This window comes from Bidens hawaiensis, unplaced genomic scaffold (assembly GCF_021521415.1).
Source record: "Bidens hawaiensis isolate Kalapana, Puna unplaced genomic scaffold, B.hawaiensis_p1.1 tig00057101_1, whole genome shotgun sequence".
Lineage (NCBI taxonomy): Eukaryota > Viridiplantae > Streptophyta > Magnoliopsida > Asterales > Asteraceae > Bidens > Bidens hawaiensis.
Genome location: NW_027506385.1, coordinates 11,202 through 81,124, shown reverse-complemented (window position 1 = coordinate 81,124; position 69,923 = coordinate 11,202). Strand labels below are relative to the sequence as shown.

Below are 69,923 nucleotides of genomic sequence, written 5' to 3'. Positions count from 1 at the left end.
ACATAAAGAACAGGTTGTAAGCAGGTAAACAACTTAGTATGGTTTTCATCGCTTCTGTGATACGGATTAGGTTCAATTAAGCTCAAAATATAAACGTACAACACATCAGAGATTGTGATGCCTCCCATCTATTCTCAAGGCTTATTTGACTTTCCCCGAGTCACCCCGAGTTGACCTCGACCCGTAGTGTCTGATTAAACCGTAAATACATCTTGATCTTTTAGAGTCTTCTACCTTTTCTCTTTCTTGCCTCTTGATTGATAAGTATAACATTGTAAGCTTCAGAAGTCTTAACAAAGAAATTTTTTTTTTTTAAGATAATTAAGATTTACATAGCTTCAAACAGTAGACTACTGCAAGTCCCAAATCTGGATCACTGCAGGTACTTGACACACTATCTTCTTGGGAATCAGAACACTCACGGGCTCGTGTATGACTGGGTAATCGCTTTTCTGCCTATCATTCGGAAAGATATATATGGAGACATACACAACTCTTAATGAGTTGTCCCATTAAATCGAGAAGATTTAGTTAGTATCACTTCTACTTTTACGCACCATAAAAAGCTACCATAACATACAATGACTGTTCTAGAGTCTTTTAGGCCTAATAACTTCACTAGTTAAGCACACAAAAATAGTTTGAGTATCACTTTCCAAGGTTGGATCAATTTTCTTAGAAACATTGTATAGAAACTTCTTACGAAGTTGTAGACTTGAAAAATTATATCATCTCCCTAAAAAAATTTAAATTCTATCGCCCGGATCAAGTCAAAGTCATCAGGTAAACGGCTATACTGAAGATCCAATGGATCAGCTGGACCGACTACATGCGAATATGCGTCCTTTTAACTAAGTATGAACGACTATTTTTCAGCGACAGAATAAAAACACATCATAAACCGCCACAATCGCTTTCTGTCATCTGGTTAATGGCTATCCTCATAATCTACTGGTAGAAGTGAGGACCAAACACATCCGAAGATATGTCCTTCAAACTGAAGCAACCGACATAATTCTAAGCGATAGTGACGTTTTTTTTTTTTTTAAATAAAAACGAAAAATACGGTTACTCGGGATTGATCATCCCATTAAGCTCAACAAGGTTTTGAAAACGAGTTCTGTCAAACGCTTTAGTAAAAAGATCAGCGAAATTATCTAACGAATCAACCTTTTCGAGCACTATTAATTTCTTCTCAGCACAATCCCGTATAAAATGATGACGAATGTCAATGTGTTTAGTTTTTCTATGTTTTACGGGATTGTTAGTTACTGAGATTGCAGCAGTGTTATCAATACAAATAGGAGTTTGAGTAAAATTCAGACCGTAATCGCGCAATTTCTGTTGTATCCAAAGAACCTGGGAGCAGCAGTTTGATGCTGCCATGTACTCTGCTTCACAGGTAGAAATAGCTACAGAGGTCTGCTTCTTGCACTACCACGAAACCAATCTTCCTCCCAGAAACTGACATCCACCGGTCGTCGACTTCTTGTTCTGATTGCAACCTCCGTAGTCAGAATCTGTATAAGCGACCAAATCCAAGTCTCCCCCTTTCGTGTACCACAATCCCAGCTTAGGCTTGCCTTTGAGATACCGCAGTATTCTCTTCACTCCCTTCATGTGAGATTCCTTTGGGCTTGCCTAAAATCGAGCACAGAGACAAACTGCAAACATAATGTCTCTAGATGCAGTTAAATACATTAAAGAACCTATGATTGCTCGATATTAGGTGGGGTCCACATCTGCATCACTGTCTGAATCAGCACCCAGCTTGTGGTTGACGCAAACCGGAGTATCAAATTGTGTGTTGTCCTCCATCTTGAAGCGTTTGAGAACATCTTGGACATATTTAGTTTGATGGATGAACATCCCCTCCTTCTTCTGATCAACCTGCAATCCTAAAAAGAAAGTTAATTCACCCATTGCACTCATTTCAAACCTTCTTTTCATGACTTCCTCAAATTCCTGACACATGGCGACTTTTGAAGCAGCAAAGATGATGTCGTCCACGTAGACTTGAACTAGGAGAAAGTCTCCCCCCTTTTTCTTGACAAACAGCATGCTGTCGATCTTTCCACTTTCGAACCCATTCTCAAGTAAGTAATCAGACAAGGTTGCTTACCAGGCACGAGGGGCCTGATGTAGTCCATATAGCGGTTTACTTAACTTGTACACGTGATCAGGAAAGTCTGGGTCAGGAAAACCTGGAGGCTGCTCAACGTACACAACCTCATCGACTTTACCATTAAGAAACGCATTTTTCACATCTAACTGGAACACCTTCAACTCATTGTGTGTAGCAAATGCCAAAAACAAACGAATCGCTTCCAATCTTGCCACAGGAGCAAACACTTCATTGTAGTCGATCCCTTCTTGCTGATTAAACCCTTTTACGACCAGCCTCGCCTTGTTCCTGATGATTATTCCTTTCTCATCTCTCTTACATTTGAAAACCCATTTGGTGCCAATCGCATGCACATTCTTCGGTTTTGCAACCAATTTCCATACCTCCATCTTCTCGAACTGGGCTAACTCTTCTTGCATGGCTTCGACCAACGAGCTATCTTTTAGAGCCATTTGATAGTTCTTTGGTTCAATCTGGCTGATGAAGCAGGTGTACAAGCACTCGTTAATGATACATGTTTCTTTAATGCTTGCGTAAACACAGGTGTGCTCATTCAAGCTTCGTCTTGTTTGTACACCGTCAGATAGATTACCTATCACGTTCTCTAAAGGGTGATTTTTGTGAACTCCAGTAGTCGGAACCGAACTGACTTGCAGATTGTCTTCCAGGTTCGAAGAGAGTTCATCAATGGGTGATTGTTGTTGAGAGTGAAATGGGTTGTAAAATTCTTCTTCAGTAGAGGCGGCAGGAGCATTAACGGCACCTGACGTGGAAGGTTGACTTTCGTCGTATCGTGGACGTTGCACATTATTTTCCTCCTCATCATACAAAATCTGTGAAGCAATTTTCTCTTCAACTTCTGCAAAATCCAAGTAAGGCATATTAAAGGATTTGAACAGTTTATCATAGTCAAAAACTTCAGCGGGTCATGTGCTGGGCATTGGTGGTTTTTAACTCGTGATGTCGGTGTTACATACCACTTCAACCTTGCTGTTCGATAAATTAAAGACTCTTTTGTTGGGTGTCCCAACAACATATCCGACTAAAATACCTTCGTCGGCTTTCTCACCAAATTTAGAGTTTGTCTTTAATATTGTACATGGGGACCCGAATGGTTCGAGACCATTCAAGTTTGGCTTTCGACCATGCATAAATTTATAACAAGTTTTATTTAGCCTTTTAACAGTTAAAACACGATTAAGGATATAACAGGCTGTGGTAACTGCTTCAGCCCAGAACACCACGGGAAGTTTAGCATCAGCCAGCATGGTTCTGGCTCCTTCAATTAGCGTCATGTTCTTCCTCTCAGCCACCCCATTTTGTTGCGGAGTATACGGGGCGCTGTACTGGTGGTCTATCCCTTTCTGTAAGCAAAACATCTCCATCTGGTAGTTTTTGAACTCTGTCCCATTATCACTCCTGATGTATTTAACCTTTCTCCCCATGATATTCTCAACCTTGGTAATCAAGTTAATTACCAACTGTACCGTCTCATCTTTTGTCTTCAGAAAGTATACCCAAGAGTATCGAGAGTAATCATCAGTTATTACCAAGCAGTATGATGTTCCACCTAGACTCTTTACATTCACGGTACCGAAGAGATCCATGTGAAGTAAGTCTAGGGTACTGACTATTGAATTAACCTTCTTGGTGTGATGAGGTTTCATGTGTTGCTTTCCCTTCTTGCACGATAAGCATTGGTCTTCAAAGTTGAAATTCTTCAAGGGAACACCGAGCACCATCCCATTCTTGACAATGTAGTTCATTTTTCGAAGATGTATATGCCCCATTCTTCGATGCCATAACTCAGACTCAGATACAGTTGCCTTTGACAAAAGACATGATTCTTCTGTTGTCATCTCAGTTGACCTCATATCCATGACGTATGTGTTCTTTTCTCTTGGAGCTTTCATCACCACCCATGCCTCTGGTATCTTGAAACCAGGATACAGAACAATTGCTTCATTTTTGGTAAAGTGCACTGTGTACTCTTTGTCACAAATCTGAGATACGCTCAACAAATTATGCTTCAACTCCTCAACAAAATTCACCTTCTCTAATTTCATTTTTCAATTTGTTACGGTTCCAATACCGGTGATTCTACCACCACTCTCTCCAGCAAAACTTACCCTACCTCCTTGAACAGGTTTCCATTCGTGTAACAAATTCTTGTTACCCGTCATGTGCCGGGAACAGCCACGTCCACAACCCACGGATTGTTTGCAGTCCTGTTCAACTGTTCCTGCAAGATTAAAGCAAAGGATTAAAATCTGGGGACCCAAGACCTACTGGTCTTGGGTCGATTAAATCTGTTAACCGGCATCCCATACCTTGGTTGTCCAAAGTCAGTTTGAGAATAATTTCTGTAAGTTCTATAAGGATACCTTCTTGAGAATTGACTATGAGGCCATCCAAACCTTAGTGGATTAACTGAATTATAATTGTTGGTTCGGTTGTTTACTGGGAAAAACTGAGATCGATTTCTTTGAAATCTTGGATTAGTCCAATGTCTGAATTTTGGAGAGTTAGCATTCTTACCATTATAGTAATTACTGTTAGTTTTATTCTCAGTTTTCGGAGGCCTCATACCTCTTAATCTCTGATTTAGAGGACAATTTGCAATTAGGTGTCCGATTTGATTGCATCTGAAACAACTCCTGTGTTCAACTTTCATCTCAATAGTTGTTTCAGATGTTGAGGTCGCATTACTATTCGTTTGTCTAACATATGGTGGGACAAATGGGTTTAGGGGAGAAATCATTTCAGTTGGCTTATATTCCTCCCCACGTTTTAGTAATATTACCTCTTCTTTTATCTCACTAGATTCGGATGTCTTGTCCGAATTTGATGAGACGGAACTAGGAACAGAAATCTTAACATTCGAAACAGGCTTACTTGTTTCGCTTTGACTAACTTCAGGTTCTTTAATCGAAACTTTGACAGGAACTGTCTGACTAATCTCATCATCAACAGATTTCTGATTACTAGGATTATACGTATAGTTATGATTATATGGTGGTGGAACTTCAGAATATCCAATTCCCCCTTTTTTAACTGGGGAACGTTGAACACTTACGATGTGATCAAGCATTGCTGAGGAGTTTCTAAATTGTTCAATTTTTCTGTTTAATTCCACCACTTTTACCTGGTAATCAGCTATCTGTTTATCCTTGTCAGCAATTAGTTTGGTTTTTTCTTCTAACACTTCATAACTAAGATCAATTACTTGTATTTTTTCAGCTAGACTTGCTTTATAACTTCTGATATCTTTTTCACTAGCTTTTATTTTTACCGAGTAACTGTTTTCTCTAGTTTTAGTGTAATGATGATCTTCTTTTAACGTTTTAAATTGAGCATCCAAACTAACAAACTGATCAGTTATTGTTTTCAATTGTTCAGACAGATTTTTGCATTGCATACAAGGGAGTTCAGAACTTACCTCAGAAAGCTGATCGTTCGCTTCTGCCATGTAAGCTTGATTTTCCCCCTTCTCCCTCTCGCTTCCTCCAATTTCGATGTTAGCTAAATTTGCCTGTTCGAAGACTTCCTCAACCTGTAGATTCCAGTTATACCCACTATTGTGTCTAGATACCATAGCCTTATTCTCACTATCTCCCCCATTCTGTTGTGCTGGCCTGGTCTGGCTGCGTTCGACTCTCTCATTTGTACATTCCTTGGCAAAGTGACCATTTTGTTGACAGTTATAGCATCGAACCTTTGAATTGTCAAACCCTGGTCTTTCACCAACGAACTTTCTACCCGTTTTCTTCATGAACCTTTTAACTCTTCTTACTATCATCGCCATCTGCCACTGCAGATCCATCTCTTCCAGATCATCAGCATCAATCTGATCATAGTATTCATCCAAAGTTGTGGGATCGACTATTTTACCTTTGATGTAATTTTCATAAGATGAAATGAAAGATGCATAGAGGGAAAACTGTTGTTCAGCTGATTTAACACTCATGGGCATCTGTGAGTATTTTTTGGTTTGAGCATTTTATGAAAAGTTACCAGTTGTGGCTTGAGGTTTTGAAGAATTATTTACTGCAGCTACGAAACATACATCACCATCCATGTTGAGAGTCACATGACCATCATAAGTTGAGTTTGAGCTTGAGTCTCCCTTTGAGTAGTAAGCAGATGATTCTGACTTTGAACTTGAACTAGAACTAAATTTTGCACCGTACATTCCCGGATCCTGAACCTGATCAGTTGGTGTCTCTTTCCAAACCATGTTTAGTTCAAAAGTTCGTAATTTATTGACTGTTGTTTCCAAATCAATATCAGAAAACTCTTTATCTTCTATCATCAAAACCGTGTACATTTCCCATTTCGGTGGAAGAGCATCAAGAAGTTTCTCTACTATCTCCTCTTCTTTGTATACAATGGAGTAATTGCTGAGTTCGGTCATCAGGTGATAATATCTTGTGATGATATCATCAAGTGATTCATTTTTCAAATATTTGAACACCGAGAATTGGGTTTTTAGTAGCTTAATTTTGGATGCACGTATCCCCACATTACCTTCATATCGATTTTCTAGCGCTTCCCATAGCTCTCTAGCGGTTTTGTATTTCCTGAAGGTGTGAAGAATCTCTTGTGGAAGAGCCATAGTGATCGCCGCATGAGCTTTACTCTCTGCCTCATACATTTTCCTTTCCTCCTCATCCATCTTACTATACTTCTTTATTTGATCACGACCCTCAAACAAGGCTGTTTGTGGAATGTATCCATCTTGTATGCACACCCACATCTTAGCATCTTGATATTTAACGTACTGTTCAAACCGATCTTTCCAAGCAACGAAATCGGTACCCTTAAGCATTTTCGGAGCCTTAGTTGCTGAACCGGCTTCAACTTCCATTTTCACTGGTTCCGTGATGTTTATCGAAGTCATCGTTGAAAGAAACACAACTCAAAACACGAGGAAAGTATAAAATAATTTTTTATTATTTTGAACAGTGCCCAGTAGGCGAAGTTAAGTATAACTTCGCTTAAGCTTAACTTCGCTAAACCTTAACTTCGCTTGCTTCTTAACTTCGCCTGATGTTAACTTCGCTTAATGACAACTTCTCTTAATTCAAGCGAACTTGTGAGACAGGCGAAGTTAATGATAACTTCAGGCGAAGTTAATGATAACTTCGCTTAAACTTATATCTTCGCCCAAACCCTACAAACAGTGGCGGCAACTTCGCCTGATGAACACAAGGTTTTTGCAGGTTTGATTTTAACCTATTGCGAGGTATGCGAAGGTGTAATGGGTTATTCTTGATGGTGGGAGATGGGTAGGACACAAAAACTCGATATTTCAACGTAAACTCGTCCCGCGAATAGTCGAACGGAACGATTTCTACAATCGTGTGATAATCTCGAACCACACAATCACGAGCAAACGCTCTGATACTAATTGTAGGTTCCCAGCCGGATCTACACGGAAATATCTCGTATTACGTAGGTGCGGAATCCCTACGTAAGACGATACGAGTGTTAGACGCGATATACGTTAAACCCAAGTACAAAGACACGTTACAATACTCAATAGACACGTTGTATTGCAACTACTTTAACACGTGATAGCCAAATCACAATTACACGTACTGAAATTCCCTCTTCAAAACAAGCCGTAGCCAAACATATATAGTTATCGACAACTTCGCCTAACATATATAGTTATCGACAACTTCGCCTAACAGACTAGGCGAAGTTGTTGATAACTTCGCTTGTCCACAAGTTCGCTTATATTAGGCTAACTTGTGAGACAAGTTAACTAAAACACCAATACAAATCAAACTAACACGATTACAGACACTAGATACTGAACTACTGACATCATGTACCAACACATGGAATTGAAGATACTAACATCTCAAGGAAATGTTACGATGTTTTAAAGACTATGTTTTGTTTAATGACTATGAATGTTTGTTAAGACAAGATTTGAAAGTTATGTTATGGTTGAAGTTTTATATTTCGCGTAAAGTTTTAGTTAACTCTGATATTTAGAACTGTGTTTATGAATAAATCCAATGTCAAAAGTGAGGCACCGGAAACGGGGCCTTACATGTCACTGTGTATATGATACGACGCTCCGGGGCAGCATAAAGATATGTGTGTTTCAAGTTGCTCAAAATTTGCAGGGATTTAATGTTAAAAAGTTGTAATTTTGGTTATAAAACACTTGATGCATGTATCATAAAAGCTTATATATATAATTTGGTGTCTGTGATTTCACATACTTGGGTCGCCGGAAAAACAAGCCTCCGGAGATGGTCAATGAAAAAGAATGGGGTTGGTGGCTTCAGCCTTTCAAGCGGGTCCGATACATTCATTTCTTGTACTTGTTTTATAAACATGGGACAATCAATATTTACGTTTTTCAATTTTTTTTTCTTTTATGATAACAAAGTATTTTGATCCACCTACCACCCAAAACTCATCAAAGAAAAAAACAGGTTTTGGGTCGATTTATACGATATGTTTAAAAAACAGGTGTGTTCAGGTTAATCTGTTTCAAAAACTTGTAGGGTTTGGGTTGACACGTTAAGTGTTTAAGAAAATTTATAACTTTTTTCTTCATTTTTTACTTTTATTTTGTAATATACATTTTTTAATTTACTATCCATTTGTAAACCTTTTCAATATATTTATAAGAAAACCTATAAATATTGTTGATTACTTCGCTAACTCTAAATTATATCATTTTGTTTTATAAAAATCTTTTAAATTATTGTGACAAATACACTTGCAATTTCCAATTCAATTCTCAAGAGCACTCTTAATGTGACATACGTCCTTTTCAAAACCCGAAAACCTGACCATTTTTAAACTTTGTTACACTTGGATCCTTTAAAAGAATGTCCTTCAAGTTATAATCATATCCCATACTTGTCGTGTTGTTTTAATATCTTTGATGGTGTTTAATTCGTTAATTTTATGCTCGAAACCAACCCAATCCAAAGTACAGTGACCATTTTTGCCAAAAACCAAACTTTTCCCCAACCTTTAAATCAGATTTTATTAAATCAATTATTTTATTTTATTAACTAATTTATTTTAAAAATCAACCAACCACATTGAATGCAAAATTGGTTGTAAGATGGTTTAATGTCTGCCATCCATGAAAACTTGTCCACTCCTTCTTGTTTATAAATACCAACATTTCTCAACATATCCAAATTCTCATCTCTTCCTTTATCTCTAATTTTTGGATTTGTGAAAACAAATTAAAATGTTCTTGCCTAAGTTGACTTTAAAAGTCAAAAAGAACAATTGCTTGCTTTTCAATCCGATTTGAGTAATGTTTTGGTATGTTTTCAGTTTGTATTAGTCTTATAAATATGTTTCATTGTTTCCTTTCTTCAATCTTTGGTTGATTAAGGTGTTTTTCAATCCTAAGACACGTCTTTGCTTATTAAAGGCTAGTATGGTCTGTTTTGGGATTTTGACTCGTTTAAAGTTCTGATTTTATATTTTTTGTTGACTCTTGGACCATAAGGATTTGTGTAATAAGATGGTACACATGTACTAAAATCACACAATGAGTAACATAATTGTTTTTCATCAAAAACCATTTCAAAACATCAAGAACATAGGTTCTAATGGTGTTTCAATTCTGGACAAAAATTTGGTCGTCAAAGATTGGGTCATAACTTAGTCATAAAGAACTAGAATGATGCGTGGCAAAATCCTATGATGAACTTCATTGAGTCTTGGTTTCAACGGTTATTTAATTTCGTTTTAATTCGTTTGTATGGCTTCACAATAACTATTTTAGTTTTAGTACTCATATCTGTACCAATTGAGAAAACCGGCGGTTTCAGCCTATCTCGAGTCATAATTTGGGGAAAGCTGCTAAATTAAAGATGTTCATAATGTTGGAATCGGTCTGCCCAAGACACATATTAGAGTTGATGTGGCTAGTACGTTATGATCCAAGTTGGGTCATACCCAATAACAAGCTAGACAAACACCACGATATTTATTTAAGATATGATCTAACAAATAAATATCAACACTTAGAATATTTGAAAATTGGATTTCTAAATATTTTCACTTGTGTAAAAAATGATTTAAATGGATAATTTATGTTATGAGAGATTTTGCGTTTTGCATATACGATGTTATATAAATGGGTTAAATAACAATATGCAAAACCTACTGCTTCTGCATTTTGCATTTACTATGTTATTTAAATGGGTTAAAAAACAATATGTAAAACCTAATGATAGCAATCAGCCCGGTAACGAATAATAATTTGAATCTGACAAAGAAATCGAATACTAACGGATACTCTTGATACATAAATTCACCACACGAGGATTCGATAGAGCAAATCTAGTCAACCCTAAGGATACAGAAACACCACCTTAGGTCTGAGTAGAGTCCAAAGATCACCACACAAGGAGCCAACTTGTGCTAGCAATGGTTTTACTGGTCACTCACGAAGGAAAGAACTAAGTAGAATAAAATTAAAACATAAATCACCACCTTTCATTCATTGATAATTGCAATACATAAAGAAACCAGAAAATAAATAGCCGACCCATGATCCTAAATAACAGGGAAAATAAACTGCTTACTACTTAAGAAGCTTAAAGTACAAGTAGATAAATCTAGGTAATTAAAATGCAAAGAAACACATGTAAAATAAATAGCTGGTGGTGAAGAACGTGGGTGAAACTTGACCCATCACCCATTTTCATGTATTGGAAACCAGCTCCGGGTTAGACCCGACCCATTTCCTACGGCTAGTAGTCGTTTGCTGAATTGGGGTCCATCATCCTCTCCATCTTTGAAGAAGTTTGTCCTCAAACTTGATGAGTCAGTATCAATATCATATAATGGGGACCTACCAAACTGAAACAAAGAGAGGGCTCGCTGATCACGACCATTGGGTGATAGGGGTAGTAGGGTAATTTTTCTGCCCTCTTTGGTAAGAGAGTATGTATTCTGGTGTCCGTCATGCATGGCGCGCCTGTCAAATAACCAAGGTCGACCCAATAAAATGTGACACACGTCCATGGGTAACATATCACACCAAATTTCATCTTTGTATTTCTGCCCAATAGTGAATGATAATAGAACTTGTCTGGTAACTCGAATGCCTTTTCCATGACTGAGCCAATGGATATCATAATGTGAAGGATGAGGTGCAGTGGGTAGGTTTAGCTTCATGACCATGGACTGAGATGCCACATTGGTGCAGCTACCACTATCAAAAACCAATGAACATAATTTATTCTCTACAGTACAGCGGGTCCTAAATAGTAACTCTCGTTGTATGTTGTCACCTTGAACTGCAGCCCCGCTTAACACCCGTTGCACCATCAAATTCTCCCCTTCATCACGGCCCACTACCACCTCTTCAACTGTTGATTGAGGAGTTGATTCTTCATCATACTTTGGTCCGGTTTCAGCCTCAAGTTCTACTAAAGTAATAGCCCGTTTGTTAGGGCACTCAAATGCAAAGTGGCCTAATCCTTGACATCTAAAACAACGCCAAAATACTTTGGAATACGGGATAGGTGTCTTCGGTGTTATTATGGCTTTCGTAGCAGCAGGTTTGGGTGAGGGCATGGTAGTAGTAGTAGTAGTGGTAGTAGTAGTAGTGGTAGTAGTAGTAGTGGTAGTAGTAGTGGTAGTAGTAGTGGTAGTAGTAGTAGTAGTAGTAGTAGTTGGTAGTAGTGGTGGTAGTAGTAGTGGTAGTAGTAGTGGTAGTAGTAGTGGTAGTAGTAGTAGTAGTAGTAGTAGTAGTAGTAGTAGTAGTAGTAGTAGTAGTAGTAGTAGTAGTAGTAGTTAGTGGTAGTAGTGGTAGTAGTAGTGGTAGTAGTAGTGGTAGTAGTAGTAGTAGTAGTAGTAGTAGTAGTAGTAGCACGACCCACTTCAGCCTTTCCTCTCAATTCTTGTTGTTGGTCAAATTTGTGAGACAACATTGTCAATTCTGCCAAAGAAGAGTAGGGTTGCAGCCTTATAACATGTGCGATTCTGGGTTCAAGACCTCGTAAATACCTTACAAGAGTTTGTGGATCATCTTCATTTAACCCACACTTCATGATGAGATACTCAAAGTCTTGAGAATACTCTTGGGCTGGCCGTGATCCATGTTTCAGAGAGTGAAGCCTGGAGAAGATGTCTTGCACATAATAAGTAGGTAAAAACTTTTGTTTCAGTAGCTTCTTCATTTTGGACCAAGTTCTCACTTTTTCTTTACCCAATCGTTCCCTTTTAACACAAACATTCTCCCACCATGTAGATGCATATTTTCGCAGGTTTAGGGCTATGAGTTTGACCTTCTGGTCTTCAGTTGTTTGTTTATAGTCAAAGACCCGTTCTACGGTATGCATCCACTCAATTAAAGTATCCAGATCAAGCTTCCCGTCATACTCAGGTATGTCAACCTTGATGTTGTTGTTGTAATTGGTGTCTCGGTGTTGACGACCATAGGGATTGTAATCAGTGTCTTCATCTTCATCTTCTGGTCGGTAACGAGTGGGGGTTCAATCCCGACCTCGCTGTTGTCGCATAGCGGCAGTTAGTTCATGAAACTGGTCTTGCAACTCCCGTAATTGATCTTCCACAATTCTTTGTAGGCCATGATTGTAGGTAACAACGAACTGAAATTAGGGTTGTAGTTGATAGGAATAATGGAATCGAGCTAAGCTCTTATACTGGATGAGAGCAATCAGCCCGGTAACGGATAATAATTTGAATCTGACAAAGAAATCGAATACTAACGGATACTCGTGATACAGAAATTCACCACACGAGGATTCGATAGGGCAAATCTAGTCAACCCTAAGGATACAGCAACACCACCTTAGGTCTGAGTAGAGTCCAAAGATCACCACACAAGGAGCCAACTTGTGCTAGCAATGGTTTTACTGGTCACTCACGAAGGAAAGAACCAAGTAGAATAAAATTAAAACATAAATCACCACATTTCATTCATTGATAATTGCAATACATACAGAAACCAGAAAATAAATAACCGACCCATGATCCTAAATAACAAGGAAAATAAACTGCTTACTACCTAAGAAGCTTAAAGTACAAGTAGATAAATCTAGGTAATTAAAATGCAAAGAAACACATGTAAAATAAATAGCTGGTGGTGAAGAACGTGGGTGAAACTTGACCCATCACCCATTTTCATGTATTGGAGACCAGCTCCGGGTTAGACCCGACCCATTTCCTACGGCTAGTAGTCGTTTGCTGAATTGGGGTCCATCACCTAATGCTTTTGCATTTTGCATATACGAAGTTATTTAAATTGGTTAAATAACAATATGAAAAACCTACTGCTTTTGCATTTTGCATATATGAAGTTATTTAAGATGGTTAAATAACAATATTCAAAGCATACTGGATTTTGCATATTATGTTATAACATAAATAAATAAAATAGAATACCTAAGTTTGAATTCGGTAGGAATCTTTTGGCTGCACACTTTTTCCCCCTTCTCTCTCCTCACTTAATAGTTTTATTTATTTCAAGACATGCTCTATTTTTGGTTAGCAGATTTATGTGGTGCATTATTGCTCACAAACAAATCTCTCTCTCTCTCTCTCATACACACAAGTTGTAAGAAAACTTCTTACTCTTTTTCTCTTTTGATTTCGGCCAAAGAAAGAAATATCAAGGAAGAGTTTTTCAAGTATAAATCCTAGCAAAATCAAGGTGTTTGTTGGAAGCTTGAAGGGTATACAAGCTTGAGGTTCTTTTATCTTGAAGACTGACGTGAGGTCGAAGACTCACTCAAAAATAAACCGAATACAACTAGTTAGATAGCATTAAGCGGATATCGAACACAGGGAGTTTGTGGAAATAGTGTTACATAGTAGTTTTGTAATTTATCTAAATTAAACTAAATGCAAAAGTAAATTCAAATAGTTGGTTGTTTGGTTTTGATTAATGAAAAATAACTGAAATAATTAAACAAGTTTTAAACAATAGAGAAACAATGCTCTCTCCCGATTTCAGGTTTTCAATGTTGGTAAAGTTAATGTTTACTTGTGAGATGAACTACACAATTATAGTTCGTGAAAATGCGTTTGGATGTGATAAGAGAGGACTAAGTACTTGGATTACAAAAATGCAAGGTTGTCACTCAAAAATCAGTTTAGTATTGCTAACCCTAATTCTCTTCTACTAAATCTCGATTGCCTATGGCACCAAGAACGGATAGTCAAGAACATGAATTTATACCATACTAACAATTACAAAACGAACACACAATCACCATAGCAAAATAATCATATGATCAAAATACTATCTCATCAATAACATTAACGATTAACCCATATTCATATAGAAAACCTTACAACTCGGGAGAGAACATAAAGATTACTGGCCACACATCATTTGATTAATCATCACCTCAATTAAGATAATCGAACGAATGATAAACCCAAACAAATGATTATAATCACCAAAGTCTTGTTCTTGGACCCAAAAATCGCCCCTCGGTCATTCCAAAGTGTTAGATAGATGAAAAGACACCCAAAAACGGAATAAAAACAAGTATTTTCGGCATTTACAGCTCTGCACCGTGGCCCACGGTGGTCTACACGGTCTCCAGAACGCCATGGTACGGTGTAAACTGTCGTTTTTGATCATCTGGACCGTGGCCCACGGTAGAGCTCTTTCACATGTTCTTGTTTTCTTCATATCTTTCTCGTTTCAACTCCGTTTTCTTCACCGTTTTCGCCCACGTTCTCATAATTACATCCTTTATCTTCTCCTACCTGCAATAATATGAGTAACCATAGTCAACTAATTCCACAAAATAAACCGATTGTATGCATGGTTATTAACGGTCTTATGTCACTTATGGGTTGTCCAATGGACCACCCGTCACATTCCCACACTTACCCGTTGCTTGCCCTCAAGCAACATCTCAACACAAACTATTTGTTATTTTTCAACTTGTAGCCATCAATCTTACCACACTTCCGGTTCAGTTATGTCCCAAGTCATACCCTATTCCCTTATATTTTTTTATCGGTTGCACTAGTTCACTTGACTTTCCATTTAAACCATAGATTTCTAACCAAACCTAACATGCTTTCGGTTTTTCTATACATAAAACACATTTACACATCAACCTTTTCTTGGTGATCATCCATACATTTCATATTTAGTCAACTCTCATTTCACATTTAGTCAATTCTCCTAACATACGCTTGTACAATCATCAAATCTCCACCTATGTAAATGCTTTTGACATGAATACAAATCAAGAGGTCTTAAAATGGGTTGTAATGGGGCCAAGTGTAAGGGTATGGAAGTTAATATTGAAAGTAGCTCAAGCGATTCGATCCGACTTATTACAAACAAACTAAGTAAAAAAAATAAAAATAAACAACTATAAACATCAATAACTTCTCTTTTTCTTTTCTTTTTTTTTCTCTTTTTTTTTCTTTTTTTTTCACATCAATACATATTACTTTGAACATTGCATACATAAACATTGCAATTCTAATACAAACCTTTTTTTTACTAATATAATACTTGAACATTACATACTAGCATGATAAACATAATGCTTCACATCTCTAACTGATAAATACTAAAACAATTACATAGAAACCTATTAAGTCGGATCATTTCGCAAAATAACACCGGGGTTGATTAAATAAAAGAACAGGCCCAATAAGGTTTTCTAAAGGAACCAACCCCCCGCCCCTCACATAACCATCCTCATATGTATAATGTATGAGGCCCCAACCCCCAGTACTCACACTCTCGCTCATCCAGACGAGGCTTAACCTAAGTGCCTCTATCACTTTTGCACTCATGCCACGCTAAGATCTCGAAATGTACTAATTGTACAAATTCTATGGGAGAATATCAACTTTTCCACCAACCAATACTTCCTCAATTCTCAAGTGTAAACGAATATCTTATGCAAGTTATTACACCGAAAGCATGCTAACCTTGGTTAGAAAACTACATCATCTCCTTTTAAAAACAACTAGGCACATGTTATTTAGGGAATTGTGACCATGAAAAGAGACCAAAACTTTACCCCGCCATCTTACCACTTTCCGATTCTTTTAAACACATTTTTTATATTTTTTTCTTTAAATTTTTTTTAAAACAAAGTTTTTCAAAACAAACAGAATTTTCCTCATCCCCACACTTGGGATACATTGTCCCCAATGTATGGTGCAATTTATAATCTAAACTCGAGAAATACCACCCGCAAACCAAGAACGGCTAACTACCTAATTGACTCGACAAATAACACCATTTCCAACACAAAAATTTCACACCACCAAGTATACGAAAACAAATAAGACACAGGATAGATAAACACATGCACCTGATCATGTGTTTGTAATGATGTGGATGTTGTGCTTTAACCGGAATGAACGCATTTCATAGACTCTTTGATATCTCACAGGGAATATTGCAAACATCCCCACACTTGAATTATTGCATCCATGATGATTGAATTGTAGAACCTGTTAAAACACAAACACACCCAAAACAAAAACCAAACAAAATACACTACTCTACATCCTCAGGCTGCCTCCCGAGGGCGCTAAGTTTAATGGTCTTCAGCCAGACCGTACCTAATATACGCTATGGTAGTCTCAATGCACACTTACCCAATGTATTTCCAATGAATTCCCGGAAAATTACATGCCATCTCTATAAGTTTGTCGGTATAACTGGCATGTTTAGAAAGCACCTATGGTTTTCGCTGATCCACTTCACGAGATATACACTGATGTCTTGTAGCTTCGCACTTTTCGTCTTCTTCCCCGAACCATCTTCCCCACACTTGTTAATTGGAATGATGGATATGGGAAGAGGTTCGGTATACACATTCATCTCATCAGACTGCTCTGTCTCATCATCTTCACACGCCATCTGATCCAACCATGACTCTTCATCAGATAAAGGATTTGTTGTTGTGGTATTATCCTCCACAACCTTCTCCTCCATGTGAGAATAATCTCTAATATCATCAGTTAATGGTGAGAGACGCTCTTATATTTCTATATTCATTTTTAACTTCTGACACTTGGAAACTAGACAGCTGATTCGATCTTCATCGAAAAGGTTGGGTGCTGATAAATACTGCTCGAGTTTGGACAAAATCATTTCCAACATAGCAAGCCTTTTCTCCTCCTTGTTCTGATAAGTATAGACACCTTCAGGCACATAATATTCCTCAGGATGATACTGTTGGTATCCCCGATACGGTCTTGAGATGTACGCATCCATCATTTATTTATTCCAATACTTTGAATTTTCCAAATACACTGAGCACACATCATAATCAAAAGTATGATCACGACCGCAACAGAAACATCGCCCATCCATTCTTGGCTCATAATAAGCATCCTCGTCCCGATCCCATCTGTTAGAGTAATAACCATCCTCCACCGTTGTATCTGAATCATAGAAATATGGAGGGGAAGGATTCTCATAGCAAGGCATTAGTGGATCTTCAAATTTTGCTTTTCCCGTCTAAATCGGGACTCGTGGCAACCAATACAAGGGTGAAGTGGCTCCTTACACAAGATGCATGGAATAGAGCCGCAAAATATAGCAAGATCTATCATCTAAGCGGTTGTGGGAACTGGTGAATCCATGTTGTTGTTTGATGCAGTTGAATAACCAAGAAGATTGTTAGAGCCTCTAGTATGCATACACATGTAGGTACCTGCACACTAACACAACCAGCGTAAAATCGAAAATAACAAACAAAAACTACTAAAGCTTACACACGTTGCGCACTACTCCCCGGAAACAGCGCCAAAATTTGACGTGAGGTCGAAGACTCACTCAAAAATAAACCGAATACAACTAGTTAGATAGCGGTAAGCGGGTATCGAACACAGGGAATTTGTGGAAATAGTGTTACCAAGTAGTTTTGTTATTTATCTAAATTAAACTAAATGCAAAAGTAATTCAAATAGTTGGTTGATTGGTTTTGATTAATGAAAATAACTTAAATAATTAAGCAAGTTTTAAACAATAGAGAAACAATGCTCTCTCCCGATTTCAGGTTTCCAATGTTGATAAAGTTAATGTTTACTTGTGAGATGAACTACACAATTATTGTTCGTGAAAATGCGTTTGGATGTGATAAGAGAGGACTAAGTACTTGGATTACAAAAATTCAAGGTTGTCACTCAAAAATCAGTTTAGTATTGTTAACCCTAATTCTCTTCTACTAAATCTCGATTGCCTATGGCACCAAGAACGGATAGTCAAGAACACGAATTTATACCATACTAACAATTACAAAAGAAACACACAATAACCATAGCAAAATAATCATATGATCAAAATACTATCTCATCAATAACATAAACGATTAACCAATATCCAATTAGAAAACCTTACAACTCGGGAGAGAACATAAAGAGTACTAGTCACACATCGTTTGATTAATCATCACCTCAATTAAGATAATCGAACGAATCATAAACCCAAACAAATGATTATAATCACCAAAGTCTTGTTCTTGGACCCAAAAATCGCCCCTCGGTCGTTCCAAAGTGTTAGATAGATGAAAAGACACCCAAAAACGGAATAAAAACAAGTATTTTCGGCATTTACAGCTCCGCCCCGTGGCCCACGGTGGTCTCCACGGTCTCCAGAACGCCACGGTACGGTGTAAATTGTCGTTTTTGATCAGTTGGACCGTGGCCCACGGTCCAGACCATTGCTCACGGTGGAGCTCTTTCTCATTTTCTTGTTTTCTTCATATCTTTCTCATTTCAACTCCGTTTTCTTCACCGTTTTCACCCACGTTCTTGTAATTACATCCTTTATCTTCTCCTACCTACAATTATATGAGTAAGCATAGGAAACTAATTCCACAAAATAAACCAATTTTATGCATGGTTATTAACGGTCTTATATCACTTAAGGGTTGTCAAATGGAGCACCCGTCAAAGACTCGCCTTCATATCATCATCTCCTTTCATTTTCTTGGACTATTGAAGGTAGTATTCTATGAACACCCTGTGGTTTTTTATATTGGTAAGCATGAAAATTCGTATATGGATCCGGGGCTTGGGTTTTGCATATAAAATCGGTTTTTATTCATCTAATTAACAAGATTTAAAACTTATTTTTCCGCTGAATTTTTCATATAAATGGGTTTATATGACTTTGGTAATCTTGATAAAACCCAACAATGGCAACAAGAGCCGCTTATACGGAAAAATGCTTCAACAGATCTAAATATTTTCGGGTTTTATGATGTGGTTCACCATATGACCGAAAGTTTTGGGGCTTTTGGTTACCCCTTGGTTTTTCAAGATTATACTTTACATGTATGTGGTAATCTTGAAGAATTAAGTCATTTGGATGATTGATTATTTTGTTTGGACAAAAACCCAAAGTTTTTGGTTTGCTTAACCATGGCCGAAAACTTTAAGGATTAAAAGGGAACCATTTTGGATTTACACAGTTTGCATATTCGGATATTCATTTGCATGTTCATAACCTAGCCATGACCTTGTGTTTGGATTTGTGTTTGTTTTGTGATTCATTCAATTATTCAATATGGTTGTAATATTCTTTTATTTGGGTTTGTAATCTATTTGTTCATTTCATATTGGTTTGTAATAATAAGTAGATTAGTTGTATTTCTTTTACTAGAAGAAAATGTATTAGGATATATTTTTGGTAAAAGAAGATGCAACAAAGTTATGGTTTTGGTTTTGGGCCTTAATGGACCTCACAGTCCAAGATGGGATTTTAGCCCAATGGTTAAAAACCAAACATGGAGGCCCAAGAAAGCTAGGAGCTAACGTTGGAGCCCAAAAGAAAGCCCAAATAAAGTGGAAGAGTCACAAGACAAGGTGGACACTTGAAGCATTTGGATGCGGGGTCAAGTGGGAGTTCACCGACATATGACTTCTGTCATTCTCGTCCCTTAGGAGAGACCTTTTGGCACACTTGTTTCGGTTAAAAAGTGTAGCCAAGTTTAGGTGTCTATGGTTATGAACTTGTGGTTGTTTTATTTATGCATGTTTGGTTGTTTTATGTTTTGCATATGGATTGTTAACTTAAAATCAACAACTTGCATAAAATTGGTTCCTTAGAAATCATTAGGTAATAAAATTAGTTTTGTTAAAGGTTAATGATTTCACAATAAAATGGGTTTTATTAAAGGAACTTTGAAAATTGGTTTTTCAAACAAAGTACCATGCATTTGAATGCATGCAAATCCAGGTACGCAAATTGTTTTCCAATCTAGAATTTAGAAAACATAAATCCCTTTTAAAAACAAGTTTAACACCATCCTTTTATACGACACTCGAATCACTTGGGAACTCGATGTGTGTGTAAGTAGGACGACTTGATTTAGAAACCATGTGAATAGGGTCACTAAAGCATGGCGTACAAAGGTGTTGATGGGATTAAACATGCCACTAAACATATGATGTTTAACCGATCCCATAAAACTAGAAGTTGCAAAGGGTTGCAATCGTCAAGCGTTGACTACCTTGTTAATTCAATAGTATGATAAAGGTCACCTAACTACTATGAGAATGTAACGTTAGGTTCTAGATTTCAATCATTAATTGTCTTGAAGACATAAAAGGGTATTAACGACTAAAATGATTAATGATATCGAAAATACTAAAATTGAGCTTTGTTAAATTATGTAGATGGCCGCAATCAACAATCCACCTAACGCAATTATCCCACTCGTGCATAACCTATCACTAAGAGCCATACTCGATAAGGATCGTCTTAACTATAACAATTTTATGGATTGGTATCGAAATTTGAGAATTGTTCTCAAACATTAAGGATGTAGATGCCTATAACGATTGGTTAAAATACACCGAGGATTCAATGCAAGTTTCTTGTCTCATGTTGGGAACTATGATTCCCAAAATTCAAAAGGACTTTGAAAATCATGGGGCATATGACATGATCACCCAACTTAAGGAAATGTTCCTTAATCAAGCTAGGGTGGAACGCTTCGAAACGGTTCGAGCGCTTCATGAATGTCATATGGAAGAAAACCAATCGGTTTCATCTTATGTGCTTAAGATGAAAAGCCACATTGATCGACTTGAAAGGCTAAATTGTCCCGTCTCAAAAGAGTTAGCCACGGATATGATCCTTAATAGCCTAACCAAAAGGTTTGAGACTTTTGTCATGAATTATAACATGAATGGATGGGACAAAAGCATTGGTGAGCTTCACGCAATGCTTAAAACGGCCGAAGCGGGAATGGGTAAAAAGGTTTACCGGTTCTCATTATCAATGAAGGAAGCAACAAGAAGAGGCATCACCCAGAACCTAAGGCAAAGGTTGCCAAAGGTAAGGGACATACCAAGGGTAAGTTCAAAGGGAAGGCAAAAGCGGAACCACACAAACCAAAAGAGAAGAATCTAAAGGTTAGCTCGGAGGATCCGTGCTTTGGTTGTAGTGAGAAAGGACATTGGATGAGAAATTGTCCAACTTATCTCAAAGAGTTGAAAGCAAAGAGGGATGCGGGGCAAACCTCGGGTACAACTTTCATGATCCATATTGATCTTAATGTTATTTCTTCTAGCACATGGGTAATGGATACCGGATGTGGAACTCATATATGCAATTTGTTGCAGGAGTTCAAAAGATATAAGAATTTTAAGAAAGGAGATACAAGTCTCTTCATGGGCAACGGAGCAAAATTTGATGTCGAAGCCCAAGGAGACTACGTTTTGAAGCTTCCAAACGGTTTGGAAGTTGTTTTGAAAAACATTTTGTATGCTCCTTGTTTGACTAGGAACATTATCTCCGTTTCTCTTTTAAGACAATATGTTATGATTTAAAGTTTGTGAACAATGGTATTTGTGCTTTCATGAATAATGTCTTTTATTTTAAAGCAATGACGTCTAATGGCATTTATGAATTAGTTCATGATAACACATTCTTTGATAACAAGTTGTACCAATCAAGCACCAAGAAACTCAAAATGGATTTGAGTAAGACTTATCTTTGGCATTTTCACCTTGGTCTTATAAACAAAGATCGCATACATACACTTCAAAAGAATGGTCTTTTGGAATCGAATGATGATTCATTTGATAAGTGTGAATCTTGTTTACAAGGAAAGATGACCAAGGAGCCCTTTAGTGGAACTAATGAAAGGGCAAAAGACTTATTAGGTATCATACAATCGGATGTATGTGGTCCTTTTAAGGCAATGACAAGGAATTGTGAAAAATACTTCATTACCTTTATCGACGATTATAGTCGTTAAGGGTATGTGTACTTGTTAAGACACAAAGATGAAGCCTTTGAAATGTTCAAAGTCTTCCAAAATGATGTAGAAAATCAACTCAATAAAACCATCAAAGTACTTCATTCGGATAGAGGAGGTGAATACCTTAGTGATGCTTTTCAAGATCATCTTAGGAGTTGTGGTATTATCTCACAACTCGCTCCACCCGGAACACCACAACATAATGGTGTGTCCGAAAGGAGGAATCAAACTCTATTGGATATGGTTTGATCTATGATGGCTAGAAGCACATTGCCTCTATCATTTTGGGGTTTCGCATTGCTCTCGACAGCCCGTATTTTAAATATGGCACAAACCCAGAAAGTGGACAAGACACATTTTAAAATATGGCATGGAAGGGTTCTATCGTTATCATATTTAAAGGTATGGGGTTGTGAAGCTTATGTTAAGCACAACACCCAAAACAAACTTGAAAGTCGATCCACTAAGTGTATCTTTGTAGGATATCCCAAAGACTCTATGGGATATTATTTCTACAACCCAACCGAGCAAAAAGTGTTTATTGCTCGAAAGGTCAAGTTCTTGGAAACTAAGTTCCTTATGGAAAGAACTAGTATAATTGTGGAACTCGAGGAGGATCGAGAACCACAAGCCGATACACGTTTGGTTAATCCTATCAATCAACAAGAGTTTGTTGAGAATGATCAAATTGTTGATCAAGACACACAAAACGTTCGTAAATCTGGTAGAATTAGCACTCCACCCGAAAGATATGGATTTTTCGTGGATGGATGCTATGTGGTAGATTCGGATGAACCAACCACATACCATGATGCAATGTCACAATCTGATTGTGACAAATGGCTTGAAGCCATGAACGTTGAGATGCAATCCATGCATGACAACCAGTATGGGATTTGGTTGTACCGCCTCTAAACTCCAAGCCGGTTGGAAGTAAGTGGGTTTTCAAGAAGAAAACCGATATGCATGGAAACTTGGATACTTATAAAGCAAGACTTGTAGCAAAAGGTTTTACTCAAACTCAAGGGGTTGATTATGATGAGACCTTTTCGCCGGTGGCAATGCTAAAGTCTATTAGGATATTATTTTCCATAGCTGCATATTATGACTATGAGATTTGGCAAATTGATGACCGTCGTTTGAGTCAACCAAAAACCTAATTATTCTAAATAGTTAGAGCAAGTAGGGTATCGTATCACAAGGAGTATGTGGTCAATGCAATTCGTGTAACAGATTTAATATTATGAATTAAGAAGTTTTAGTGCTGATCACACAAGCAATAGTTTGAATTAAAAGAACCAAGCAGCGAACAAGTAAACGAGTATTAAGCAGTTAACAAAGCTAACCACACCCGGGAATTCAAGTAAGCAACCAAACAGTATCTCATGCAACCTAACAGATTTATTATTAACGATTAACTAAAAACTGATCAACCAGACAAAACCTTAGACGTCAAAAATTACTTTACACACGACACTGGTTATCAAACAGTCCTTGCCAGTGTGACTCAGTTAAGGGTAATTGTACGTTTTATCGTATTCAATCTAACCAAATAGTTATATGACTAATTATCTAGCAACTGGTAACAGATCGTTCAGATCAACGTAAACCTAAACCGACCGAACACACAAAAATACTAAACATCAATAATCATATATCAATCATCAATAACAATACACAAGTGTTCTTAATCACATGAGAAAAACTGTAAAAGGTTACAAACTATAAATCCCGGGTGCGATTCTAGGAGATTAGTCGAGCCTAGACATCATCGAATCTTCGATTCGGATGATAGAAATCATATGTAGGGTCTTGACACGAGCTATGATAGCGGAAATCGCCTTCTTGGACTGCTGGAATCGCCTCTTGGTCGTTAAAAACGAAGTTAGGGTTCTTCAGAATGAAAAATAACATATAAACCTAAAATTCCCGTCTGCACTCCCGTCGCGGTACGCGATGGCCATATGACCATCCCATCGCATACCGCGACCTAAGAAAACCTCATTTTTCAGATTCCTCTCGTCGAGAAACCCAAAATTCATATATTATGGCTCTCGTAACTCATTTTCTAGCTCAGGATATGCTCGTTTTACTTCAAGGTCGCATTTCGTCAACCCATCTTGTTCAGTTTTAGCATCGGCTTATGATCACTCATCTATACTCTTCCCGAATCCTTGAAAAACTTCCCAAGACATCAAATAATGATTCGGTCTTCCCGAGATATCATTCCATGCTCGTACAGGTCTCCATTTAGCATCTTTAACGATCAATTACCTGAAATACAAAAGCACGTATGAAGTACCAAAGTTTTAACAATATACTCAATAAAACTACATAATTAATACCCTAAAATAAATAAAAAATACCCGACCATCACATCCCCACACTTATCTTTTGCTTGCCCTCAAGAAAACTCTAAAGTAAACATTAACCTCCATCATAGGTATGTAGATTATCGCCATTAATACTAGTAAGGTTTAAGGTCATACCCAGTTTCCCAGACTGACACTGTTTTTTGATTGACATCTCACAAATACGGTTAAATGCTATAATAAAAACAATAGAGCCGCCCAGACAGGTGTACTTTGTTTCCGGTTAAGGCACACATGCTCATACCACTCGTAATATAACATCTCTCCTCTCGGTTTGATATATGGACTAGCAAAAGATGTGCCAGTATCACTCAGCACTCAATATCACTCATAAGTACATATTAATCCATCAAGCTGTTTTGGCACAAATGCAAATCAAGAGGTCTTTAAAAGGGTTGTAACGGGGCCAGGTTTAAGGGTATGGAAGGGAAATATTTAAGTAGCTCAAACGATCTGACCCGGCTTATTACAAAACATCTAAATAAACGAAACTGCTATACAAACTGACTGACTTATTATAAAACCTCTAAATAAGCAAACTAACATACATACTGATTTCATATTTTTTTTTCTTTTCTTTCTTTTTTTTTACATAAACAAACTACTGAATACATAACTGAATATAAACAGACATCTTTTTGGCCTTTTCCACAAGTTTTTTTTAAGCATAATAACGTGATGCTTAAATATGGAACAAATACAAATACAAAAACAAAAACAAATACAATTACAAATAAACCTAGTAAGCCGGATCGTCTCGTAACATAATGTCGGGGTTAAATAATTGAAAAATAAGTCCAAGAAAGGTTTTCTAAGGGACCCAACCCCCCGCCCCTCACATTAACCTCACCTCATATGTGTAATAATGAGGCCCCAAACCCCAATACCCACACTCACGCTCATCCAGACGAGGCTTAACCTAGCTGCCTCTATCAACTTTTGCATTTTGACGACGGTGAACCCGTAATCCATGAACATCAGTGAAAACACTCAAATGACATGTGTGTACTATATATTATATGTGTATTATATATATATTTGGGTCAACTCACACACGTACTGGAGGAATAGGGCTGACAATATAAACATGTGTACATGTCCCCATGACTCGTTATTCCCGCCTAAACGACCCCATTTTCAACTTCTCGTTATAAAAACATTTGTGAGTAAGACTAATGAGATGCTGAAAAACCAACCATGATCAGAAACCTATGACTTGGCATTAATGGAAATAATTAACAGTTAACAACTTTGGTTTCTGAACACTCTTCGAGGTACTATCGGGCTAAAAATTTTCAAATTTCCCCCATCCCCACACTTGAGGTTTACATTGTCCTCAATGTAAGAATAGTTAACAGTTTCCTCAAATTTAAACATGATAGAACGATTAATAAACATTTAATGGACGGGGTTGAAATTGACTTTTTGACTATTAAGCAATTTTAAAATTTCGGGGGTCAGGTGTGGCGGTTCTATTAATAATTATACAATTACTGTTTTAACGTTTAAAGTAATATAAACAAAATTAAATTATGAAACTGAAATCACCTGATATTAACGTGACTGGAGAAGGACCAGTCGGCTCGTGAACTCTCGTAACACTCGTATACTCTCGTCTCATCCAATTACCAAACTGACAATCGAACCTGCAAAATCTCAAGATGTGTAGAAGCAAGCTTCTCACAAGTGTAAGACATAGGTCTTTTAAGAGTTTTGAAAATGAATAATTGTTAATTTTATTAAACCATTACCGAGATAAATTAATTCGTTTCATAATAAAATCTGTTAAGTTAAGTAAAAACGTTAAAAGACCTAAGTCACTTTCGTATGAATCACGAATGCATTTAGCGTATGCAACAAGCCCTGTAAACTCCCTGGTAGCCCGGGAGGACGAGTGGGGTCTCGTGAGGGTTTATAGTGAACTACACCCACAAAGTTCCAAATACAACAAAATTTACACGTACCTAGATTAACCAAAGCAAAAAGAACATGAAAGCACTCTGGATCGCTTAACTGAAACTTCGTTTTCTGATGGTGCGGTATCCCCACACTTAGCTTTTGCTATGATGGTACACTTGAAATACAATTAGTAACATAAAAACTAAAACAAAATGGAAACTAAAAATATAAAAAATGTACAACTACCACCCTTTTGAAACTTGTATGCCATTCAAGGTGTGTAACATCCCTAAAATTTTGATCTAAATTTGACAATTTAGAAAAGTTGAGGGATCAAAAATAATCTCAAGATAAGTAATGAGAAAATATTAAATAAAGAAATATAAGAAAAATAAGGAAAATAAAAATATTTCCTAAGTTAAAGTTTACTTACATGAAAGAAATTCCATCCCACATTGGAAGATGTAAGAAAGTGAAAGCATTCCACTAAGGTATAAATAAGGAATGTAAATCCCATCCCACATGGAAAGTGGTAAAGAAATGGAAGCTCTTTATAAGGAAGAGATTTTCCATAGTAATATTCTTTTATAAATATCATGCATAAAGTAGTCCTAGCGGAGGGTGCGTAGCACCCGACGCACACACGCACTCCCTCGCGCTCGGGCTCGGGCGAGGACAAGGACGATGACGACGGTGACGGCGAAGGGCGTTGGGCGCAATGTGGCGCTTTGATGGCGCACTTTGCGCTCGGGTGAGGACGAGGACGAGGACGATGACGATGGCGACGGAGAATGGCGTTGGGCGCAATGTGACGCTTTGATGGAGCACTTTGCACTTCGCACGCTCGCATCGCCGCGAGCCGCTTAAGAGCTGCCTTAGTATTTTTGGACAACGAGAGTTAGACCCCGATGTGACAAGCTACCAAAAGACGAGGGACTAAAACTGAAAAATCATATACAGCGACCCATCGCGCTACGCGATGAGTCCAAGGAGACGGCCATCGCGTACCGCGATGGGCCGTGATGACGCATCAACACGTGTCACACTCTGGTGACACGTGGCAGCAGACCAGGACACGTGGCAGAAAGTGTCAGACCACGTGGCGACACGTGGCACACATGTCAGTCCACGTGGCGACACGTGGCATGACCATAGGAAAGGAGCCATCGCGATACCGCGATGGGATCCAAAAATGGCTATAAATAGGAGGGGGTTCGGCTCATTTGCAGCACACCTCTCCACTCTCTCTCTAGAATCTCAATCTCTCTCTACCTCGGTTTGCGTGCCGAACATCGTTTTGTGTGCCACCGACCCAACAAATAACACATCGTAATCCATGCCATAAACCCGGTGTTTTCCTCGAAGTGCGTGCCACTCAAAAACCTGACATTCCGTCTCAAAGTACGTGCACGACCCGACAACCGAACATTGCCTCGATTTGCGTACCAAGAAGAGTTGATCAAGAACGCCTCGATAAACGTGCATAGAGTAGAAGTGCTTCCCGTATAAACTTAGGATATCTAACTCCGAATACCCGTGCGAGGTAAGGGGTTCTGCCTAAGTTATTATTATATTATAAACGGCTCAGACCATAGTCGGAGATATAGCCGAACCTTGATTATGATTTAGTATTATATAACTTTTCTTAAGCAAAGGTTATAGTCAAAATAATATTTCTTCATGACTAAGAAATATTTATAACAAAAGATTATAGTTGAATTAATGTTTCTTTTTGAGAAAGAAACTCAGTATAGACGTTTCTTCTTGAAGAAAAAACGTAGCATATGATTGGTAAATAAAGAAAGAGACTAAAGGTCCAAAATGTTTTATAAATGATTTTATCAAGGTTAACGCTATACAAAAACAGACTAGAGGTCTGAAGCTAAATCGATGATCTAGTTATTTATACAAAATGTTATTCTCGTACTATAGGTCCGAGGTAACCAATCAAGAGACAGAATCAGAAAACAGGAATCAGTAACAGAAACTGATTACAAACAGAAAATGTGAATACGCCCCAAACCTTTTATAATGAGTCTGAATGTTTAAAACTTTTTGTTACAATAATAAGAAACGGACACCCTGATTAAGAGTATATATGTGTCTGGATCCATTCATACATGGTGACTCGGCATTTCCCCGAGGCCATGCATATCATCAACATGCCTCTGAAGGTCTACAGGACTGTTCAAAGAAATGATATTGTGTATATAATTATTTGTACATGGTACTTAGGGTAATTTGATCCCAATTGAGTTGGGTGCCTAATGAGTAGTCACAAGGTATTATTGTTGATTTCACAAAGGCATTGAAAAGATATTTTAGAGTCAGCGTTATTCACCAGCTTTGTGCTGACGTATTTTCCCCATGTTACGGGGAACAAGAAAGGTTAGACAAGCAAAAAGGGATAAAAGATTGGAGTTATAGTCATTAGATGCTATCTGATGGCTCAGATATTTTATTTGAAAATATTATAAAAGAGTTATGTTTTATAAAGAAATATATTTTAAATATCAAGCGAGTATTTAAACTAGAGATTTTAATAAGTTTTCAATATAATAATATTTTATTAAAGACTTCCGCTGAAATAAAACCCGCAACTCTGATGTATTTACAAAAGTGGTACCAACTTGTGGTCACACGTCTAGACCCTAAAGTGGGGTGTGACAGGTTGGTATCAGAGCCATCAATCTTAGCGAATTAGGTATTTAATTATACCTAGGCTTTGATTAAGGATAAGTTTTGAAAAACTTATTATGTGAATATTGATTCAAGCAAACAAGATACTTAGTTGAAAAGTATCAAGAAATCATTCAAAAATTAAACACGGATAAGATATAACAAATAAGATAGGAACGTCTCTTAACGTCTCCCTATCCCTAAATTTAAACTCGCGCAAATGTCCGATCGTCAATCTAGCGAAGAATCCGTTAAGCCTAGACCTGGCAAAGGAAAAGGATTTATGGGAACGTCTTTTCTCCCAATTCCTATATCTAGTGATGAAAGTACATGCCAAACAAAAATGGAGTAAGATTCGGATTCATATGATTCTGACATTCCGCTAGCTCAAATAATTCCCAATCATGGAGCAGGATCAAGTAGATCCAAGAAACCAATGACGCCAAAGGAAAAAGAAGTAAAGACTTACCCGGAAGAATATATTCAAGAGCAAGAATATTATCCGGCAACACAAGATCCTTACTTTGTGTGCATTTAAAAGGAAGAAACAATGGAAGAGATGAAAGAAAAAGAGAAGACTATCAAGAAAGATAGCAAAATTAAGAAATTAATTATTCGTTGGAAGAAATAAAACCTTAGAAATTGTAGAAAGTATAATTGTAACAAACATGCACTCTTGTAACTATAATAAGATGAATAAAAGATATGTTTTAAATTCTTTGAATATTTGACTTATCTTTTAAAATTAATTGTAGTATGTCAAGAGAAGAAAGTGCAAACTCTCACAATAGTCCTCCCAAGAAAACTGTAAATGAAGAAAATGTTGAAAATAAGGATAATGAAATTCCCGCTCAATATATAAAGGGAATTCAAAAGATGATTAAGGAAGCTATCAATGACATATCTACGAGTCAAAGTCAACCAAAATCTAACAAGAGAAATCGAAGTAAGTATGTTCCTTCGAGAAAGGAAGAAACTTATGATAGCTCTACGGCTGATAATCATTCAAAGAATAAGAAACGAAAGAAACTCAAAATCGGTGGATGTTCGTTCAAAGACTTTAAGTATTATGGACCAAAGGAGTTTCACGGAGATAAAAGAGCCATCACAACCGTGAGGTGGCTTGAGGAGATGGAAACAATAGTGATAACAAGTAAGTGTACTGATAAAGAGAAGATTCAGTATACCGCCTTAATGTTTAAAGGAGAGGCACATGAGTGGTGGAATGCTCTGTTGATGAGCAAAGGGAGAGAAGTGATGTATAATTTAAGTTGGGAAACATTTAAAGGTCTAATATTAAAGAAATTTTGCCCAACTCATGAAATGGATTGGATTCAAACGTAGTTATGGAATCACAAGGTTATTGGCACAAATCTTAGGGAATATAACACTAAATTCCTAGAATACTGCCGACTGGTTCCACATTTAGTAACTCCAGAATATAATAAAGTAACTCGTTACATATATGGACTACAAAGAGAAATAAGAGACATGGTACGATCCAATATGCCAAAACAGTTGATTCGGCTATGGAATTGGCCGGTTACTTAATCAACAGCATGATAAGGAATCAAGAAGAAGAAAAGAAGAATTATAAAGAAACAAAGAAACCAAAAGATTCCGAAAAGATAGGAAAAGAAGAAAGTACTCCCAAGTCAGCATGTAAGACTAGTGAAAGAAAACATACTGGAAAGTGTCGACTAGAAAATTCAAAAAATTGTGCATACTACAAGAGAGCGGGACACACAATAGATGAATGTCGAAAGAAGTTAGGAGTATGTTTTACATGTGGAGAAACGGGTCACTTTAAGACTGAATGCCCGCAAAGAAAGCTAGTCAAGATTAATGACAAGATCACATCAAAGAAATGTCAAGATAGGCTAGCTAACTTTTGTATAACTCGTTTTCAAACGAGAAGTTTTGTAATCAAAGAAGGGTATTTAATTCCCTAAGTTATAAATAAAATATTAGCATATAGATCGTGTTAATACACAAGAATGCTTATATTCGTTACCTCTAAAGAACAATCAAGAGGTTCAAATTCATCCAAAACTTAGAACAAATAAAACGTTGAGAAAATATATCATCTAGGAGGATGATATACCAAACGTTAGAAAATATATATATCGAAAGGAGCTCATTCAAGAATATTATATTATCTACCTAATAAGGTTGATCAAAAAGTCAAAGAAAAAGAGTTCAAAGATATTCAATAAATACAATCGCTAAGTATAGCAAATAAAATTAAGTCAAGGGATACTATAGAGAACGTCATTAATCAAGATCAAGGATAGAATGGATTCGATAAACTGAATCTAAACAACAACTTACTGGAATAGATTTGATAGACTAAATCAAAACAACAATGTAGTTAACATCGGTAAATATTTAGAATACAAACGGTAAGGTAAATAGTTAAACACAACTGATCACTGTGTTTATCAATTTACAATTACTGATGACATTCTGAACTAATAACTGAGTACATCATTCAAAGATGTAAGTTAACCACAAAATAGAAACCTCAGCAATTCTGCATCCAGATTAGATAGGATCTAATCATCAAACCAAGACGTAAGAACTGTTCACACTTCAAACAACGAATCTCGAGGACGAGATTCATTTTAAGGTGGGGAGGATGTAACATCCCCAAAATTTTGATCTAAATTTGACAACTTAGGAAAGTTGAGGGATCAAAAATAATCTCAAGATAAGTAATGAGAAAATATTAAATAAGGAAATATAAGAAAAATAAGAAAAATAAAAATATTTCCTAAGTTAAAGTTTACTTACATGAAAGAAATTCCATCCCACATTGGAAGATCTAAGAAAGTGGAAGCATTCCACTAAGGTATAAATAAGGAATGTAAATCCCATTTCACATGGAAAGTGGTAAAGAAATGGAAGCTCTTTATAAAGAAGAGATTTTCCATAGTAATATTCTTTTATGAATATCATGCATCAAGTAGTCCTAGCGGAGGGTGCGTAGCACCCGACGCGCACAAGCACGCGCTCGCGCTCGGGCGAGGACGAGGACGACGGCGACGGCGAAGGGCGTTGGGCACAATGTGGCGCATTGATGGCGCACTTTGCACTTCGCACGCTCGCATCGTCGCGAGCTGCTTAAGAGCCGCCTTAGTATTTTTGGACAACAAGAGTTAGACCCCGATGTGACAAGCTACCAAGAGACGAGGGACTGAAACTGAAAAATCATATACATCGACCCATCGTGCCACGCGATGAGTTCAAGGAGACGGCCATCGCGTACCGCGATGGGCCGTTATGACGCATCAACACATGTCACACTCTGGTGACACGTGGCAGCAAACCAGGACACGTGGCACACGTGTCAGTCCACGTGGCGACACGTGGCATGACCACAGGTAAGGAGCCATCGCGATACGCGACGGCGGTAGAAGTAGGACCCATCGCGTACCGCGATGGGATCCAAAAATGGCTATAAATAGGAGGGGGTCGGCTCATTTGCAGCACACCTCTCCACTCTCTCTTTAGAATCTCACTCTCTCTCTACCTCGGTTTGCGTGTCGAACATCGTTTTGTGTGCCACCGACCCAACAAATAACACATCGTAATCCGTGCCATAAACCCGGTGTTTTCCTCGAAGTGCGTGCCACTCAAAAACCCGACATTCTGTCTCGAAGTACGTGCACGACCCGGCAACCGAACATTGCCTCGATTTGCGTGCCAAGAAGAGTTGATCAAGAACGCCTCGATAAACGTGCATAGAGTAGAAGTGCTTCCCGTATAAACTTAGGATATCTAACTCCGAATACCCGTGCGAGGTAAGGGGTTCTACCTAAGTTATTATTATATTATAAACGGCTCAGACCATAGTCGGAGATATAGCCGAACCTTGATTATGATTTATTATTATATAACTTTTCTTAAGCAAAGGTTATAGTCAAAATAATATTTCTTCATGACTAAGAAATATTTATAACAAAAGATTATAGTTGAATTAATGTTTCTTCTTGAGAAAGAAACTCAGTATAGACGTTTCTTCTTGAAGAAGAAACGTAGCATATGATTGGTAAATAAAGAAAGATACTAAAGGTCCAAAATGTTTTATAAACGATTTTATCAAGGTTAACGCTATACAAAAACAGACTAGAGGTCTGAAGCTAAATCGATGATCTAGTTATTTATACAAAATGTTATTCTCGTACTATAGGTCCGAGGTAACCAATCAAGAGACAGAATCAGAAAACAGGAATCAGTAACAGAAACTGATTACAAACAGAAAAGGTGAATACGCCCCAAACCTTTTATAATGAGTCTGAATGTTTAAAACTTTGTGTTACAATAATAAGAAACTGACACCCTGATTAAGAGTATACATGTGTCTGGATCCATTCATACATGGTGACTCGGCATTTCCCCGAGGCCATGCATATCATCAACATGCCTATGAAGGTCTAAAGGACTGTTCAGAGAAATGATATTGTGTATATAATTATTTGTACATGGTACTTAGGGTAATTTGATCCCAATTGAGTTGGGTGCCTAATGAGTAGTCACAAAGGTATTATTGTTGATTTCACAAAGGTATTGAAAAGATATTTTAGAGTCAGCGTTATTCACCAGCTTTATGCTGACGTATTTACCCCATGTTACAGGGAACAAGAAAAGTATAGACAAGCAAGAAGGAGTAAAAGATTGGAGTTATAGTCATCAGATGCTATCTGATGGCTCATATATTTTATTTGAAAATATTATAAAAGAGTTATGTTTTATAAAGAAATATATTTGAAATATCAAGCGAGTATTAAACTAGAGATTTTAATAAGTTTTCAATATAATAATATTTTATTAAAGACTTCCGCTGAAATAAAACCCGCAACTCTGATGTATTTACAAAAGTGGTACCAACTTGTGGTCACACGTCTAGGCCCTAAAGTGGGGTGTGACAAGGTAGGCGTCTGGCCCGCTCCCGTGCAACCTTCTCATTATAAGCACGCTTTTCTTCAATCAATTGTTGCCAGTCTTCCAATAGGCCAGAATCTGTCCTGAACATCCTCAATCTCCATTCTCGATCATTTTGTTTGGGTGGCTGTCTCACTTTCTTCTTCCTTGGTCGGTTACCTTTCTCTTCCATCTTTTCACTCTGTAGTTTCTCAAATCCCTTCTTATCTATCCTATCAATCACAAAACATTCCTCTTTTCTACGATCCTTGTCAAAGGATACACACTTGTCAACAAGAGGGTTAGTAGAATTTTCAAACAATAATAACCATTTATCACGGTCTCCACACTTGATTTCCAATATCCCATTAGCACAATTAATCACCGCATGTGTTGTGGCAAGGAATGGCCTACCCAATATGACTTGTGGTTGTGTATTATTCACACGTTTAGCATAGTCAAGTACAAGAAAGTCAACTGGGTAGAAAAACTCTTCCAATTGAACCATTACATTAGTCACCATGCCCCGGGGAAGTGTATGAGTTTGGTCCGCCAACACCACAGTGGTGTTTACCCTTTCTAACGGGCCAAATTCATACTGATCATATAAACTACCAGGCATGATACTAACACATGCTCCAAGATCTAAAAGTGCACGATCAATTTTAAATTCTCCAATTTGAATAGATAACAGCGGCACTCCCGGGTCTTGGAGTTTACTTGAGGTGGTATTATTCTCCACCCCTTCATCTCTCATGTTGGTCAATTTACCATTTAAACATTTTTCACATGTGCAATTTCATAAAAAGACATTTCATATGTTTTTCGTTCTAATTTATTTTGGAAAATTGATTCATTTTGACCGATACAATCACTCTCACCACTAACATCTTCTACCACCCCCTCAACAAATTGTGGTGGTGAATCCACTTCAACACTAGAAATTTCAAAATGAGGTAAAAGACTTACAGCATTGATGTGCACATTGTTTCCCTTCTTGGAGCTTGAGCAGTAATGGTTCGGGTTGACTGTAGTATCACTCGGGAGTTGACCTGCACTCTTTTGCAACTTTGTCATATATGCTGCGAGCTGACCAATTTGCTTTGACATTGCCCCTGCTGACTTATCATGTAACTCAAACTGTTTCTTCGTTTCAGCCTTATGATCTGTCATAAACTTCATCAATGCATCCAACTTTGAGTGCACCGACTCATCTGCATTTCCCGAGGACCCCCTCTGCTGGTCCTGATTTCCTGATGAATTTCCACCCCGGTTACCTTCTCTGTTATACCCCCGATTCTGATCACACGAACCTTGCTGCTGCTGATAAAAACCCGGGGGGTAATTACCCTGCGGCCCGTTCTGGCTCGATCCCTGAAAGTTCGGGTTCAACTGAGAAGACGCGTTCCCGTAACGAAAGTTCAGGTGGTTCCTCAGGCCCGGGTGATATGTGTTCGAATTGAATCCTTGGCCTTTGGAATCCCCGTAAGCATAATTAACCTCATCGGTGTCATCCTCCTCATCATCATCAAACTCGGGGCAATTTTCTGCCTTATGCCCGAGTTCACCACAATCTTCACAAACCGGGAATTTAACACCAACTTTCCCGACCTCTTTCTTCTTACCCTTTCTGTACCCAGCCAGTTCACGTTCTAACTCAGCATTTTGCCAACGGTGATCCCGTAATCCATGAACATCAGTGAAAACACTCAAATGACATGTGTGTACTATATATTATATGTGTATTATATATATTTGGGTCAACTCACACACCACCGGAGGAATAGGGCTGACGATATAAACATGTGTACCTGTCCCCATGACTCGTTATTCCCGCCTAAACGACCCCATTTTCAACTTCTCGTTATAAAAACATTTGTGAGTGAGACTAATGAGATGCTGAAAAACCAACCATGACCAGAAACCTATGACTTGGCATTAATGGCAATAATTAACAGTTAACAACTTTAGTTTCTGAACACTCTTTGAGGTACTATCGGGCTAAAAATTTTCAAATTTCCCCCATCCCCACACTTGAGGTTTACATTGTCCTCAATGTAAGAATAGTTAACATTGTCCTCAAATTTAAACATGATAGAACGATTAATAAACATTTAAGGGACATGGTTGAAATTGACTTTTTGACTATTAAGCAATTTTAAAATTTCGGGGGTCAGGTGTGGCGGTTCTACTAATAATTATACAATTATACTTTTAAAGTTTAAAGTAATATAAACAAAATTAAATTATGAAACTGAAATCACCTGATATTAACGTGACTGGAGAAGGACCAGTTGGCTCGTGAACTCTCGTAACACTCGTATACTCTCGTCTCATCCAATTACCAAACTGACAATCGAACCTGCAAAATCTCGAGATGTGTAGAAGCAAGCTTCTCACAAGTGTAAGACATAGGTCTTTTAAGAGTTTCAAAAATGAATAATTGTTAATTTTATTAAACCATTACCGAGATAAATTAATTCGTTTTATAATAAAATCTGTTAAGTTAGTTAAAAACGTTAAAAGACCTAAGTCACTGTCGTAGGAATCACGATTGCATTTAGCGTATGCAACAAGCCCTGTAAACCCCCCGGTAGCCCGGGAGGACGAGTGGGGTCTCGTGAGGGTTTATAGTGAACTACACCCACAAAGTTCCAAATACAACAAAATTTACACGTACTTGGATTAACCACAGCAAAAAGAACATGAAAGCACTCTGGATCGCTTAACTGAAACTTCGTTTTCTGATGGTGCGGTATCCCCACACTTAGATTTTGCTATGATGGTACACTTGAAATACAATTAGTAACATAAAATGCTTTCGATGCTTACACGATGCCTTAAGATGCTTTCGGTCCTCGTATGTCAAACCGTCAACAAAGCACTTTACCAGTTCCCACAGTTCGATTTGGTGATGTGGGCATTTTCTGATCATATCCTTATACCTGGTAAAAGCTTCATGGAATAACTCACCTGGTAACTGTGAAAAGTGACGAATGTTTGAACGGGCCTCGGTAGTCTTCGACTATGAATAAAACTCGTTTAGGAAGACTTGTTGCATCTCGGCCCAGTTTCTGATATTGTGTGTTGGTAACGAGTTAAACCACTGTTTCGCTTTGTCTTTTAATGAGAACTTGAATAACCGCAACCAGACTTCATCCTGATCGAATGTACCATCACCAATAGACCCGCAAACAGCCGAAAAATCGATCAAGTGCGAATACGGGTCTTCCGAAGCCATCCCGTTGAAATGAGGAACGATGTTGATGTAAGATGGTCGAGACTTGAAAGTTTGTTTTCCCGGCACTCGTTCCTGTGGGACCAACGGGGATGCTCTGTCTGAGATAGCCGGTCTGAACCGACTGAGCCGGGGCTATGTAATTTCTCCTTTGCCCCCGTAGTTTCCCATACCGCCCCGGTTAACCGGAATACCACGAACTCTCTCGGGCCGTTCCGCCCGATTTACCCTTTCTGTTAACGGGTTCAGCTTGTCTTCGATTTACCGGCTCCTCCACCTCATCTTCATAATTATTTTCACCCTCAATTTCCGGTTCACCAACCTCGTTCTCGGTTTCAACCTCCCGATTTCTCCTAACCCATCAATCAACCTCATCATCAGCTGCCCGAAAACCCTCGTTTCCATTATTATCTTTACCCTCATCCTCATCTTCAGTCGGAACACTCGATAGAACATCATCAATATTTATCCTAACTCGACGGTTTAGGTTGTTGTTTGGAGCGGATGGTCCGGCTTGGTCAAAGTTGAGGTTCAGGTTTCGGTTAAGGTTTCGGTTTTGGTTTTGATTTCGGGTTTTAGAGTCACGAGCTGAGTTGTTTTGGTTATTCTGGTTATTGAAGTTTGGTGGGTCGGGTATGTTTTCTGGGTGAACATGTTGGTTTGTGGAAGTGGATCTTGGTTTTGGTTATTGATCTAGTTCTGGTTTTCGTTTTGGTTCTAGTTCTGTTCTTCCATTTCTGAGTTTCTGTTTTGCACTCGGTTCTGCCGAGCTAACCTCTCTATTTCGGGCTCGTAAACTAACGGAGACTGTCGGCCCGAATGGCGGGTGCGCATAAACCTGTAATCTGCACAACAAACACAACCCGCGTAAAATGAAAAAATACAAATAAAATAAAGTAAAAGAAAATTTAAACTAAGAACTTTAAATTAAAAACACGAAAAATCAAATAACATGAAAAACAAAAAGCGCACTAACTCCCAGGCAACGGCGCCATTTTTATGACCGTCGTTTGAGTCAATCAAAAACCTAATTATTCTAAATAGTTAGAGCAAGTAGGGTATCGTATCACAAGGAGTATGTGGTCAATGCAATTCGTGTAACAGATTTAATATTATGAAGTAACAAGTTTTAGTGCTGATCACACAAGCAATAGTTTGAATTAAAAGAACCAAGCAGTGAACAAGTAAACAAGTATTAAGCAGTTAACAAAGCAAACCACACCTAGGAATTCAAGTAAGCAACCAAACAGTATCTCATGTAACCTAACAGATTTATTATTAACGATTAACTAAAAACTGATCTACCAGACAAAACCTTAGACGTCAACAATTACTTTACACACGGCACTGGTTATCAAACAGTCCATACCAGTGTGACTCAGTTAAGGGTAATTGTACGTTTTATCGTATTCAATCTAACCAAACAGTTATATGACTAATTATCTAGCAACTGGTAACAGATCGTTCAGACCAACGTAAACCTAAACCGACCGAACACACAGAAATACTAAACATCAATATCATATATCAATCATCAATAACAATACACAAGTGTTCTTAATCACATGAGAAAAACTGTAAAAGGTTACAAACTATACATCCCGGGTGCGATTCTAGGAGATTAGCCGAGCCTAGACATCATCGAATCTTCGATACGGATGATAGAAATCAAATGTAGGGTCTTGACACGAGCTATGATAGTGGAAATCGCCTTCTTGTGGAATAGCCTCTTGATCGTCAAAAACGAAGTTAGGGTTCTTCAGAATGAAAAATAACATATAAACCTGAAATTCCCGTTTGCACTCCCGTCGCGGTACGCGATGGCCATATGACCATCCCATCGCATACCGCGACCTAAGAAAACCTCATTTTTCAGATTCCTCTCGTCGAGAAACCCAAAATTCATATATTATGGCTCTAGTAACTCATTTTCTAGCTCAGGATATGCTCGTTTTACTTCAAGTTCGCATTTCGTCAACCCATCTTGTTCAGTTTTAGCATCGGCTTATGATCACTCATCTATACTCTTCCCGAATCCTTGAAACACTTCCCAAGACATTAAATAATGATTCGGTCTTCCCAAGATATCATTCCATGCTCGTACAGGTCTCCCATTTAGCATCTTTAACGATCAATTACCTGAAATACAAAAGCACGTATGAAGTACCAAAGCTCTAACAATATACTCAATAAAAATACATCATTAATACACTAAAATACATACAAAATACCCGACCATCACAAATGGATGTCAAAACCACTTTTCTAAATGGACATCTTGAGGAAGATGTCTATATGGTTCAGCCCGAAGGTTTTGTTGATCCACAACATCCTAATAAAGTATGAAAGTTAAAGAAATCAATCTATGGATTGAAACAAGCATCTAGAAGTTGGAATCTCCGTTTTGATGAAGAGGTTAAAAAATTTGGATTCTTCAAGAACGCTGATGAGGCTTTTGTGTATAAGAAAGCTAGTGGGAGCATCATTACTTTCTTAGTATTGTATGTTGATTACATACTACTATTTGTAAATGGCAATCCAACCTTGGAAGGTGTAAAAGCCTAGCTTGGGAGTTGTTTTTCCATCAAAGATCCTGGTGAAGCCGCCTATATTTTGGGAATAGAGATCTATAGGGATAGATCAAGGCGGTTATTAGGTTTAAACCAAAGTGCATACATCGATAAAATCTTTAAAAGGTTCAAGATGGAATACTCTAACAAAGGTTTGGTACCTATTCAAAGAGGAACGCTATTGAGTAGGTCTCAATGTCCAATCTCAAAGGATGAGCAAGAGAAAATGAAAGGAATTCCATATACTTCTGCTATAGGATCCATCATGTATGAAATGATATGCACTAGTCCGGATGTGTCATGCGCTTTGAGCATGATAAGTAGATTCCAACAAAATCCGGGAAATAGCCATTGGATGGTTGTTAAAAGCATACTGAAATACCTTAGGAGGACTAAGGAAATGTTTCTAATGTATGGCTATGGTGAGAAGGAACTCATTGTAAAGGGTTACACGGATGCGAGTTTCCAAACTGATCGAGATGATTCTCGGTCACAATCGGGATATGTTTTTGTTATGAATGGTGGGGAAGTCTCTTGGAAGAGTGCAAAATAAGATGTGGTAGCATTATCCACCACTGAATCGGAATACATCGCCCCCTCATTGGCAGCTCAAGAAGCTGCATGGATAAGGAAGTTCATTGCCGATCTAGGGATAGTCTATACCATTCGGGACCCTCTAGAGATCTTTTGTGACAACGAGGGTGCGATTGCTCAAATCAAGGAACCCTGTGCACATCAAAAGACAAGGCACATTGAGCGGAGATTCAACTACATAAGGGATGAAGTTGAAAAAGGAAAGATATGTATTGCGGATCCACTCACGAAGCTCCTTGAAAGGCCGAAGCATGAGGGTCATACTTGCGGCTTAGGACTTCGATATTCTAGTGATTGGATTTGATCTATTTAGTATTTGGATATCAGAGCAATTGTTATTTTGACTCATTCATATGAATATGGTTTATGATTATGACATTTTGAGTTATGTTCCATTTTAGCATGCTTAAATCTATGAATAAATTAATTATTCTAAATGCCTGTAGTCGTTCATATTTGTGGGAACAAATATGAAGGTAAGACTATTATTAACTTGGATTGGTGGATATTCATAAGGCATGAATATATAGCAAGGGGTTTGCTGCCAAGGCTCATAGATATTTATGGGATATAAATATTGGACTGACCCGCCCTCAAATGTTACTGCATGGAATCCTTGTGATTGGTGATCATAATTAAATTTGAGTAAAGGTGAATATCATAGTATCCTCCGACCTGAGATACATATTGGGTCTTGATATTACCAAATTATTCTTTGACCTAGTTCTTCGCTGCTCTAAAACATGACGGTACATAAGGATAAGACCATGTATGGTATGAGGTGATTGTGAGAGACGTATGTAATCAAAAGGGGATTTGTCCCTCTTATTTGTTGAGAGTAAGATGTCTAAGGCCTGCTAAGTTAAATCAACAGAGAATGATCACTCTGTGTCTCTGGATTTGACATGACATATGTGGCAGAAGGATAAATGATAGATTCACCTAAATCATTTCAATTCGGTGAATTAAATAGGATGATGTTATTGAATGGCACTTTGTCATACGTATTAGGAGTAGTAAACCGTTGTTAGGCGGTATTTGCTATTTGCATCAATCTTCTATGTATCTTGTGCAAGTGGGAGATTGTTGGAATCGGTATGCCCAAGACACATATTAGAGTTGATGTGGCTAGTACGTTATGATCCAAGTCGGGTCATACCCAATAACAAGCTAGACAAACACCATGATATTTATTTAAGATATGATCTAACAAATAAATATCAACACTTCGAATATATGGAAATTGGATTTCTAAATATTTGCACTTGTGTAATAAATAAATTATATGGATAATTTATGTTTTGAGAGATTTTCATTTTGCATATACGATGTTATTTAAATGGGTTAAATAACAATATGCAAAACCTACTGCTTTTGCATTTTGCATATACGATGTTATTTAAATGGGTTAAATAACAATATGCAAAACCTACTGCTCTGCATTTTGCATATACGATGTTATTTAAATGGGTTAAATAACAATATGAAAAATCTACTGCTTTTGCATTTTGTATATACGAAGTTATTTAAATTGGTTAAATAACAATATGCAAAACCTACTGCTTTTGCATTTTGCATATACGAAGTTATTTAAGATGGTTAAATAACAATATGCAAAGCATACTGGATTTTGCATGTTATGTTATGTTATAACATAAATAAATAAAATAGATTAGCTGAGTTTGAATTGGGTGAGAATCTTTTGGCTGCACACTCCCTCCCCCCCCCCCTTCTCTCTCCTCACTTAATTGTTTTATTTATTCCAAGACATGCGCTATTTTTGGTTAGCAGATTTATGTGGTGCATTATTGCTCACAACCAAATCTCTTTCTCTCTCTCTCTCTCATACACACAAGTTGTAAGAAAACTTCTTTCTCTTTTTCTCTCTTGATTTCGACCAAAGAAAGAAATATCAAGGAAGAGTTTTCCAAGTGTAAATCCTAGCAAAATCAAAGTGTTTGTTGGAAGCTTGAAGTGTATACAAGCTTGAGGTTCTTCTATCTTGAAGACTCGCCCTTCATATCATCATCTTCTTCATTTTCTTGGACTCTTGAAGATGGTATGCTATGAAAACCCTATGGTTGTTTATATTGGTATGCATGCAAATTCGTATATGGATCCGCAGCTTGGGTTTTGCATATAAAATCGGTTTTATATTCATCTAATTAACAAGATTTAAAACTTATTTATCTGCTGCGTTTTTCATATAAAATGGTTTATATGACTTTGGTAATCTTGTTAAAACCCAACACATAACACCCTAATTCAGTAGACTAGAGATCTTTATAACTTTTAGAAATTTATTTATATTTTTAATTATTATTCAAATCAATGACAGATTCTGTCCAAAACTGATTGAAATCCTTTTGGTTGTTTTCGTACCTTAGATGTGATCTATTTTTGATTGATCATTCTTGGCTAATGTTTTGTAGTTATGTTTCATGTTAAAGGGAGATTGGTACCGGACTTGGCCTAAAACCTAGCCCCAGATTAAATAAACCAAGCAACCCGTCTTAAATCGAATCATTCGCTTAAAAACACAAGTTGTGTTTCAAGCGACTGATTATTGTTTTTTCTTTCAAGTTTCTGTTTTATTTTAGTTTGTTGTTAGTTCTCATGTTTTGGATATGTGGCAACCAACCTCGGTCTCATATCGAGCCATGGACCGAACCAAAACCGAACTTTCGCTCAAACCCCATATTCAATAAAACCCCAATTTGAATTCAAGTTTATTTTATTTTACTTTTGTTTAATATTTGCTTCTGGACACATCCCCATTCCTAAACTCACTTATTTCTCGGACTCACTTGTTATAAACCAAACCTTCCGGTGCGCCCGCTTAAGGACCGGCTCGTCTATTCCGTCGCTTGCTTAACTTATAGTAATCACACTCCCCCTTTTTACGCTTTTATACTTTTCGGGGTGGCATGCGTACCACATTCAAACTTACATGTTTTATGACCTCAATACTAAATCCACAATTCTACATTATGTGTGTATATGAATATTTTCCCGATCAATTGTGTATGCCTCATTATTTGTGTGCTTAAGTGTTTAATTATTGTTATGGGTTGGCCTCATCCTCGTCCTCAAAAAGTATGTTCATACGCTCCCCTAACTATTTTAACTTTGTGCGAATAGAATATGGTCTCATTATTTATCTGAGTATTTTGGTTGTTAACAAATAGAAAGGAGCCTCAGTTGTTTACTTTACATTTACAATGGTTGTTGCGATATTCTATTTACACATATGAATTGTGATTTTGCCTCATTATATACATATAGCAAAAACTAGTGTATTGCTCACCAACATTCGTGTTAATCAAATCTATGTTTATGCATGCTACAGGTTTACTTTTGGGTTGCTTATGAAGATTGACGCCTCATCACTTAGGTTATACCTTTAGGATATTTTAATGAGTTAAATATTGTTGTAATTGTTTGTATTTAATCTTTGAAAAGTTGTACTTGAGTTATTGAATGAAATAAATGAATTGAGTAAATATTGTCACTTTAATAGTGTCATTGTGTTCTTGAGCAATTTGTCGTGCCCCGGCATGTTCATCCGCCTTTGGCCAAGGTGTGACACTTAATATTCCATCGTCACTCCATATTATTGATAACTCGCTTATAACTCATCAATATAAACGATTCATTCAAAAATGTGGGTTAAATGGGTACCGTTTAGGTTGATCCGGCATCAGTTAGGGTTCAAATCTTTGACACGGATAATATGTGTTGGGTTCGGGTTGCACATTTTGGCCCTCCAACCCGATACGTTTGGCACCCTTACTTATAGTAGTAAAAGTTAACGTCCATCCACAACCGGGACTATCCGCGTTTATCGTAATTTTTGAAACTTAAGATTAAGATTAAAGTTACATCATCCATGTTATTAATTTATGATTTTATACTTGGTATACATATATATTATATTTAATTGTTAAGCTTGGCTTGTCTTAGGTGAGCTTTTGGGTCTTGAGAATACATTTATTTAATAGGTTGTAGTTTACCAGCAGCTTTGAAAAAAAGGCAATGTTATTGAAACCAGATCGGACCGATTCGGTCCACTACCGGTCTGGTTTTTGTAGTTGGCTCGGCTTTTAGGGAACTTACCGGCCCGAATCGGTTATGAAAACATTAAAAAAAAAAGAGTAAGATGATATTTATCCTTTGAGCTGAGTGGTAGGTGAGGGTGTAAAACTATGACCATCTTAATTTATTATAATCTAACACAAGTTGACATGAAATGTATTGCTTACAAGATTGCCACTAGTCGACAAATCAATCTGAAATAAATTCCAGCCTATATATCTGACAAAATAATAATCCATATTATCTTCTCTCTTTCATATTTGATTTTGATGATCAGTATGACGACTGATGAAGCATGGACATGGAGCAATGAGGTGATGCCTTTTGTTGCTATGTTGATGATCACATGCCTGGATATGAGTGTGTTGACCATAGTGAAAGCAGCCATGAATGATGGCATGTCAAGTATTGTCTATATTGTTTACCATGATGCTCTTGGTATCTTGTTGCTGCTTCCAACTTTCATCATCGGTTTCTTCAGGTTAGTCTGCCTGCCAACAAAGTCTGTCTAATTTGTGTTTGGTTTTTAATTAACTTATAATGGTTTGATCTTGTGCAGAAATGCTGGTCGTCCTCCTCCGCTCAGTTTTCGTCTTGTTTTCAGATTCTTTATTCTTGGCCTATTAGGGTAACTAACAGATTCAGCTCATTTCCTCTTTTTTAAATTAAAAAGTGAATAAAGTCAAGAGGATCCGGATCACCAAACATATGTTGCATCTTCTTTCTTTATATCCTTAACCTCTTTCAGGGTAACATCTTTACAAACTTTGCATACATTGGTTGGTTGTTTGTAGGCTGAGTCTGTATCAACTACTTACTTATCAAGGTATTGGCTACAGCTCTCCAACAATGGCAAGTGCCATCTCAAACTTGTCTCCTGCCAACACTTTCTTGATTGCAGTTGCCTTCAGGTAGGACAGGACCATCACAATATTCTTTTTTTTTTCAATTTCACTCGTGGGACCACATTAATACCCTGCTAAACACAACTATCATATGGGTGACCATGGTTCGGTTTGGGATTCCAGAAACATTATGCAAACCAAACACCCCCTAAGCGTTTCAAACTTTTTTATATGTGTGTTTAGGATGGAGAAAATAGACATAAGAAGTTCAAGCAGTGTAGCAAAGTTATTGGGTACCATAATAACAATATCAGGAGCAATGTTGTTCACATTCTATCAAGGCTCGGAAATTTTTAACACGGGCCCGTCTCAAGATTCATCCAATCAGCTTCTTTTGTCGCGACCATCGGATTGGATATTTGGCGGGTTGATTCTTATTGCTGGTGGAATTGTCGGTGCTATATGGAATGTTTTACAAGTATGATCTTAATCACTTAAAAAAGTGGATTATTACTTATTTTAGCTATTGATTTGTTGATTTATATGTACATCCAGTCAGCAACAGCTAGAGAATATCCGGATCAACGGACCATTGTGTTTTTCTTTATTCTATTTGGGACCATACAATGTATAGCTGTGGCTCCATTCCTAGAACCAGACTTAAACGCGTGGGTGTTGCAGCCCGGAACTGGGATGGTTGCTGTAGTTTTTGGGGTGAGTTTGAGTTTGAATTTCTAACACGAAATTCACAGGTTTGGGTTTAGTCTAAACGGGTAAGGGTCAGTTTTGGGTCGATGTCGCACACACGTTTGGCTAAATAGGTTGTGTTCGGGTCGACTTGGTGGGTTGACCCTTTTTAGCCCATTTATTTTGGTAATTGTTTTATAAAAATTGTGTATTATGTCATAAATTAAATTGATTGCTATATTATGCCAAATTTTAAAAGAACAACATTAGGTTTTATAATTTGAATATAACTATTTCACATACATTTGTTTTCTGTTTTGGTTATAAATTGTTAGTTTTAGAGTATTAATATGCAAAAAATAAAATAAAATAATCTCATGTTCGTCTCAACCCATGAAACTCGTGTCGTTTAGGAGTTCATGTATTGGGTTAAAGATTCTCTGGTTCGGGTTTGTGTTGGGTTCAGCCCGTCATTCCACAAATTCGACCCATTTAGGACCCTTAAAGTTGAGTGCAATGTGTAACTTCAACTATTTATTTACAACTGCGTTGATATGGCTTAATATTCAAACTCAAATAGAAAAATCTAGCTCAAAGAGGAAATGGGTCGAACGGGTTTAAGTTGTCTAAAAAGTTTTCATTATTGTTTTTCTAATCATAGTTAACGCATTAATTATTTTATATGTAACCTTTTCAACAAGGACTAGTTTTGACTCGTTAACGGCCTTGTTACAATTTTCAAGCTTTATTGCGCATTTTGGTGCTAGCATATTGACTTTTTTTTTATTATTTTCAGACGGTGTTTTCAGTTGTGTTTCGTAATACTGCCATCACATGGTGCTTGGAGAAGAAAGGCCCGGTTTTTGTTGCCATGTTCTCGCCCCTGTCAATAGTTATTGCAGTTATCATGGGTGTCACTTTTCTTGGTGATTCACTTCACTTAGGAAGGTAAATTATCAATGCCAAAACACACGTGAAAGTATTCAAGTTCTAGTTATCATATGATCTATAGCTCGTATGATAAACACGTCTGTGTTTGGGTGTTAATGAAACTTGTTTAATTAAATGGGTTGTGTTCGGCTTGACCTGAATAGCCCGTTTAATTGAACTTGTCAACTTGATTGTTTAAAAATGTAACCTATTTAATTTAATTAGGGTATGAATTTCTGACCCAACACAAGCCTAACACGAAATTCACGGGTTTAGGTTTGGTACAAACAGGTCTTGATCGTTTCAACCCAACGGGTTGGCCAGTTTGACTCATGTAGTTTTGTAATGTGTTTTCTGTAATAATAAATTGTAATTGTTTTGGGTATCTTTTGTAGTAAAAACAACAAAAAATAAAAAACTTGTGGGTCATACTGGGCGTGTACACCCACGAATATACATGTCGTGTTCGGATTCACGTGTTTGACACGATTTTCAGGTCCAGTCGTGTCAGGTTGGACCTGCCAATCCGTGAACACAACTTGTTTAACATCCCTACCATCAACCCATTTACAACCTGTTTAACCCATACTGACACATTTAACCCGTTTGCAGCGCGATTGGAGCCGCAATAGTTGCTGCCGGATTTTATACTGTGATGTGGGGGCAGGCCAAAGAGAAGAGCAAGTTACCAATAACAGATGAACCAGGTTCATCTGATCAAACAGCCCCTCTCCTTTCATCCACAAATGAATCAAACTGTTAGGTTGCTATGTAACTCTTGTGTCCATTAATTTGAAATTATTGTTTTTCGGTAAAAAAAAAACGTAAATATCATCAAATATTTGTGTTTTTACTGTACTTGACCGGGTTGTAATATGATTATTCATCTCTTAGAAAACAAAAAAGTAACATAAAAGATGAAAAAGAAAATAAAGGTGTGAAACGGGTCGAGCTAGAAAAACAGGAAAAATCGTTTACTATCGTTCGGGTTTTGAACCAAAACATGGCGTGTAATTAGATTCATCAATCTTTATGTGACACTGGTCAACTTGCTAACCCACTTTGATCCTTAACGCATTTTCTACAACCTAATTAACATGTTTGCAACTTAATTACTATCTGCCAGCCCTTCAAGGCCTCAACCCGTTTGGTACAGTTAAATAACTTGGCTAAACAATCATGTATGGATTACATGGCTTTAAGTGAGTGCGAGTTAAGGTTGATGTTTTTTTGAACAAATAAAAGCGTGGGTTATGTTTAAGTTGAGCAATAAAGCATGATACTACCATAGAGACACAATGTTCAAAACCCTAAAAGAAGGTCAAGAATCATGTGATGTTTAAAATTATTAAATAAGTTATGTGCCGTCTTTTAGTATGTCTATCGATACGGCTCTTGTTGAATATTTGTTTCAAAAGTTGTATAAAATGATATGCTTAACATCATCTGTTTTAAGTACCAAATAGTTTATGAATATAAAATCGATAAATTAATCTCTATGTATAGACGTTATAATTAAAATATGTTAGATGACCAAGATAAGTAAAGGGATGAAAGGTGCAAATAAAGTAATAATAAAGGCAGTGATATTGATATTCATACCCGCATCCATCTTCTGGCCTCTTCATTTTCATCAAAACCCTAACTCCTCAATTGAAATCAAACTCCTGTTGTAATTGAGAAACCCTAATTCCCAATGTCTGAAGGGTACGCAATTGAGCTTTACTTCGATCCGGCTTTAGAAAACCAAGTGTTGAAAGCATGGAATGTCGTTGCTCGTCGCCAGATCAGTACCCATTTGATCGAAATCGAATCCAGACCCCATATCACTCTCTTCTCGAGCCCCTTTATCGACCCATCAAAGCTTGAAAACATCGTCAAGTCTTTCGCCTCGAAGCAGGATCCTCTACCCTTGTCTTTCGGCTCCATCGGGAGTCTTGCCAATGATAACAATGTCCTCTTTCTTGCCCCGACTCCCACTCTCTCTCTTCTGCAGTTTCACTTCCAGTTGTGCGAGGCAATGAAAAGAGAAGGGGTGGAGGTTGGGGAAGAGTACAAGCCGGACGCCTGGATCCCGTACTGCCCCGTCGCAGAGGAAGTGCCCAAGAATAGAATGCCCGAGGCCTTTACGGTGCTCAGGGATTTGAAGTTGCCCGTCAATGGCTATGCCATGGATATTGGCTTGGTCGAGTACTCGCCTGTTCGGGAGTTGTTTTCCTTTGTTCTTGGTAGCTCCTCGCTTGAATCTTGAGGTTTGACTTTTTTTTTCTTTTTGCTATGTTATATGTTTCGTTTTGTGTTTGTTTTGAATTTGATGTGGTGTTGTAAAAACCTATTGTAGAATAATGTTGGTTATTTGTTTTCGAATTTGACTATAATTCTCTTCTTGAAAATCGCTTATTTTTTACGGGTTTACTATTGTGACCTTTACTATGTATGGTTAAGATGATATTATACAAACTCAGCTTATTATTGGGACGTTGGATAATGTTTAATGAAAATGTAGCATGTTTGCATGTGATAGTGTATAACTGTAATGAAGTGAGTTTGATGGTTCATCAGCATTCTAGTACAAACAGCCTGCTTCTCACTTCTGTTCTAAACGTGTCACTGAACTCAAAAATCGCTCCTAAGTAGCCAATTCACTCTGTTTGCAGTGTAAACGAGTTGAACTCGGCTCACTTGATTGTAGAAGGTTTGATCTCTGCTCATTTGTTATCAAATTAATTGATAACTAATTTCGGTTTTCCTTCTTAACTATAAGAATCTTATTGTTCCGACGGTGTACTCAGATATCATGATTTCGTCATTCGGATGGACCAGTTCCAATTGTTTACTCAGAAATCATGATTTCGCCATTAGGATGGACGTTTGTTAAAAAAATCCTGTCTGAGTTATATTTTTTTTTATCGTAGTTATGTATATAATAGTTTTTGTGGAGTAACTATATGTTATATTCTATTAATAATTATTATATAAATAACTAATATATATGTATAACTCATATTATTGTTTAAGCTTGCGAGAATAATCAAGTTTGGTAATTGAAGGTCCGAGCTAGTTTGAACGTAGCTTGGAACGAGCTTTATGCTTCTGGCTCTGTTATGCTGCCCCTTGTCTCTTTTGGAACTAAATTCAGTTCTTGTAGTCTATTTCGAAGTAAATTGCTTTAGAGCGATTTGTGCGACAAAATTAGTTACGAGTATATGAACAAATGGCCTGGTTGGGAAAGTACGCTGGATTGGTTATGAATGATTGTGTTTGGTTTGACTAGTATGTTTTAAATTTGATGCGGTGTTGTGGTGTTTTTAAGACCTATTATAGAATAATATTGGTTATTTGTATGAGTTATGGTATAATGTGATGATTGTGTTCTTGAAATGTTGATTCTTTTTTCATATTGGAGGGTTTATTTGATATCTGTTTTGAAAGTGTATATTGGGACTTTAAAAGTTGGAAATCTTAGGAGATGTAAATAAATAGGGGCTAGCTGAGCGAATCAACTAGTGTAATTATGTAATTACATCATAGTGTAATTATACTACACTATAAAATTACATTATTTTATATATTTAACTACACTACTTGATTCGTACAGTTAACACGTTTATTTATTTTGTACTTGATCCAAACCCAATAAATAGAAAATGTTTTGCAACATGTTTACTTTAATGGAGTATATGAAGTAATTTTGATACTTCATTAACAATTTAGTTTATGTAGCCTACTTCTCACTTTTGCTTGAATCACTGACTTAGAAAAGTCGTTCTCAAGTAATCGACTTAATCACTGGGACTCAGAGAAAACATTCTCAAGTAATCGACTCGCTCTGTTTGAGGTGTGTCGAACTTGGCTAGTTTAACTTAGCGGGGTTGATCTTAGCTTGATTTGGTTATTATAAATTGATTGTTTAGTTTTAACTATATATTAAGCTAAATTATTTTTAACATACTTGGTTTATATAAAAGCTCAGGTTTGAGTTGTTCAAGCTCTAACCCGTGAATGATTTGGTGATTGCTGTTACTATTATTGAAAATAAATGAATAAAAACTATATTAATAACCGTAATAAATCATGAATCACCTTGGACAATAGGCAAAGGCAAAGCAATGAACTTGAAACTGAATCGTCTATCGTCTTTCCTGAACTCTAATGATGCTTACAAACATTTTCAAAAGCTTACACATTCTGCTGCCATCTACAATTCAAAAGCCCAATATGCCTACCATGTTCCGCCATTTGATTTTATCATTATTACTTTTTAATTTTTTTAACAGTTAACACGCCACCAAAGTTTACTCCTAAATCTATATTTTTATCCATCACAAGATTTAAACCCTCAACCTCACAAGAGGGACACCTTACACCTTGATACAATGATACCAATACCCTATGATCACCTTTAGGTAGTGTTTGGTATGAAGTAATGAGAGATGGAATGAAATGACTCATATCAAATGAATGAAATAAAACATGTTTGGTTACCATTCATTAATGGAATGAATCATTCCTAAGGAATGCAAACCATTCCATATATAACATTTTTCATCCTTAGCAAAAGGTGGTTTTTCTTTCATTCATTCTAGGAATGAAATGGAAAATGATCAATAATAATAACAATAATAATAATATTGATAATGATGATGATGATAATAATAATAATAATAATTAATAATAAAAATAATTATTATTTTTGTTATTATTATTACTCCTATTATTATTATTGCTATTTATCATCATCATTATTATTTTATTATAGTATAAATTTTATTAAATTATAATTGTTATTATACTTTTATTACTATATCGCATTATTTTATAACCGTTTTATTAATTGATAAAAAATATTATGACTAAACAGTTTACTATTTAACTAAAATATAATAATAAAGTGATGATTCATTTCATTCTTACGTGGTAACCAAACAAGACAATGAAACAGTAGTGATTCATTTCATTCCTTTGTCCATTCCATTTACTCGTTCATTCCATTTATATTTGATTGAAAGTAATGGAATAAAGGGGGATGAAATGGGAGAAGGAATGAAATGGACAATTACCATTCCTTTGTCTTGGTTGGTTAATCTATGAAAATGAAATGAATTATTACTTTAGTGTTTGGTATCTAGAAAATATGTATGAAAGAAATAGAAATAATAAAAACACTCATATCTCAAAATAATTTTTATTTACCAAAACAAGAAAAAAAAATACTAAAATGGCGACCATGGTGGTAGCTCTGAAGACGAAAACTGTGATGGCGGTGGCGACGATGGTGGTGGTGGTGGCGGTCTGGCGGCAAGGGTTGTGGTTGTGGTGGTTAAGCGATGGTAGCGTTAGTAGTGATGATGATGGCAGGGTGGCAACGACGGAGGTGGTGGTCAGGCAGTGACAGTGGTGGTGGTGGTGGTTATGGAGACGATGGTGGCGGCGGAGGTGGTGATGGCGACGGCGACAGTGGCGGTTAGGTGGCGGTGGTGGTGGTGGCGACAGAGGTGGTGGTGGTGGTGGCGGCTATGGTTGTGGTGATGGTGGTTGCTGTTGTTAGGTGGTGGTGGTGGTGTTGAGAAAATAGGTTGAAGAAGAATGGAATGAAAAAAAAGATGAAGGGTGAGAAGGAATGGTTTTGATGGAATTGAATTCCATGTGCAATGGATGATTCCATTCCATTAAGCAACCAAACACCATTCCTACATACCAAACGCTACCTAGGTTCTTGTACTCATTTGTCCTCAAACAAAGAACATTATCTCGTTTGGCGTTTTGCCATCTAGAAAGTTAAAGAGCATGTTAGTACTTAACCGTAATTAACGATTTAACCTAATATAGAAAAACAGGTTAGTTTATACAGTTAAAACCACGAACACCCCTAAGTGCTTAAGCTTTGTTTTGCATTGCAGTCCCATTTCCTATGGTACCCAGATGACTGCATCACAATCTTGCATGCCAAGCCCTAGCCACGCCAATTACATAAACAAAAACGCAAATGTAAAATCAAATCACAAGAAATAAGGTATATTTTGGATCCATAGAGCCGTACTTAAGAATACAACCATAAACTAACCATACTGTGGTGGTCTCTAGCCAGAACCTTTGGCCATCAGACAGCCTAGACATTGAAAACAAAACCCGTTCATTGGGTTGACCAGATCAACCCTTGGTCCTTGCTGGCAAAAACCAATCCTAGAAAGGGCCGATTATGCCAACCGGTCCGCTTTAGCTGCATGGTTCCAACCCGACCCAGAGGTGTGTGAATAACTGAATACAACTTTGCATAACCAACAAAAGGAAAAGAAAACAAAAATTTTAATAAACTAAACCCAGAAGAACTTGCACTCTACATATATCCGTTGAAACCAATTCCCTGGTTTTGTTTTGTTTTGTTTTGTTCTGTTCTGTTCTGTTTGTGGTGGGCAAATGCTTTCAATTTGAAACAGGTTAAACATCAACACAGGCCACACTCTGTTCAAACTATATCAAGCAACAACTCAACCAACCTATCCCTATGCATTCATTTCATTACACAACCCTCACAACCAACCAAGCCAGTTCAGTCACAAGGGTAACATTCTTCAAAACCCAACACATGGTCCGGTCCAGTCCCGTCCGATCCGCCGCGTCCCTGCAAATCACATCAAACGCATCAACATATAAACAGACGACCCGACTCAAACCTGCAAAACCACCATAATAATAATTATAATAATACTCACCAGGTATTGCAGCAACACCTTTTCCTACTGCCAATGTGGATGCTTGTAACTAACCCTATCACCACCATCCCAACCGCCATCCGGCTCTTTTCTTTTTCCCGGCCCGCCACCAGTACCACCTGCAGCCATTTGCTGAAACATCTTTAGCTGCCCATCAGCTAACACTTGAGAACCCGCAAGAGGTAACTGTCTCAAAGCAAAAGGTAGTTTATCATCTGACCCGCTTCCGGGACCCGCATTTAGATCTAAACCTTGACCTTGGCCGCCCCACTTTCTCCATCGGAACCCACGTTACTCGACCCTCCAGGTAGACTCATAAAGTATGGTCTATAACCGTTAGGTCCCACCGAGGGAATACTTGGGAAACAAACGGGACCAGGCCCGTTGCCAGATGACGAAGCGTCCACTTAAGCGTTTGAAACCAAAGGAAATGTATTTGGTATTGAGAAACTGGGTTCGAACGGGAAATGTGAATACTGATACGGCGGAACATTAGATGGAAACGCAACTGCTGGAGATGAGGGCAAGACAGGACCTCTAAATATATCAGGGTTGACTGTTGAGCTGGTGGTAACGGAATTCAACATTCTTTGAGATGGAATTGTCATTGCTGGGTAGATATTGTTTGGTGGAAACCATGTTGAAAAGTTCATGTCCATGTTATTATTCACTCTGACATTAGGAACACCGGACATAAACTGCATACCATTTTTTGAAAAAGAAACCGACTCACTGCCAACTTCTTCCACGCCGGGCCCATTTAAATCAAAATCCCGTGAAGAATTCGGCCCACCAGGTAGAAATGATGACCTAGGTCTATTAACTGACAGCTGGACAACCTGAGGACCCTCCTCAGACGCATTTAAATCAAGATCCAATCCTGACGGTTCATTGTGTTGACCAGCGTCTTCAACTCCAACATTCAGGTCAAAGTCAAACAAAGGGCGGGCTGGTTTACTGGTATGGCTATTATCAGGCACAAGAGCATCAACCTTTCGTGGCTCTGCTGGACGGAATGCACTGGTGGCAGCTGAACCTTTCCATCCCAGCTCGGGCTTACCTCGTGAAAGGCTCTCTGCAGGGTAAAATGGTCCTTTGGCAGCAGCAGCTACAGTAATCAAACCAGAAGGATTTTTATTATTAGAAGATAACGGGCTCGGTGTATGAAGAGCTGCCTTTTCAACCTCTATTTGTATCCCATCGTCACTAGGAAGAACTTCATTTAAATCAAAGTCCAACTTTACTGCAGGACCTTCAACACAATTGGGCTCGGTTCCATCATTAGGCTTTTCAGCCGCAGAGGTATTTTCGTCTTTTTCTGTACTTTGTCTTTCACTCTGCTCAGGCTTATTGTCATCATTCTCTTCAGACTTTGGTGTTAGATTAGCGTCACGAGTGGTGGACACGGGTTCGTCGGTTAACCGTTTGTGCACCAATTTCTTCTCGTCCACGTGCATATCAGAAGATGACCAAGAAGCCGATTCTTCATTAGCCTGTGTCTCGGGTTTCACAGTCGTAGCAGCTGCATCGAGTGGGCCCAGTGCGGTTTCAATCGATTTATCATCATGACACTTGTCTTCCTGTAATGGGCTTAAACTGTTTTCTAGCGGAACGGTAGGCTTTACCTCAGACTCCATACTCATATTCGCCAACTGTGTATTATTATTATTATTATTATCCACACCTACATGACCATTAGCCACACTGATATTATCTTCACTGTGACCATCATTAGCCATTTGTCTGAACTTCGCAGCATTAACAGAACTCGAGTCTTCAGGTACGTGTGACTTACTGCCAGGTGAACATGCAGGTGACACGCTGGCAAGAAGATTAATATTACCAACATCACCACCCGATGGAGGCACGCTAGCTTCAGAAAATTTAGCGCAGCTCTCCACCAATGCATTTATAGAGCTATAAGAACCACTGCCAAAGGATGCATCTATCTTACCATGTTCCTCATCACAGACAGCCAATCCCTCTTTACCCTGAGACAAATCTGTACCCATGTTCATGTTTTGAACATTGTTTAAACAATCAGTTTTTCCGGTTGCTTTCTGGTCTTGCTTCTCGGAGGGGACCAAAAGTGGGCCTTTGCCAGATATTGTAGACGAGTCTCCTGGTGATTCCACACTCGCAGTTTGCACGGGACTTCAATTTGTGTTTGGCAACCGCACAATGAGCCTCGGGTTGCTTCCATTATCTACATTTGACACATCAGATACTCTTTCTGATGTGTGTTTAGCTGGCGATCCCAGGATTGTAGATCCATGAAAACCATTGGTTGTGTGTTTACTATGTGAAACACCACTAGAGATTTTACTTACACATGAAGTCCCGGTTTTCCCATGATCACTAAAACAAGATTGACTATTGTTTGGAGATTGACTTGAACTACAACTTCTTCCCTCTTTAGTTGCTGATGACAGGAACAGTTTTGTAGACCCAAGTGATGTTGGGGATTTAGTGACACATTCACCCGAGCTTTGTTTTGGATGTTGACTTTTCATTGCAGAAGGTTGGGATGTAGAACCCTTGGGACCCACTTCAGAAGAACCGGTTGCACGTCTACTACCACCCACATGAGAAACTTCTGAAATCATTGACTTGTTTGGCCAAGAACCACCTCGACTCGTACTAGACTTTTTTTCAATAATATTCATTTCGGCTTCTACACGTCTCTTCCATGTGCCGACTAGACTTCTCGCTTTCTTCTGAATTTCAGAGTTTTTATGGCTGCGTAAGTGATTCACAGACTTCCCAACATTACACGTCTGTAAAGCATGAAGATTCACGGGCAGCCGGTCAAGTATCCGAAGTAAAGAAAAAAGAAACTCCTCAATAGATTTTTCATTTTCTTTAGGACTATTATCACCAATCTTGCACTTGTGGATTCTTGAAGCCATTCGTCTAAAACCGACAAGCCCCTTAAAGATACAAACCGACCTAAACAATCGAACCTGTCAGTACTCGATATTACATTAACAAGCATTCGTCTGCAAGCAAGGTCTGGTTTCTTCTCCGGACTATCGGGTCGCATGAGTTGTATTAGTTTTTCAACTCCACCAAAATCTACCAATCCACCTTTATCAGTGATTTTAGCAATCTCGGTTTTTAAAACACATTCTGGTCTAAGTTGACCAGAATCTGCATCATCTACTTTAGATAAACAATCACGTTTGACAGATTCTGAATTGTGAGCACCATGATCTCTCTTCTTACTCCTGGCATGTGATGAAATAGAGGATGAACTGTTTTGTACATTATCTGAACTAGGTTTTAGTTGGGCCGACCCGTTTGGACCGTTTATGGGTTTTGGAGACCGACCTCCAGTCTGCACTGCTCCATGCATTTCTATCAACGTCTTATCTAATAACTGGTCTACTTCTTGTAGTTCCTGTGTCAAAAAGGACTAAATATACAATCAAGATAATTTCAAAAGATAAGATGATATGTAACATAAATATCAAACAGTTATACTTACGTTAATATAGTCTTTGTCAGTTAACCAACATAAACACTCGCTCTCAATATCATACACTCGTCTGCATACAAATGAGGATATCCCTGGAGGAAATTCAACACCTTTACGAAGAAATGTGACTTTACACGGATGGAGTAACGATGCAGCAGGTATCTCATCCTTGTGAAAAGAGTAGAAAACTTCGTTTGGTGCTGCTTGCAGCGAAGCACCGTCTTTAAGCTTTACGTCTGCAGGTCGGTAAAGCCAATTCACACAAAGACTTAAATTATTATCTTTCCCGACTATTAATTTACGGATTCTTCCAACAAATGGAAGGGAATTGTCGGATGGCTTGAACAAAGCACAGTCGCCAACGTTGATCTTTCGACCATCCTGCAAGAAATGAACCAGACCAAACCCGTTAAAGATCTTGTTAACTCATCCAGGAAAATAGATAAAAACATTGAATGAGAGTGTAAATGTTCACATATTGGCAGCAAACATATCCAGATTATGTTGACAAAAAGTTGACAAGAATAACTTCTAAGTCCCAAAATTTCAACAAAAAAAGTATTCTGACATCAAAATTTCAGAAAGCATTTGAAATTACAAATACCAATCATATGGCTTCAAATACGATTCAGAGCAAAGAAAGTTGCTATTATACATACAAAGAGTTAGAGAAGCAAAAAATTAAGAACGGGTTGACGAAGTAAACATGAGATGGCTAATGAAGGTTAGCAAATTTCACAATGAGATAAAACCAAAACTGAAAAATTAATAAGAGCAGATAAATTAGTAATAATAAGATTCAGACATAAGCATAAATCCTATTGTATGCTGAGCAGATTGAGCCAACAGTAAGTGGTACTGAGAGTAATTAATAATAGCAATCGTAATAAGGCAATGGAAAGAAAGACATGGATGCAGTGAAATAATACATATACTTTTTGGAAAGAGTAGTTGTTGTTGTTATTATGAGACGGTGGCGTAGAGAAAGATGGGACCGGCCACATGTGCCACCGGCTGAACCACAACAACACTCACCTTCTCACCGCCCATACATAACTGCTTTTTGCCGTCATCGTGATTGTTAGTGCACAGAAATTTGACACTGTGGATATGTTATCCTGGCATATGTTTTGTATCAGTTATCCTTAGCGTGTGTTCCAGATCCCGTCAGGATCAAGGATCCACAGTACTTACTATTTATTAACGGTTGTTCTCATGTGTAGTCTTATATTTAGCAAGTATAACGGTTAGAATACTCAGTCTATCCACTAACTTGCAGTCAAGAAGATATTGACGTGTCTGGATCAATTATCCTTCTGAAGAGTTCCAGAGCTACGTCAGGATCAGTGATCCTCAGTACTTATTGCTTATTAACGATTTTCCTTTGTTATGTTGATATTTTTGGCAGGTATAACGGCTAATGACCAAGTCAAAGCTATAATCTCGCAATCTAATTAATATACCGCGTGGATAATGAAGAAAACAATCACAATTAAGGAATGGCTTGATTGGCGGCTTAAAATAGGGATATTTTGTATTCTTTTCTTGTATATAATGAAGATATGATCAGGTAGGTAAAACACATGTACGAACACACACACTAGAGCAGAAGCAAACATTCTCTCTACACACTAGCTTACTTTGTAATCTCGATAATATACTCCACAACACTTGTAACCACCTTTTATTATCAATATAATCGACGGTGATAGTTTTAACCGTCCGGGGGTTTTTTGTGCCGGAGACCACGATAATCATATACTTATCGACCAAAGGTTACCTTGTTGATCATTGACTAAAGTAATTCGACCAAAGATTATCTTATTAATCCTTGACCGAAGTTATTTTACCAAAGATTACCTTGATAAGTTTTGACCGAAGTAAGACTATCTCGTATTCAAGGGATTTTTCCCTCGTGATCAAATCATTGTGTACATCAAGATTTCGATTAATATTCGTTATTATCAACATAGCACTATACCTCACTTTACATATTTGGATACTTGATCCTTAGCTGATTTTTATCCAAAACAATTTGGCGCCCACCATGGGGCAATTGGTGCTATAATCCAGAAAATACGTTATCAATATTTGACCTTTCATACCCATATTACCATCAATGGCTTCTCAATCAACCTCTGCTTCATCAACCATGTCGTCTTCGGTTTCTCTCTCATCAAAGACTTTGTCGCCGATGCCTCCTCCAATCACGGGAGCATCACGGGCTGCTGCTACTGGAAACAAGACACAAATTCCAGTCTTCCAGAGCTCAAAGACCACTGCTGCCACATCGGTGGTTAACTCTAACAATGATGTTTCTGCTATGTTTTCACAGGTTAAAGCATACATGGAGCAGCAGAACAAGTATAATCAGAAGATCCTTCGTGAAATTGAAGATCTCAAGAAAAGAAAGAGGCCACTGGAGGATGAGACTCCTTTGATACCAAGGATTCTGGATTTCACTACTCCAGGATCTGTGGCTCAACAGACTCAAAAATCCTCCATCTTCCAGCAAGGATCATCTATCCTTCAACTAGAATCTATGGGTCAGAAAACTCAAGGATCCTCGTTCCTTCAACAAGGATCATCTATCCTTCAACAGGGATCCATGGGTCAGCAAACGCAAGGATCCTCGTTCCTTCAACCAGAGTCCTCTGGTATGTATCACCAAGGATCCTTCAGCTCCCAACCTCAAGGATCCTTATGGCAGAGTCAAGGATCCTCAGGGGTGCAAAATCAAAGATCCTAAGAGGTTCATGAAGGAGACATAATCCCCATGCAAACCATTGCCTATGGTAGACCCACTCCTATAGCAGATGCTTCTTACCTTGGCTACACTTCTGGGATGCCAACGTTCAATCAACCAAGAGGTAACATGCATAATAATATATCCTTAGACACTAACCTTGGCTCTATGCAGGATACAGGTATCAACCAGGCTATGGCTAAGGAACTTCAGAAGCTTAAGGATATGATATCCAGTGTGCCAGGAGTGGTCCGTCCGATTCCTGAAATACCAAAGGAAGCCACAAGTTGTCCAGATTTGCTCTACCTATTTGTGATGCTGAAGTCCCAAAATGATTTCAGACCCCAAATATGAAGGTGTATGATGGAACAACTGATCCCGAAGAGCATGTGGCTCAATACAGGGAGAGAATGGAAATCAATCCAATTCCTGAAAAACTCAAGGAGGCTTGTCTATGCAAGGGTTTCGGATCCACACTAACAGGATCTGCATTAAAATGGCTGCTAAGTCTTTCTCCCTTTTCTGTTACTTCTTTTTCACATTTAGTTAACTTGTTCAACAACCAATTTTCTTGTAGTAGGAAATTTGAGAAGTTAACTAGTGATTTGTATAGAGTTGTCCAACCTTATAATGAATCCCTTAGGGATTTTGTTACAAGGTTTGGCAGGGAGGCCCTAGAGATCCCTAGTCTTGATATGGCTACGGTTGTTGAAGCATTCAAGATGGGACTTCAAAGGGGCTCCCCATTTTATGACGATCTTGTGATGACTCCATGCAGGACTTTAGATGAAGTCAGAAACAGGGCACTCAGATTTATAAGACTAGAAGATGACAAGAAGATCCAAGAACGGTTAGGAGCTCCAACGAAACAAGAGTCACCTAACCAGAAACAAGGATCGTCATTCAGGAACAACGACTCAAAGCCGTACTCAAAATCCAACAATCAAAATGTCCAGGCAGTTGAAGAAGGAGAAGATGATGAGGACTACCCAAGTATTTCCGAGTATTGCTTCTCTGTTGATACCCATGGTTTAATTTGTGCCATGAAGGATCTTGGAGAGAAAGCAAGGTGGCCTCGAAAAAATGAGAAAACAACATCCTTCAAAGACAAGTCCAAGTGGTGTGCATTCCATGAAGACTTTGGCCATCAGACAGAAGGTTGTATTGGTTTAAGGAGGGAAATTGGATACCTCCTGAGCAAGGGTCATTTCAAAGAGCTCTTGGGAAGAAAAAAGTCTAAGATCCAGGATCCTGAAGATGTACCACAAAAAGAAACTCCGCTCCCACCAGATGCACAAGTAATCAAATTCATCTCCGGTGGCTCAGATATATGCGGTACTTCTTTCTCCTTAGCAAAAAGACACGCCAAAGAAACAAAGTTGGAGAACGGAGACCAACCAGTCATATCCACTACTTTGACGACTGACAAAAGAATCTTCTTTGACGAAGAAGATAAGACAAGCATCCAGGATCCTCACCACGATGGTTTGATTATAACTTTATTTATTGCTAACCATTATGTACGCAGGATCCTAGTCAACGGTGGAAGCTCGGTCAACATCATCCAACATGACGTACTACAGAAAATGAACATCCCGGACTCAGAAATCATCCCAAGAACGTCGGTGTTAGTGGGTTTCAGTGGTGAAACCAAGAAAACATTGGGGGACATCAAATTCCCAATATACATCGAAGGGTTAAACTCTTACCAAAAGTTTTGTGTTATTGACAGTCTTTCTTGTTGCAACGTTATTCTTGGCAGGCCTTGGATACATGGAATGAAGGCTGTAGCCTCTACTTACCATCAGTGCATCAAACTACCAACTCCTTAGGGAGTAGTAAGGATAGATGATGACCAAGTGGAAGCCAAGAATTATTATTCTTCATCAATGAAGCTGACAGCTAAACAAACGATAGCATAACAATTACAGCAACATCCTAGGGACGTGCTGGAAGCTCGGGAGCGAGATGTAAAAGAAGTATCTTTAGTTCCTGAAGATCCAGATATGAAGGTGTTCCTAGGATCCTGTATCCCTGATGAGATCGAGGAGGATATAGTATCCTTCCTAAAGCAACGAAAATCCACGTTTGCCTTCACACATTCAGACATGACATGTATTTCTAAGGAGGTAATTACTCATAAGTTGGGCCTTGATTATTCTATTAAACCCGTCCATCAGAAGCGAAGGAAATTCGCTCCTGAGAGGAACGCGATCATACAAGAGGAAGTTGAAAAACTTCTTAAGGCCGGTATGATCAAAGAGGTTAAGTATCCTCGATGGTTGGCAAACGTGGTTGTTGTTTCTAAAAAGAATGGAAAGTGGAGGGTGTGTGTCGATTTTACCGATTTAAACAAGGCATGCCCCAAGGATCCTTTCCCGTTACCACATATAGACTCCATGGTGGATGCAACGGCAGGGCATGAGATGCTTACCTTTATGGATGCTTCCTCTGGATTTCAACAAATTCAGATGGAAACATCTGATCAAGAGGATACAACATTCATGACTCCTACCGGCATATATTGTTATATTGCTATGCCGTTCGGACTAAAAAATGCAGGGGCAACATATCAAAGATTGGTCAACATGATGTTCAAGGATCAGTTAGGCAAAACCATGGAAGTCTACATAGATGACATGGTAGTGAAGTCGAAGAGGGCTGAGGATCACCTTAGAGATCTTGAAAAAGCATTAAATATCCTTGACCAATATAACATGAAATTGAACCCGTCAAAATGCCATTTTGGTGTTAAGGATGTAAAGTTTCTAGGATACATGGTGACCAAAAGGGGAATAGAAGCGAGCCCCGAGCAGATAGAAGCCATCATTAATTTAAAGTCTCCTGTGAATGCTAAAGATGTCCAGAGACTGACGAGAAGAATAGCTGCTCTCAACAGATTCATTTCCAGATCCTCAGAGAAGTGCAAAGACTTCTATGATATCTTGAGGAAAAATAAAAATTTTGAATGGACTCAAAGGCATGAAGATGCACCAAAGATTCTTAAGGATTATCTATCCTCGGTGCCTGCTTTGATGAAGCCAATAGATGGTGAGCCGCTGTCTCTGTACTTAGCTGTGTCAGGTAATGCAATCAGTGCTGTTCTGGCCAAGGATCATGAAGGAAACAGCACCCGGTATATTATGTAAGTAAAAGCCTGTTAGACGCAGAGGTCAGGTATTCTCACCTTGAAAAATTAATTCTTGCTTTGATTATGGCCTCAACCAAGTTGAGACACTACTTTGAAACACATACTATTATTTTAAGAACTAATTATCCTGTTAAGAATGTGCTTAGAAAACCAGAATTGTCAGGAAGAATGGCCAAATGGGCTGTGAAATTGAGTGCATATGATATTTAGTATGAGCCCAGAACAGCCATTAAGTCACAAGCGTTTGCAGACTTTGTGGCTGATTTCAGTAGTGACATGCAAGAGGAAGCTGATTTGGAGGTTCAACAACTGGAAGAAACCAAGGATCCTTGGATCCTCTTTACTGATGGAGCATCCAACGTAAGAGGAACAAGATTGGGTATCCTACTGAAATCTCCACAGGGGGACATAATACCCCAGTCCATTGCATGTGCATTCCAAGCCACCAATAATGAAGCGGAATACGAAGCTCTGATCGCAGGTTTGCAATTAGCTAAACACACGAGGATCAGGTATCTTTAAGTATATGTAGATTCTTTATTGATGGCTAACCACTTTTATGGCTCATATGCTGTTAAAGGTGAAAAACTAATCAAATATCTAAATGTTGTGAAGGAACCATCAAAGTTCTTCGATTCTTTTAGTATTATACAGGTACCAAGAGAAGAGAATGCTGGGGCAGATGCCTTAGCAAATTTAGCTTCATCATTGAAGATTCCAGAAGATATGAACATCCCAATTATCCATGTACTCTCACCAGCAATAGGAGAACAAGAAATTGGGGAGATAACAACTGACAAAGATATTGTGTCTTTGGATCTATTATCCTCAAGTAATCAAGGATCTTGGATCCTCCCGATCAAGAAGTTCATTCAGAATGGAGAGATTCCAGCCACAGAGAAACCTAACTCCTTCAAACTTAAGGTATCACAATACATTTTATTAAATAATATTCTGTATAGGAAATCTCTTGCAGGTCCATACTTAAGATGTATCGAAGATCCTGAAATTCAAGAGGTGCTCAAAGACTTTCACGAAGGAGATTGCGGTAATTATACCGGAGGTAGAGCCCTATTCTCTAGGATTCTGAGAACAGGATACTTCTGGCCTACCATGAAGAGAGACGCCATGGAGTACTCAAAGAAGTGTGATTCATGTCAAAGACATGGCAATATTCTGCATCAGCCAGCAGAGCCTATGTATCCTATATCCTCATCATGGTCTTTCATGAAGTGGGGCATGGATATCGTGGGTAAGCTACCTAAAGCGCCAGGAGGAAAAGTATTCATGCTTGCAATGGCTGATTACTTTTCAAAGTGGATAGAAGCAGAAGCTTTCGTTCAAGTCCACGAAAAAGAGGTGATATCCTTCATTAAAAGAAATATTATTACTAGATTTGGTATCCCTTCAGAAATTATTTGTGACAATGGTTCCCAGTTTATCGGGAAAAGAACCACAAACTTTTGTGACAGTTGGGGCATTAAGATGATTACCTCCACACCAATTCATCCTCAAGCTAATGGTCAAGCAGAATCAAGTAACAAGATTATTATCAACAACTTGAAGAAGAAACTAGGATCCAAGAAAGGCAAATGGGCCGAAGAGCTACCATATGTTCTTTGGGCTGATAGAACAACACCAAAGAATGCAACAAGTCAAACACCCTTCTCATTGGTGTTTGGCTCAGAAGCTGTAATCCCTACTGAGATGGTGGTTCCTACTGCCAGAACAAGCATTCGTGATCCTCAAGCCAACAATGAAATCCTTCTCCAAGACCTGGACACTGTTGATGAGCTCAGAGACCTAGCTAAAATCAGAATGGCAGCATATCAACAAAGGGTAGCTGGGGCATACAACAAAAATATCAGGATTCGAAGATTTCAAGAAGGAGATCTAGTTTTGAGGAAAGCCTTCCAAAACACAACTAATCTAGCAGATGGAAAGCTAGCGCCTAAGTGGGAAGGTCCCTAATTGATCGAATCAGAAGCCGGAAAAGGGGCATATCACCTGTTGACTATGGAAGGCAACATGTTACCTAGAGCATAGAATGCTATTCATCTCAAGAAATACTTTTTCTAATCATGATCAAATATCCTCAGAAGGATCAGGGATCCTGAAATTGGTAATATCTATCCGATCACTTATTCATTTCAGATTCTTATTAATTTAAGGATAATATATTTTTAACGTTTGTCTTTTTCCAAGTTTTAAATAATAATGCAGATTTCAAACAAGAGGTTCAATGTCTAAGAGGTTGGCCACCTCTCATTTACATTTAAGGTACTTTACTATTTTCCTTGGTCTAGCCCACGATTGGATATGACCCCCGATGGTCATATCCCCCAAGGTTTAAACGTTTTCACCTTTCTTATAAATTAGAGTTTCTACACTCTCGCCTGGAGCGCACGCTATCCAACGTATAGTCCGGGGCAGCGGGACCAGTACACGTTTAGTGGCTGACAATTTCGTAGTCTTCGGCTACATGGAGGATCCTACGATTTATGGTAGATGTACCAAACCACGTTTATAACGTTTTCACGTTATCTCACGTTTGGGCTAAATCCCGGTTTGGGCGAGTCCCCAGTTAACATCCGTATCTTTGGGCTAGTCCCCAGTTTGGGCTTGTCCCCAGTTCACGGGCTTGTCCCCAGTTGCACGGGCTTGTCCCCAGTTTATTTGGGCTTTTGTCCCCAGTTTGTTGGGTTTAATCCCAGTTAATATCATAAGTTATTTGCATCAGGTATCCTAAATTCAATTACGAGGATCACAAAAGGATCAATACTTATGGTAAAAGGATATACAGCCGGAAGGGAAGTTCCCAAGGAAACTCCATGATGACAATTATATCCAGCTTGTCAATCTGTTTTGCAGGAAGTTTGATTTCAAAGACAAAATGACAGCTGTGATCTTATCACAACCGCCATTTTGGGGGGCAATTGTTAGTGCACAGAAATTTGACACTATGGATATGTTATCCTGGCATATGTTTTGGATAAGTTATCCTTAGCGTGTGTTCCAGATCCCGTCAGGATTAAGGATCCACAGTACTTACTATTTATTAACAGTTGTTCTCATGTGTAGTCTTATATTTAGCAGGTATAACGGTTAGAAGACTCAGTCTATCCACTAACTTGCAATCAAGAAGATATTGACGTGTCTGGATCAATTATCCTTCTGAAAAGTTCCAGAGCTACGTCAGGATCAGTGATCCTCAGTACTTATTGCTTATTAACGATTTTCCTTTGTTATGTTGATATTTTTGGCAGGTATAACGGCTAATGACCAACTCAAAGCTATAATCTCGCAATCTAATTAATATACCGCGTGGATAATGAAAGAAACAATCACAATTAAGGAATGGCTTGATTGGTGGCTTAAAATAGGGATATTTTTTATTCTTTTCTTGTATATAATGAAGATATGATCAGGTAGGTAAAACACATGTACGAACACACACATTAGAGCAGAAGCAAACATTCTTTCTACACACTAACTTACTTTGTAATCTCGATCATATACTCCACAACACTTGTAACCACCTTTCATTATCAATATAATCGACGGTGATAGTTTTCACCGTCCGGGGGTTTTTTGTGCCGGAGACCACGATAATCATATACTTATCGACCAAAGGTTACCTTGTTGATAATTGACTAAAGTAATTCGACCAAAGATTATCTTATTAATCCTTGACCGAAGTTATTTTACCAATGATTACCTTGATAAGTTTTGACCGAAGTAAGACTATCTCGTATTCAAGGGATTTTTCCTTCGTGATCAAATCATTGTGTACATCAAGATTTCGATTAATATTCGTTATTATTAACATAGCACTATACCTCACTTTACATATTTGGATACTTGATCCTTAGCTTATTTTTATCCAAAACAGTGATCAAAATCAATTATCAAATCTCGTTCTTCGTACCGTGCTGCTGCGACTTCAACCATCAATTACAAACCCTTGGTAATTGATCGATCATAAAATCCAACTCGTCCAGATCGGGAATCGAAGGAACCCTAGGTTGATTGGAATTAGGTATTTTTGGTTGTGAATGGAATTGGTATAGATCTGTGTGGTGATTTGGAGAATCAGAGAGAGAGAATGAATAAAAAGGGGAAAGATGATGAAATTTGGGGAGATTGGGGCGTCGTCTGTCTGTCTGTGTGTCTGTCTGGATGGATGGACGGACCTCGTGTGTTGACTAATGTCTAGGGAACGAAAACTATAACTAAAACTTCAAACTTACTTTTCTACATACACTCCAACACCATACCCTTTATACAAATGGCCTTGCTTTTATTTTTAAGCTTATGCTTATATATAAAATTAGCTTATAGTTTTTTTTTGTAAGCTCTTTTTAAGTGTTTGGATTAGCTTATATTCTAAAAGTTAATTATATGCCTTTATAAGTTGTTAAATCTAACATTCTTTAATTTGTTAGAGTAATAATTACTAATCCACCACCATTTGAGTAAGGGTGGAAAACCCAACCCAAATGGATTGTTTTGGGTCAAGATGGATAAACTTTAAAAGTAAAATGGGTTATGATGGATCATAAAAATTCTTTAAGTGGGTCAGGATGGGTTGGAAATATACAAGTGAGTTTCATTTATAGGTTAAAATGGGTCAAAACAAAATATCCAAGCTATCCAAAATTTATCTAATTCAATATGCCCAAACTATCACGTGCGAAACAAAACTCATCCGAAATCCAAAAACGATCAAAACGAAACAAAAACCCCGAACCGACTAAAACGAAACATAAAAACAAAAAGCAAACAAAAGCGAAATAGAAAAACAACCAAAACGAAACACAAAAAACCGGAATGAAACCAAAAAACTGACCAAAACGAAACAAAAAACGAAATGCAACCGAAAAGCTAACCAAAACTAAACAAAAACACCGAATCGACCGAACCGAAACAAAACTGGATCAAAATAAAAAAATGAACAAAACGAAACAAAAAAACCGATATGAAACCGAAAAGTTGACCAAAACGAAATGCAAATGAAAAGCTGACCCAAACAAAACAAAAACACCGAACCGACCAAAACAAAACAAAAAAACCAAAACGAAACTGAACTGAAATAGAAAAACGACCAGAGCGAAACAAAAAAACCAAAACGAAACTGAACTGGAATAGAAAAACGACCAAAACGAAACAAAAAAGCGAAATGCAACTGAAAAGCTGACAAAAACAAAACAAAAACACTGAACCGACAAAAACAAAACAAAAAAACCGAAGCGAAACTAAACTGAAATAGAAAAACGACCGAAACGAAACTGAACTGAAATAGAAAAATGACCGAAACGAAACAAAAAAATTGAATTGAAACTGAAAAACTGACCAAAAGGAAACATAAAAAAAACTAAATGCAATTTAAATCCGGATCAAAACGAATCAAAAACACCGGACCGACCAAAACGAAACGAAAAAACTGAAACGAAACTCAACCGAAATAGAAAAACGACTAAAACGATACAAAAAACCGATATGACACCGAAAAACTAACCAAAACAAACAAAGAAAAGCGAAATGCAATCAAAAAACTTACTAAAACGAAACAAAAAAACTGAAACGTAACCGACCAAAATAAAACAAAATGAATCGAAACGAAACAAAAAAACAAAATGAAACTGAAAAAACCGACTAAAACAAAACAACACTGAAAGCGAAAAAACTGAGAAATCGAAACCGAGCAAATACCGAAACCGACCGAAATGAAAAAAAAAACCGAACCGAAAAAAAACCCGAAAAACTCGAACCTGAACCGATACAAAACGTTTTTTTTAATGAAAGAGGATAACGGGGGAAACATTTTAGTTATTTTACATTTTGCGTTTTTTATTTATATTTTAAGTTATTATTTTTTAATAGTTTTTTTGAATATTTTTATGAGAGGTTTTTAAAACTCTTTGTATGTCAACCTTTAACTTGGGTCAAGATGGGTTAGCTTTACCCATCTTGACCAATATCCATCCTAACCCTCTATTTTAAAAATTCATCCTGACCTATACTCATTCTGACCCATACTCATCATGACCCATCACCCAAATCCAACCCAACCCATTCACATTGCCACATCTACATTTGAGGGTAAATGAGTAATTTGCACCCTTAAACAAGTAAGCTTTTATCAAATAAGCTAAAAAACCATCTTCATATAAGTTTCTTTAAATGAGCTTATATAAGCTTATAAGCATAAGCTTAATAAGCTAAGCCAAACATCAAGTTAAGCTTATTTTGTAAAAAAAAAAGGCTAAAAAAACTATAAGGTTGGTAAAAAAAGCTAGGCCAAACACCCCCATATGTTGACTAATTTAATTTTGATCAATCCAAACTTTTCATACCATCACTCTATTGGTGACTACGATTTCTACATGTATAATTTTGAGCTTTTAAATTTATAAGGTTATTTTATAATGATCGTATGTATATCTATGTTATATTGGTGTTATCAAGGTTATAAAAGTCGTTAGGCGGTCGACTAAGAATTGAGTGTACTCAAAAATAGTAAATATGAAGAAATTTAATTTTTTGATATTATATATATGAGAGGGTTCATTGAGGAACTTCAAAAAGGTGAGGAACTCCTTTCCCAATCATTGATCAATTCCTCACATCCTTATGGT

General features: G+C 37.8%; 2 protein-coding genes, 1 long non-coding RNA gene and 1 pseudogene across 4 annotated transcripts; 3 read left to right on the top strand and 1 right to left on the bottom strand.

Annotated features, from left to right (window-relative positions):
• Positions 1-10,882: 10,882 nt before the first annotated feature.
• LOC143617709 (uncharacterized) lies at positions 10,883-32,286 on the top strand. Its single transcript, XR_013150873.1, has 3 exons — positions 10,883-11,694; positions 11,973-12,376; positions 31,953-32,286. It is a non-coding gene; the product is annotated as an uncharacterized LOC143617709 (long non-coding RNA).
• A 12,714-nt stretch (positions 32,287-45,000) lies between these two features.
• On the top strand, positions 45,001-47,983 carry LOC143617707 (WAT1-related protein At5g40240-like). Its single transcript, XM_077090184.1, has 7 exons — positions 45,001-45,216; positions 45,295-45,363; positions 45,530-45,646; positions 45,824-46,058; positions 46,136-46,294; positions 47,064-47,215; positions 47,810-47,983. Exons 1-7 carry the CDS (start codon positions 45,005-45,007, stop codon positions 47,958-47,960), a joined length of 1,095 nt encoding a protein of 364 aa, XP_076946299.1. The 5' UTR covers positions 45,001-45,004; the 3' UTR covers positions 47,961-47,983.
• Positions 47,984-48,871: 888 nt separating this feature from the next.
• On the top strand, positions 48,872-49,575 carry LOC143617708 (uncharacterized). The gene has a single exon (XM_077090185.1). It carries the CDS (start codon positions 48,894-48,896, stop codon positions 49,446-49,448), a length of 555 nt encoding a protein of 184 aa, XP_076946300.1. The 5' UTR covers positions 48,872-48,893; the 3' UTR covers positions 49,449-49,575.
• A 4,340-nt stretch (positions 49,576-53,915) lies between these two features.
• LOC143617710 (uncharacterized) lies at positions 53,916-58,464 on the bottom strand (annotated as a pseudogene). Its single transcript, XR_013150874.1, has 4 exons — positions 58,324-58,464; positions 57,398-57,769; positions 56,128-57,325; positions 53,916-56,064 (listed from the first exon to the last, which is right to left on the bottom strand). The product of XR_013150874.1 is annotated as an uncharacterized LOC143617710 (transcript).
• Positions 58,465-69,923: the final 11,459 nt, after the last annotated feature.

Coding starts and splice junctions, on each gene's coding strand:
- LOC143617708 (XM_077090185.1), top strand. CDS start 48,894: ATGTCTGAAGGGTACGCAATTGAGCTTTACTTCGATCCGGCTTTAGAA.
- LOC143617707 (XM_077090184.1), top strand. CDS start 45,005: ATGATCAGTATGACGACTGATGAAGCATGGACATGGAGCAATGAGGTG. Junction 46,059..46,135: donor CTATATGGAATGTTTTACAA/GTATGATCTTAA, acceptor ATGTACATCCAG/TCAGCAACAGCTAGAGAATA. Junction 46,295..47,063: donor TGGTTGCTGTAGTTTTTGGG/GTGAGTTTGAGT, acceptor TATTATTTTCAG/ACGGTGTTTTCAGTTGTGTT.